The following is a 72,089-nucleotide window of genomic DNA, read 5'->3' as shown; positions in this document are numbered from 1 at the left end:
GCAACAGACGGGGGTCCTCCTGAAGCAGCTGTTTCATCTCGATGAAGATCTGATGTTCCTGCAGGAGGGCCAGCCGCTTCTTGGACGATGGAACGCCATGCCTCGCCAGGTTTCCATCTGATTCGATGACTTTCTGCTGCTTCCAGTTACCAAACAGCTCCTAGAAGAAAATTGTGTTGAATAAGCATAAATTGGTTATAAGTAATGGACAATTAATGTTATGTACTCACCTCTACCGACCAAGCTGGCAATGTCGTTTATCGATTCAACCTCTTTCAACATAGCTTAACTGGCCGGAACTCAGCCTAAAGGCAAAATCTTTTTTTAAAAATCCAATACACACATATAGAAATCTCAGTGAAACTTCATGTTTCTTTAGCCCCGGCCATAGGATTCTGCACAACCTGTGAATCAACCGTTTTTTGCATTTAAACCCATACTTTCTTCAGTTCCTCGACTGTCTTCACTGCCTTAGGTCGTTGCTGCTTCCTAATCGCCCAGTACTTATCGATGGGGTGGAGCTCCGGAGTGTTGGGAGGGTTGAACATTTTCGGCACAAAATTGACTCAATTATCCGCATACCACTTCACAACGTCCTTGGAGTAGTGGCATGAGACCAAATCCGACAAGAAGACTATGAGACGTTGTGGGCCTTCAGGAGAGGAAGCAGCCGCTTCTGGAATCACTCTTTTATGTACACCTGTCCGTTAATCGTGTCATGGGTCACGAAAGCTGCACTCCGCTTCCCGCACGTGAAGATGGCTTGCCAAACCAGGAATTTAATCGCAAATTTGGACATCTTCTGAATGCGGACCCACTCCGGAACGCAGAACTTGGTTCTGCCGTGAAAAACAGGTTGCCGGGGATCTGTCGTCCATGATGCAGCATTCAACTTTCGTCAGCGTGTTGAGGTACAACTTCCTGGCACTGGTTTTGGTGGACTTGTTCTGCTTCTCGTCGCGAACGTTCAAAGCCCAGCTTTAGTTTTGGCCTTCTGAACAAAACGAGAGCGCGTGGCAAATTTAAAAAAAAATAAGACGCCCCGACGACAACTAGCAGCAGCAGCAGCAGCAACAGATAGAGCAGTTAGAGCAGAGAGACGGCCCTAGCAGACGGAAAAATTGCTTTTTGTGAGTGTTTCCTAATTTGTGTTTTGATAATTATTTTAATTAAACCTTTACAATTTTTCATTCAACATTTATCTATAATATTTTCTGAGGATCGAATAAAGTAGACCGAAACGTAAAACAAGCGAATTTTTTAAAAACATCACCGAACAAATTCAACAAAAGAAACCCCGAAAAAAAACTTCGGCTTAGGTGCAGTTTCTTAGCGAAAGCGTTCGGGTTTCGGTTGAAGGCCCAACTATGCGGTTGTGATTTTTGGTGTTCTACGAAATACTTTTTCCTTCACTTCTGGGTTCCCGATCGGTGATCAATCGTTCCTCGAACCGCTTAATCACTCGCGACACCGTGGAATTCGCGATTCCCAACGTTTAAGCGATGGAACGATGCGAGAGATCCTTGTTCTCGTGATGAATGCGCAAGATTTTATCACGCACGAGCTGTTCTGTCGACTCCATTTGCGCGACTTTTGATCACAAGACTTTAAAACTTGCAGGATGTAAACAATGCACTATGAACTAAATCCACCCAAATTTTCATTAAATTCTACCCAACGGTTAAATAGTTAGAGCAATTCCATAGTGTGGCAATTTCATCTTGAGCACCCTTTATCTTGACGATTGGCAAAAAGCCGTGTTTTATAAACGAATCAGGGCACCTGGCATCACAGCAAGCAGCCAGCTGTCAAAATTTCGGTTGCGTTACACCCCCTCCTCCGCATCCAACCCCCGTCTGCTTTTTGCCAATCAGAGACCACCATACTGTAGTGACTGGCCGTATTTTTGTCAAACTTAAATTCACGGCGACCAATAATATTGCTTCTATCTAAGCGTCTATTCTTCTCCAAATTCGTTTATTAACTGACTTATTGTTCATCCCTCAAACGAAGCTACAAACTCTACAAAGAGAGGCATATACTCTCTCTTTCATTTTTTCAACACGTATTCACTCACACTCATAAGTGTATGTTCGCTTGAGCATTAACGGAATCCGTTGCTGAACGTTTGAATACACGCTTATATGTGAATAGTCATTATCGATTTATAATCAGAACCTTGATATTATACTCATTCTAGTACATGGTAAATCCGAATATAATTCTGTCATTCGTTTACCCAATCCTAATCTCTACACATACTAGATACATCATGACTGTAGGTAGATCGAACCGACGAGTGGAGTAAGTGGAGATAGATTGGGCACATGTTGTTGCGAAAAGATTAGCACGAGGTTAGCAGAGAGGTTGGCTCAGAAGCTCTTGGTGACGTAGTCTAGCCGCTGAGAGTCGAACGGTTGACGAGGACTTGGCGGCAAGTGAAGACCCAGTCTCCGGATCGTTAACAGTAGAGCTCTTAGGAATTTTACTTCGGAAGTTCGGACTTTCGACTTCCGACTGCCTACTGAAGTACTAGATTGTCGAAAGTCTTTGTTTTGCTGTCAGTTCACTAACGACGTTTCTAAAAAATTGATTTGGATGCACAATATTTCGGCTCAATGTGCGGACGATTGCCGCCGGATGATTAGGTAAGTAAAGTTGTAAAACTAGATCTTGCATTTGTTGCCAATTTTAAGTTTGAAGTGTAGCTTAAGAAAACCAACATTAATTTCAAAATTATAGGAATTACTCTAACTTGAATGGAAATTTAATTTAAAATTGTTGCATCTGCGATGCATAGTATTCATTAGTATAGATACATGTGTATACTTTTCAAGCCAAATGACTTGGAGCTGGTGAGCTTGGGCAATGAGTATGTACAACTAGAGAAGACTAATTTAGGTGCATAGGAAGGTAAGTTTCCATGAAAAGGTAGTCTACCTATACACAAATGAAGAGAGAGGATGTTTCGTTCATAATGCTATCATCGCCCTGCCAGTTTGGCATTCTGTCGTCAAAGGCGGAAGTCAACTTCACAAGCATAGGCAGGAGACACATCAACTCGCACTCACACTCCCCGAACAAGGGAAAAAGGCCTTCATTCCTCACTCCATTCCACTCCACTTGCATCCGACATTGCATTGGTTGGGTTGAACAAGAAGTGAACAAAACCTTGTTTGCTTTATTCACTTATGGAACGCCGAGAACAACCGAGAGAGAGGAGGCGCGCGTCGAGGGAGGGTACACGATCCTGTTTCACTGTCAATTGATTGTTGGGGTGACGGGATCTCAATAGAGAAAACTGTTGCATGTCACTGATGGTGGGGTGGCGTTTCCGAAAAAAAAAATCAGGGACGCTCTAAGTTTTATCTGCACAACTTCCGGTACGAAAATTTACAAGTTTAATTAAAACAACGCTGTTTTCCCACTACAGACTACCCAGCCGGGAGAAATCAATCGTTCAACCTCACGATGATAGAAGTTTCGTCATTTGTGAGCGACACCTACATAAATACATACGTGCAACAGTGCGTCCTCCTCCTGTTCATCACTCAAAGTTGACAATCGATGATGGCGGACGTGGCAGAGTTTTACATCGTCTGTTAGCTAGCTAGCTTAATTGTGCGCCCGCGATGAATGCGTTGCGAGCATAAATTTTCGGCCGGTGTTCGCGCGATGATGAAGGCGCTCGCCCGCCCTCTATGAATGAAAGCGACGACGACGTTATTCATTATTTGTAAATAAATTATCTGTTCATTCAATTTGCTGTCATTAGCTGTTGTAGTAAATTAGGTAGAGACTTTGAAATCGATATACGACCGAACACTCTCTGCGGAAAGCTGTTTCTGGCTGAGGTACGCTTAATAACTGCAACGAGAAAAATTTTGCAATCTGCAGCTCTAAATTGTGTTCATTGAATTTGTCATATGAATTCACCATTTAAAATTGATTGTTAATTTTTTCAATAAATAATTTAAAGCTATTTTAAATTGCCGACAGTTTATAGGACCCCCAGTTTGACATGCCTGTTCTAGACACTATCAGTGTCATTTTTAAGGCCATCTCCGGTACACATCGTAAAGCTGAATGTTTTTTTTCCTATACAAGATGGATTACATGGGATGGTCCTTCAGGTATGGATCAGTGAGTTTGGCTGGCGAGTGTTCTTGACCCTGAATGCCTCAAAAGCGAAAAAATAGCTGAAAACATGAAAGAAGGCGAAAGATTTACATTTATTAGACATTTGAAGAGAGATCAGAGTATGAATGAAGGTCTACGGAAAACATTCTGAGCTATTCTTGTATTTTTGCGGTTCACCCTCCCAGCAATTATTTAAGAAGGTATATCGCAGGAATAACGGAATTATTCATACAAATATACCAGATGAAAAGAGTGTATTAAACTTACCAAAATAGAAAATCAGTTCACTTTTGGATAGCTCAAATCGTTAATGCCGAATTAGCATATTCTCAACTTTTTGGATACATATGTATTAAGGGGGGGGGGGGGGGGGTAGGGTCAGTGTGAGGCAAGAACAGACGTATGGGTGTATCGACACATTCTCCCCAAATATCGAGTCAGTCTTGACGGGCAGTCTGTTAGGTGCACCCCCACGGCCGGTTCGCCGATAGAGTATGGCGCGGTGGGTGATCTCTAGTGATAATCCAAGTTGCACATTTGGCGACCGTGACAGGACGACAACCTGCACCATTTGTGTTTGGTAGCGCGCATCAAAGTGGAAAAGTGTATGGTATATTTTCAAAGTGAAAAGTTTTGTTTTTAAGAACACTCGAAGCTACCTTCTTCAGAGATCACCCACCAGAGAGAAAGCGAGAGAGATTTGCGTGTGAAACTTAGCTGGAGCGAAACCGGCCAGTGTTGCTAAAGCAACATTTTTGTTAATATTCGACGTATTGACAAAATACAAAAAAAAAATTTTGAAAAAGGCGAGTTGAGAGGACAGCCTTACCTTTGCGAGTCGTGAGGACAGCAAAGAAGAACAGCGAGTTGAGAGGACAGCTGTTAGGAAAAGGCGAGTTGGGAGGACAGCCTAACCTTTGCGAGTCGGGAGGACAGCAAAGAAGAAGAACAGCGAGTTGAGAGGACAGCTGTTGACAAAAGGCGAGTTGGGAGGACAGCCTTACCTTTGCGAGTCGGGAGGACAGCAAAAAAAAAAAGAACAGTGAGTCGAGAGGACAGCTGGTAAAAAAAGAGCAAGTTGTAAGATCAGCCTTTCCTTTGCGAGTCGGGAGGACAGCAAAAAAGGACAGGAAGTTGAGAGACCAGCTGTTGAAAAAAAGGCGAGTTGAGAGAACCGCCCTACCTTTGCTTATCGAAAGGACAGCAAAGAAGAACAGCGAGTTAAGAGGATAGCTGTGGCGAGTGTTGTGAAAAAAGCCTTACCTTTACGAGTCGGTAGGACCGCAAAGAAGAACATAAAGTTCAACAGATGGGCGGGAAAAATGGGCCCAAATATTTGCATATTGGGAGGACGCAAATAAAAAAAGAAAAGTTAATCTGAAGACAGCGGAAGCAAAATGATGGCATTTTTGCTACGAAAAATAGTGAGTTGAGATAACAGTTATTGAGAAAAAAGATCTGGCAAGTTTTTGGGACAGTCAAATAACTGCGTGTTGTGAGAATACCTAAACAATTGCGTGTCGAAAAGACTGCATTGAAGAAAACAAAGTTTACAGGACAGTTGGTGGAAAAATGACGAGTTTTCGAGGACAGCTAAATGAGGACCGTTTAGATGAACAGCTTGTCAAAAGACAGCTGCAACAGAAAAAATGGTTGAAAAACCTGATGATTGCAAGTTGAGGGAACCACAGAGATAAAAGATTACGAGAACTTTTGTAATAGGAAATAAACGAACTAAAGTAATAGTCTTATAGTTCAGTGTTTGGAGAACCCACTTAAATAGATGAACATAGCGTTAAAAGATCATTGGTGATAGCAAAATAGGAAAAAAGGAGAACCTGTTAATTGGTACGACAGCAATGTTCAAAAAGCACGCCATGAAATCAGCTGCCTTGAAATCACAGGAAAAAAAAGCTAGTATAAAAGGTATGTATTAGCAGCATTGAAAAGAAACACAATGTAAAAAGGACAAGTTATTTTAGGAACAATGTTTAAAAAAAACCACTTGATTGACTGATGAATTTAAGCACAAGAGCTATATTCGATGGAAACATTTGGTTCTTTGCAAAATTTAAGAATAAAGAATGATTAACAATCAACTGTTTGTTTTCTTCACTCCGATCTCATCGTTATGTGACCAAGGAAAAGATATTGGTGCTTAAAGGAGTGATTCGTTTTTGTGCTGACCTGAAAAAATCGAAGTGTGTTTAATTTATCGAAAACAGCTGATAAAATCCCGATTGTATATAAACTATTTCAAATAAGTTTCAAAGTACCATGCCTAATTACTACTGAAAACATTTTCATGTAAGGTACAGGGCTCACGATTTAAAAAAAGTGCTTTTTGTGTATAAATGATTACTTTATAGATTTTGGGAAAAAGATTATGGCAAGCCTGGCCTTCACGAAACCGAATGTGAAAAAACATAAGAAATCGAATATGTATCGGGATTGGGAGCGCGCCCATCACATATACGGGGCAGCATTACGAGCGAGACTGCCTTGCAGAGATGTGTGAGTGTGTGTCACTTCTTCTGATTAGAATGGGAGCGGGATAGGAAAAAACACACGTTGCAGCCATGGTTGCCAACGACGTATATTTATCTATAAAGACATATGCTTTAATTGCTTTAACCCAAGTAAAATCGAAACTTTAATTGATTGGAAAAGAAAGATACAGATTCACTTCAAGGTCAACAACTATTTTGAGAAAGTTTCACCATTAATTGTATTGAATTATCGTTTAATAAGATACCATTATATCATAAATTTTCATAATAATTCCTCGTAAACTATCTTTGACACAAGGGCAAGACCGAATACAATTAAGGAAAATCTTAAATTTATCTGACTTCCGTTCTGAGATCTCAGCTCAGAATTGATGTAATGATTTTGCTTAACGTTTAAAAAGACGTTTTATTGGAAGTACAGATTTGAATGGGGCAACGCCGGTTGCACACCATAACGATGCTTCAATAGTGAACTTAATTCACAGAGTCAATTTGAGCTTCAGATAAATCCACCCCGTCGTGGGACCCGAGTCTGCTAATCTTGCTCAATTGTTACTCATCCGAAAGCATTTCTCGGAGAGATCTTATAGAGGCGTTGGTCAGGTAAGGATGAGAAAAGAGAGAGTGGTAAAATCTATCCACCGTGGTTCGTGCGTTGTGTGGATTTATACACATCATATGCAAATCAATAAAACATCGGATTTGTGTGGGTGCAATAATCAGGACCCTCTGGTGTTCTCTTCTTCCAGATTGGAGAGAAAGGCAGTTCGTAGTAAAACTATACCCAGCACCATCTGGCCTTAACTGGCGGGAAAAAAATGGGTATTCGAATCCAGAAGATCTACTTCTCGATCGTACCACCTTCTGCGTTTGGCTAGAGATGCAAATAATAATATTAAAGAGAATATATGCCATTTTATTTAAAGCATTTTTATATGATTCAACACAATATAATTGAACAAAAAAATATTGAAACTGTTTTTTTTTCTTCTGAGAGGAAGGAAGATGTGTGAGGCAAGAACAGACGTATGGGTGTATCGACACATTCTCCCCAAATATCGAGTCAGTCTTGACGGGCAGTCTGTTAGGTGCACCCCCACGGCCGGTTCGCCGATAGAGTATGGCGCGGTGGGTGATCTCTAGTGATAATCCAAGTTGCACAGGGTCTAACAGGTATAAAAAAACACCATTTTCACGATTTTTTTCTAGAGCTATCGTTCAAACAAATGTATTCTAATTTTTTACATTATACATTGTTAAAAGAACATTTAGTAATTTTTTCGTAGAAAAATATTGAAAAATGAGCCGGTGACTGAGCACTTTCCAGGATGCCTTTTAGAAAACAGAATTGCGGAACAGAATATTTTAACAGATGTTTTTCTGGACCCCAACGTTTTTATTTAACTTAAAAATTTTTTTATGAAATTTTTGTGGCTGTTTGAAGTAAAAAATCCGCCATTTTTCACCTGTAAAATCTCCCCAAAGTAAAAAACCAAAAAAAAAAAAAGAAAAAAGTTGGGGTCTGGTATTTTATATGTAGAAAATATGTTCCAAATTTGAAAAGAATCGGATAAGTTTTCAAATGACGATGTCCACGGACTTTAAAAATGTGCTTTCGAGAAAAACGCGTTGAAGTTTCTGCTCTAGCTTTATTGCAGTATTAGATAGGAAGAGATAAAGGCCTATAATTTCTACAGTTTTGCTTCAATTGACTTGAAAATTTGACACAACATTCTTGAAATGTTTTACAATTAGAAAATAAAAAAATAAAAAAATCGATTTTTTAAAAGTTTTAGACCCTACCCCCCCCCCCCTCCCCCCCCCCCTTAACGAGTTGACTAACCTGCTATTCGATTCAACTATTTTTGGGCAAAGATGGTCGTAATGAATGCTAGAAAATCACTCAATACCAAGGTGTTTACGATTGTTATTGAAAATATCGATTTGGATTATCATTTCTTTTACGATTTCATGTTAGCAAGATTCCAATGAATGTTATTGTCACTCTTGTAGGGTTTAGGGTCAATCACGTTAGCTTAGTTTTTAGCTAGAACAGGAGGCTGCGGATTCCATGATTGTAATCGCGTCAGAATAACTCGAGACGTCCAACAATAAACACGTCAAACCAATACCAAGAGTTTTATTGAATACCCGGTTATCCTGCACTCTTTGTATGTACAGTAGACCTCTGCAAAAAATGACTTTTTGCTCCCATATGTTTTTTCAATGCCTTTTGGGTCACCAAGCATCAGTGTAAAATTTGAAATGATTTGGTTGATTCTTGAGTTAGCGCAACGCAATTCATTTTTGTATGGAAATTTGTATGGATGAAGAAATTTTTGCATATTAAATCATCTAGAAAATACAAATAAGCTTGAAATGAAGTTGGTCTTTGATTTTTGATTTTGACTATTCTTAAGCTTTATTTTTTGCGAACATGACAAGCAGCTAAGAATTTTATGAAAAAAGTTATAAGCATAAATAAAATGAAAGACATGCTTGGTCACTTTCTTCACCTCATCATTTGGCAAAGTTTGTGTTAAACACAATTAATTTCATTAAACATTTTGGTAATCCTTCAAACTTGATAGATCATTAAAAATATTATACTGAATAATAATAAATTCAAAATTTCGTTAATTTTAAATTGGAAAGTGATGCAAAAAAACAATTTTTCTTCAGCGAATCTCAAATTAAGCGATGGTATGCCTTTAAAAATCCTGCACCATTTTGGTTCTCAATACGATTCAATTTTTCATCCACCGAAAAATAGAAAAACGAACGCAAAGCTACCAGCATTCTCCAATTCTCCAAACGCGAATGCTAAAATATGGTAGATTTATGAAATCAAATTTCATCCAGCAGAATAATATGATTTCCTTTCGGGGTTTTTGCTCCCTTTCCTACATTCCCTCTTTCTGTTTACTGCTTTAAGAGAATTTTTGCAACATTAGCTATGGTTGTCTTGGAAGATGTAGTCCCGATTTTAGATCAGTTTTATCATTTCTTGAAAGCGATGTGTTAGCCCTTACTCTACCTGTCTACAGACAGGTTCTTTATTAAAACTTTTTTTTTCCTACAAACGCTATGGAAAATAAGTGACAACATTGCTGGTTCAATATAAAAACATATTTTTATCGGAAAACGGATATTCAAATCACTCCCCAGTACATCCCGAACCGGTCGCTCCGGGGTTTGAAATTATCAAACTTCCAAATTGGAAAACGTTGCACATCGTCATAACATCCTCCTACACCTACCAACATTCGGCCGTTCTATCGTGAGTGAGTCAATTTGGTGCATCTTTGTGCCAGGGATGACAAGCCCGGAACAGTCAGATTTCAACCTTAATCGCCAGAGTAGATACATGTTTATTAAAGTACATCAAATGTTTCCCATTTTTGTTAAAAATTGAAATGTACATTTTCAGATTTTGAGTTTTAGATAAAAGGTACGGAGCAAATAATTTTAAGTTTTTTTATTGAAAAAAAAAACGAATAATTTTGCTTGAAGATCGTCGCTTCTTTGGTTTTTCTTAAATTTTTCTTTTCCTGTGAAGTAAAACAAATTTTTAAAATATGAAATCTATTTCGAAACACATTGGCTACAAAGCAATTGAGATAGAGAAAAAAAACTTGTTATGTTCTAGCAGTACTAATAAGATTAAACAATTACATTTTTTTTATTGCTATTTTATCTAAAAACCTAGCAAAATTCAGGTATTTCATTTCTAAATTATCAATAAAAAAAAATCCGGGCAGTATTCGGGCCAATTCGGTTAAAAAATCCAGGATTTACTCAACAAAATCAAGAAAATAAAAATTTCATCAAAACTCATTAGCAGATTTAAAATCATATTTTAGGCTTCCAAAAACCTTTCATGACCTTTAGAAGCGTTTTTTTCGCAATTCTGAGGTTAATTTAGGATGAAATCATTAAAAAGCATTTTCTGGCCTTTAGAAGAGTTTTTTAGGGATATTGAGCAATTTGGGATCAAAACTTTAAAATGCATTTTCTGGCCCTTAGAAGCGTTTTTTAGGGATTCTGAGCAATTTGGGATCAAAACTTAAAAATACATTTTCTGGCCTTTATAAGCGATTTTTAGGACGCATAAATTAAAAAAATGTACTGCACTGATTGTTTTTTTTTATTTAATTTTCGAGACGTTTATTCAAACACTCTTTCACGTAGATTTCTTGGTTGACAGTCCCGGAAGCTATGAAAATGCTGCTTTTCAAGCCACAGGTACAGATGGCTTGCCAAACCAGATATTTCTTCGCGAACTTTGATAGTTTCATGTGCTTAAAATGTCTGCTACCTTTCCCCTTCCTTTTGCCGTATAAAACTCCTGTCCCGGAAGCTGCTTGAAGTCGGCTTTGACGTAGGTTTCGTCGTCCATTACCACGCACTCAAACTTCGTCAGCATCGTCGTGTACAGCCTCCGGGATCGCGATTTGGCCGTCGTATTTTGTTTATCATCGCGATTTGGAGTCACTACCTTCTTGTAAGTCGATAGTCCGGCTCGTTTTTTGGCTCGATGCACGGTTGTAGACGATACACCCAGCTTATTTGCGGCATCTCGGAGAGAGAGGTTAGGGTTTCGCTTGAAACTACCGGCAACTCTCTTTGTCGTCTCAGCGGCTTCCGGTTTTCGATTTCCCCTCGACTTCCTGGCTGTCGACAAACGTTCCCCAAACACTTTAATTACATTTGTAACGGTTGATTTGGCAACTTTTAGCGATTTTTCCAGCTTTGCGTGCGAGTAGCTCGGAGTTTCGCGATGCACGAGCAAAATTTTGATACGCTGCTTTTCTTCCTTGGACGGCATTTTGACAACTGAAGAGTGAATTCCAAAATCAAAATAGGAGCAACATTCTACACACACACCTTCAAAATGAGGGGTGTTTCGGTTTTTTAAATGCAAAAATGAAATAAATACGTCAAGTTGATATTGACCAAATTTTGACCGTATCACCCTTTAGACTGAGTCGATTTGGGATGATTTTTGAATTTCTCAAACCCTTTGGTCTGTTTTAAAAGCTTCATTTTGGTACAAAAATCATCCATGATTTTTTGCTGAATTTCTATGGAACGTTTACATAAGTAAATTTGAACTTTTAGGTTTGTAAATATGGGAAAATTGAATATTTTGTACTGAAAAATCAACATCATTTTTGTTTTTCCTGTGAAGCCGAGCTTGATAATGGATTTTGTACCAACTTATAAATTTTTCATTCTAGAGGCGAACCAGCCTGTGGCTGAAAACCTCTCAAATAAAGAAAAATAAAAAATATTTCATAGGAAATTTTCCGCTGAACAACTTTCTCGAATATTATAACTTCGTATCTTTTTAGACAAAAAAGTTATTAGCTGTTTAACAGGTGTGTGTCTTTTGGCATTGATAAACAATAAATTCAATTGACACCACTGTTGGGTGCCGAGCGAGGTATTGCATGACCACTTTTAATGCAATACTTCGAGGGCACAAGCAGTGGTGTCAATTGAATTTATTGTTTATCAATGCCAAAAGGCACACACCTGTTAATCAGCTAATAACTTTTTTGCCTAAAAAGATACGAAGATGATATTGGACAAAGTTGTTCAGTGGAAAATTTTCTTTATAGAATTCATAAATTGGTACAAAAACCATTATCAGGCTCGGTTCCACAGAAAAAACAAAAATGATGTTGATTTTTCAGTACAAAATATTCAATTTTCTCATACAAACCTGAAAGTTCAAATTTACTCATGTAAACGTTCTTTAAAAATTCTGCCAAAAATCATAGATGAGTTTTGGACCAAAACAAAGCTTTTAAGACCCCAGGGTTTGAGAAAATCAAAAATGACCCCAAATCGACTCAGTCTACTCAACAAGGTTAGGCAAAACATTATTGTAATATATTAAACTTTGAAAATCATACATACAGAATCTCTAAACAAAAATGCTTGTCGTGATTTTTTCCAATTCAGTTGAAAATTTTAAGAAAATTCACAATTTAAACTTTTTGCTAAGTTATAAATACCTAATATTATATTGGAATACGAGATCATTTTTAAATGCCCCTATCAGGCATGTGAAATGCCTCTTTTAAGAATAGGTAAAAAATACATATTTTAAATTACGCTTTTCATCATTGAACACTCATTGTGCTTACCCCATCAATCGAAAGGTTTTAAATTAGAGAACCATTTTAATAAAAAAAATCTGACAAAACATAATTATTGTAACTTTTTTGCGGTTTGATCAACCCTACTGCCATTCTACCCCAAACGCTTCTTGTCGGTTAGAGTCACCGGTAAGTATTCTAGTTAGACTATCGGCCATTGCTCGCCCATCGCAATATTGCCGAGTTAAAAGGACAAACGCTCTGATTGAACTTTTAGTTGCATGTCATGAAATGACCAGTTGTTCCCACTGTTTGCGGAGGCGTTTCCCGGATGGACGGCCTAGATGGTCCGGCCCCGGCTAAAGAGAACATGTCAACAGGGGTACACACATTCTGCTCTGTTTTGCTGGCATTGACTTTCAGTTCGGAAACCATCACCACACACACCGGCCGATATGAAAGAGTTTCACCTGTTTGGTTCTAAGATAGGGGATGGATTTGGGGGAAGGTTAAACCTATAAAACCGGAACTCTCTGCACATAGGACTTTCGATAGGTTTTATCAGTGAACAAAGTAGAATGTTTTTTTTTTTCGTGCTAGAACAGTTTTTATTGGATACAATTATTTGGTATTGGCACTTCCGAATACACGGTGATGTTCTTTAAGCCGCATGGCATTGACCTCGATGAAGCCACTGGCCGCATAGGGAGAGAGTGTGCCGTGGACATCCATCGAAGCCAGCTCCTGATTGTAGACGCTTTTTATAGATTCCCGGGACACGGCCATGGCGTGACCTTTGAACACTTCCAGGACCACCTTGCCGGATACGTTTTTCTGAGAGGCAACCAAACAGGAACGGACATATTCCGCCTCCGGTGAGTACCAGAACCCATTGTAAACGTAATCAGCCATCTTGGAGGCCAGGAAAGATTTAACTCTTAGGATTTCCCTATCCAAACAGTACACTTCCAGATCTCGATGGGCTACGTGCAGAATTGTGGCACCCGGCGTCTCATAAACACCTCGAGACTTGAGCCCCAAGAATCTATTTTCCACCAAATCTATCCTTCCGATTCCGTGCTCTCCTCCAATCTTGTTCAGGAAAGTAAGAATATCAAAAGGTTCTTCCATAGTTTTGCCACTAATAAGTTCAGAAACTCGCACCGGAAGCCCTTCCTTGAAAATGATTTCAACTTTGATGGGAGTATCAGCACTCTTCAACGGGGATTGAGTCATCTGGTACAATTCTTCCGGTGCAGCTACAGATGGGTCCTCCAAGATCCCGGACTCGTAACTTATGTGCATAATATTAGCATCCATCGACCAGGGCGCCTTTGGCGTTGCACTCACCGGGATATTGTTCTTCTTCGCGTACTCCAAAAGATCAGTTCTACCCTGGAATCGCTCACAGAACTCCGGCAATCTCCAGGGGGCGATGACCTTCATCAACGGATTCAACGCGTAGCAACTCAGCTCGAACCTAATCTGATCATTTCCTTTACCGGTGGCTCCATGCGAAATCACCGAACAACCTCGTTGAGCAGCCACCTCAACCAGGCCGATCGAGATGCAGGGCCTAGCCAGAGAGGTTCCCAAAAGATATCGATCCTCATAAATCAGACCCATCTGAAGCGCCGGCCAAACGAACTTCTCCACAAACATCCGCTTCATATCCTTGATGATCACATCTTTGGCCCCGATGCGCAGTGCTTTCTCTCGGGCCGCGTTGAAGTCCTCCTCCTGACCGACATCGGCCATGAAGCAGATCACCTCGTGACCTTTCTCGAGCAACCACTTGAGGATACAGCTGGTATCCAGCCCTCCGGAATATGCTAGCAGAATCCTCTCACCCATGATGCGCGACTCAAGTTAAGCTCAACAAGCCGATCAAACCAAGACTGATCGCCTAATTTGCAATTCGGCGAGCTTCTGATCGTTGTCCATCCAGATGTAGGTACGTGTGCCAGGTTATCAGCCAAAGCCAGCTGATAAGGGCCGTATCATCGTTTGTAAACTTTCGTTTTCTAATGACTTGTTTTTTTCGGACAGAAACATTTATTCGATTGAGTATGCAGCGAAACATATAAGAATTCGATTAAAAACAAATCGTCAGGAAATGGTAAACACAGTATAGTCACAGCAAATTTCGAATGCAAAAAAAAATGTGTTATGAAACTTAATCAGTGATTTACTTGAGAAGTTTTACATATTTCATAATATGAACGTTTCGAAGCTAACTAGGTATATTTTTGATGTTTTTTCTTGTTCACTTTTTGTTTTGACAGTTCTTTTTGGTGTCTTTGCAGAAATCTGATGGCTAAGAAAAACATAAAAATTGCTTTAAACGGTCGTTGGGATTTCTTCATAACGTTCATGGGTTAGCTTATACGTCTGTTCTCTGTGTTATATATTTTTTTGATTATCATTGCAATACGAATTGAACCGCATAATTAAAATTATCTTTAAAGATTATAAGAGCAGTAACAACACTTTTTTCAGTCCCTATAAACAAATTGAATATTCCCTGAATTTCTTCTAAGGAAAACTGATGCTGAGCAGAAATGGTCAAATCAATGTATATTAATGGAAAACGTCAACAATTTAGAATCTTTCCGAAATTGCGTTTTGAGAGTGGGTGTGTGCCATGAAATTTAATAACAAAAGAAATCAAATGACGAAAATCTGAAAGAACTATGCCAAAAAAAAAATGAAAAATGTGGTACAAATATTTGACATTAATATGGCAAAAAATATGACGAATATGCTAGAACTAAGCTTTAATTTTCATCATTCGTCAAATTTAAAAATAAAGTTTTCAATAATAGATAAATGTGAAAAGGAACATTTCAAAGTAAAATATATTTTACCAACTTAATTATTGACTGTATGGATTGTGTAATCACATTTAAAACAACATTTAAAAATTTTGATACTTTCATACATTTGAGTAATGTAACATCTTGAATATGAGCATAATCGGGCAAATAACTGTAGAAAAAAATATTTCAAGCAATTCAAGCGTCTGCAATAAATTCTGTTAATAACACGATGCTATTTTATGTTATCATAAAAATAAGCAAATGACATTTCAAGGGAAAGCCAAACACGTAGAAATCCTCAGAAAAATGTTTCCAGTGTTCCATACTGGGAATTTTTTTTTATTATCAGACGGGTTTGCGCCGGGGGTCTTCGGATTTTCCCCAAAATTGAAAATTTGGTTCATTTTTGCGACTTAAAAACACATGTATTTTTTTAGATTTCTAACATTTTTATTTTTCGAGTTAGCTTCGGTTAGATTTTTTTGTAAATAAAAAATAACCATTTTTCAAAGCTACATAGCTCTGTTATTTCTCAACGGAACTTATAAAAGAGCACATCAAAATGCATTGAAATTTTATCAGCTTTCCAAATAAAATAGTTGAACAAAATTAAATAATGACCTTCAACATGAAAAATTGTAAATCATCTTTAAATGGCGTCTAAAAGTACCGTCTGCACCACCGAATATTTTGCAAAAAATACCATTGTATAGCTCGATTTATGATGCAACTTTCATCTGCAACTGCAACTTTCATATGGAGATAGCAAGCGCTTCTAACAACATGGAAACAAAAGAACTTCCAAGGAAGGAAAAAAGCACTACTTTTTCGTGCTTTGTAGAGTGTTTGCAGCAAAACTGACTTTAAATTTTAACCAAAATTCTTAGTATCGTATTGTTAATGTGATATAACTAATAACGGGAATGTTGCTTTTACAACCTGGTCATATACTATATAACTTATTAACTCTTCGATCGAAGATCATTGTGAAGCATAATCAATGCCAATAGTAGAAGGTTCAGTCCCTGTGTTTGGGATTACAAAAATGTGATTAAAAATGATATATAGACATGCTTTACATAGTTTTTATATCGGGAGCTAAGCACTAGATACCAAAATCCTTTCCCATTGATCAAAAAAGTATGAGAAAGTGGCACAAATGTTGTAAAAATAATCGAAGAGCTCAGTATGGCCAGCCCAGGCTGTAAAATGATGAAAATATGATACTTTTACCGTATTCGTTTTCTACATTCGCCCAGTTTTGTGGTTTACTATACTAGAACGAACATAATTCATCGTCATTGTTTTGCTACCTCGATCGCTCACACACCAATGTTCAGTGTTCCACCGTCCATTTTAAATCAAATCTGGGGAATTACGGATGCAAAACTTAGCGCATAAACTTCTAAAAATGACAGTAAAATGTGTATAACTTGTTGTAACCTGGTGCAAAACTGGGTATAAACGAATACGTTATTAGATTTTTGGATATAACATGAAGTCAGTGAAGCTGCAACAATCTACCGCCCCTAATTTCATAACAGTCCCATATACAAAAACAATCAAGCGAGACAATCAGCTTTTTATGTTTTGGAATATATTTTTAAATTGTGACCACCACTTTCAGCATAAACGAAAATCATTTCTAGGTTGTCATAATAAATCGACCTGAAATTTTCGAAATTGGCCTATTGGTAAGGTCGAGAGCACCATTTTTATTCATTATGGGACTGTTAATCGACCATATTTGAAACCTTTTTCAAATCTACTAGCATAACAGTCTGATACAGAATATGTTTTTCTCACCAAGCTACTTTCTAAGACTTAAATTTGATCATTTTTGAACTTCTAAATGCAATTGTCAGAAAAAGAAACATACTTTTAAAAAAAATATCGTGAATTCCACATTATAAATTGAATCTTTTTACGATTTTTGATTGTATCCGATAGTTTTTCGCTAAGGAAGTTAATAAAGTCAGACCTGCTTCCAAAAACTAGTGTGCATCATTCGACATCAAGTGAATTAAAAAATGTTTAAATGATTCAAAGCTATAAACCAAAGACTATTTCGCCGAAAGAAGTATTGAAAAGTAACCAAATTCGTGGTATTTCACATATGGGACACATATGGGACTGGCTGTTAGGACAGCCACGAATTGATATTTTTTTCTCGAAATTTTTAGAACAAAACTCTTTCTTTAGTGTTTTATGTTCAAGCCTTATGTTGACCTAAAATGACGAAACTTCATATAAGACTGTTATGCGAGTAGGGGCAGTCTGAAAAGGACGAAAAAATAGTGTTTTTTACCTGCTTTGGTAAGTTCTTTTGGTTCCATGTTGTTAGAAGCGCTTGCTATCTCCATATGTGAGTGCAGTTGTTCGACCATTGTTTGTTTTCGATGCAAAAAAAGAGATTTATTGTCATTATTTCTTTCATAACTCTTCAAGGTGTTAATGGCCCACTTTGGTGTCTTCAGATGAAAGTTGCATCATAAATCGAGCTATACAATGGCATTTTTTGCAAAATATTCGGTGGTGCAGACGATACTTTTAGACGCCATTTAAAGTTTATTTACAACTTTTCATGTTGAAGGTCATTATTTATTTTTTTTCAACTATTTCATTTGGAAAGCTGATAAAATTTCAATGCATTTTGATGTGCTCTTTTATAATTTCAGATGAGAAATAACAGAGTTATGTAGCTTTGAAAAATGGTTATTTTTTATTTACAAAAAAATCTAACCGAAGCTAACTCATAACATAAAAATGTTAGAAATCTGAAAAAATACATGTGTTTTTAAGTCGCAAAAATGAACCAAATTTTCAATTTTGGTGAAAATCTGAAGACCCCCGGCGCAAATTGTCAGATAATAAAAAAAAATCCCCTACTACCAGTTGAAACACCGCGTATTTTAAATTTACCAAAAAAATCTGAAAAAAAAAATTCGTTTATTTGAACAATTGCAAAACTTTTAGAAAATGAAATAAAAAAAAATGGCAAAAAATCTGATCTGAAGATTTGAAAACTTAAAGTGAAATGAGAGAATATTTTCAAATAATAGTATTTCATCAAATCAACCTCTATAAATTGTTGAAAACAGAGTTTATGTTGAGATTTTGTAATCATCTGTTTCCTTTTGATCGAAAAAAAAAAATCAATGAAAGACATGAGTTACAGTTCGTGTACTTTTGGAAAAAAGAACAATCTTGAATTTTTGATTAAAACACTCAAATTTGACCACATTATTATTTACACGAATGCCCCCAAAACTTTTAACTTATGCAATCAAACATAAACAAAAGATTGAATTTATTATCGATTTAATATATGAAACTTTATCATCCTTGTGTTATCGGTGTCTAAGGTTTAACAATCGATATATGAAAACTTTCATCTAAAAGGATGAAAGATTTTCAACAAAGATATTTCATTTTGATATCCAGGTGGATATTTGAAATTTGAGCTTACAAGCAAAAAGAAAGTCCAAATTGTTTCCTAGTCTCAAATATTTGTTCATGAAAAATAGATTTTCATGAATAGCGAATTCCATCCTGAGTATTTGAACACTCTTTAATCAATAACTTAGTTGGTAAAATACTATTTCTGGTCTTGCCACTATCAGTGATGTAAAGTTTTGTTAGATTTTTAAATGAAATCATAATCGCTCTGTTTGTCACGTTGCAACTCTTTTCTTTCCATTTGTATAACTTTGATGTCTTCTACAAAGTTGAAGCCACGAAAATTACCTAATAGATCATGTTATTTGAATATCGAGTTGGATTCACTCTTGAGATAAGACAAGCGTTTTCACAGTGATTAGTATAATTTTGTCTATGAAAAAAACTATTGAAATGGTTAAAAAAATCTTCCAAAAAATAAAACGCTTTAGATCCCACGATGGATTTCAAACTTATGCTCAAATGAATGAAACTTCAATCTGTGAATCGATAATTTTCCCTGCGAGAAAATTTAGATCAATAGTTGATTTTCGTATTATGCATACCAAGGATTTAAAAAAATTATCGACTTACGAGCTCATTGTTGAAAAGAAGAACATTTTAAAAAATCTTTCAATAATCTATTTTTCCTGAGCTTCTTCATATCAAGGTTAATGCAAGGTTAACATAACGCTATTTTAATTATTCCCATTTGCAACTTTACGTTTGAAAAAGCAAATATTTGAAATAAGTTTTTGTTATCTTTGCCTTGTTGTCATAATTAAGTATTATTCTGATATATTTTTCTGAATAGTGATCCGGAAATATCGTGTTTTTTTATCGACTCTGAAGCTCAAATTTCATTGTGAATTTTGGTCGAAGAATTTGATATTTAAATGTAGATATCATTCTGAAATAAAATTATGATTAATGATTCTGATGTCTGGCTCTTTTGAAACTCTACTTTCATTGATTTGCTTTTGAATTTCAAGCACTCATCCGAGATTTTCAACTATATTCAACCTTGAATGAAGGAAATGCAATGTTAGCCTTCGTTTCGAATAGTAAGAAATTTACAACAGAGATTGTATGAATAATGTGAAATTTTTTTTTACTCCATGATCGACATATTATTCCCATTTTTTAATTAAAAAATCATTAAATAATAGATCAATTTCTGATAGCATAGGGTAACAAAATTCAAATTTTTCTTAGATGCAAATAATTTAGAAAATGGTTTCGGCTGATTAGGGCGTGTGAAATTGAAATATGAAATCAATTTCATGCTACCAACTCTTATTTATGAGATTCCCGTTAACATTTAAAAATAAAGCTTAGTTCTTTAAGAAATGGGACAGTTGAGAATGCGTATATCTCAAAAACCATTCATTTGATCGAAATACTTTCTATGAAGGAAATGAAGGTAAACTTATGATACATAATTCATGAAAAAAATTTAAAAAATATTAATCGATTTTTTTTACTTCATTCATGGGACATCGGCCGGCGCGCACTTTTTTCAGTCATGATTTCGATCAGTTTTTCAAACTTCTACTTCGTCTAATCTGTATTTCAGGTGGCTGCCTCCTCCTCCTTAAATTTCTGCTACTTTTCGGTTCAATACTTCTCTCTTAAAAGAAACTGAGGGCAATTTAATGGATGAAGCTATTTCGAATTTCACAAAACTTGATCATTTTTGAGCTCCTTTTAAACGTTTGTAATGCAATTTCTGCTAGCTAACTCTGACAAAAACGAAGAAAAACATCATGAGTTTGATCTTAAAGTAGGATCGGCTAATAAAGATCGTAGATTGCGAAGAGTACATACAAGATTACTCTTTCAAGGCTTTAAAAAACAGCAAAAACCAAAGTTTACGTTTTGAATTTTTTTGTATTTTTTTTTCACATGAGCAGAATCTTGGCAAATCATTACATTTTATACAAAACAATCAAAATACCTACCGTAATCCGGGGTAATATTTATCACTTTTTCCAATATTTTCCGAATATTTTTTCTGTTAAGGGGAATGTGGCATTAGACTGAGTCGATTTGGGGTCATTTTTGAATTTCTCAAACTCTGGGGTCTTAAAAGCTTCGTCTTGTATGTATGTATGTATAATCCATCCAACGACCCCCTGAGCTGGCAGGTATGTTATGCAAAAGAGCCAATATTAATCCGTTTGATTAAAATTGTTCAATCGCGGGTGCTGGTGGTGTTAGCTCTATTGAAATTCCAGTAACCCATTTCAGAATGGCAGCTGCACATCCCGAGGCTACTTTCATTGCCAATAAGCCCCGCCCAATCATAGCCGCATGACCAAATGGGTCATGTAATTATGATTAGCCTTTCCTTCTTTTATTGTTGACATATCCAGGAACTTCATAAATATAATTGCCAAATTATATGAACTTAGCCCCTTAATACGTCCAATAAAAGATAGACATGTATTTAGTTTATGATTTCAATTATACAGTACGGTTCATATGTCTTCATTGATCGGGAAAATCAGATCATCCAAAAATCAAGGAAATGGGAATCGGTTTTTTTTAGTCAAAACAGGGCAAACAAGTAGAAACATCAGCAGAAACAAAAAAGAGAAAAAGTAAAATGGAAACTTCTCACCGCGTTGTCAGCTTTCTCTACGCCTCGTCGCTTTATGCTGCCGTGCATCGCTTGCTTCGATCCAGCCAATTTTCCGTTCAATGAAAATCGTAGGCCGCACTCCCTATGAACATGATTTAACATGTCAGCGTGATGATTTCAGCAATGCTGACTTATTCATAATCACGAATATGAGAATTTATTTTTCTACAACACGATATCGTAAAGTTGCACAATCAATTAGTTATCACTGAGTTTGTGACACGACCGACACAATTTTGCTACGTTCAATCCTGTTTTCACATAATTAACTTTTTCCTTTTTCGAAATACCACGTAATAATAGCGCTTTGGGAATCACATTTTCGGATTTTCTTTAAAAACATTTTTGAAGCATACATGCTTAATAAGGCTTTCATTAATAACTTTGCACTCATCACCTGGTTTTTTTAACTTTCTCACAAACACAGAAAGTTTCGATTCGAATAGGTATAAATTTTCGAATTGAGCTTGATGCTCACACATTTGCCCGGAGCATGAGAACACAACCGTTCGGGTTCGCGCACGACACGAGACTTCCTTATTGGATCTTATCACTTGCTTTGAAATTAGTATTTAACTTAAACGCTGTTGTATTTAATTCAAACGACCGAAGCAATTTTCATGGAAAAGCATCAACACTTAAATTTCGTTGAGAAAGAAAAAAGTCCAAAAAATGCAGCGCAACGAGAAAACTGAAAAACGCGTCCGCACCCGAGCAAGGCCTACTTGGAACTCTGGGGTCTTAAAAGCTTCGTCTTGGCCCAAAACTCATCCATGATTTTTTTGCAGAATTTTTAAGTAACGTTTACATGAGTAAATTTGAACTTTTAAGTTTGTATGGGAAAATTGAATACTTTGTACTGAAAAATCAACATCGTTTTTGATTCGTCTGTGGAACCGAGCCAGCTGATAGTTTTTGTTCCAATTTATAAAATTCCTAAGGTAAATTTCCCGCTGAACAACTTTGTCGAAGACTTTAACTTCGTATCTTATTAGGCAAAAAAGTTATTAGCTGTTTAACTGGGATATGTTTTTTTCGCACTGATAAACCATAAATTAAATTGACATCACTGATGGAGCCTCGCGAAGTATTGCATGAAAAGTAGTAATTCAATAACTCGAAAGGCACGCACTAGTTTACAAAATTTAAAAAAAATCGTGAACTTGATTAGCTGACCAACATTTTTAATGTAAAATCGGACGCTGAATCCGAAAATGAAATTCAAAAAAATCTCAGTAGAACCGTTTTTGAGTTATGCTTCAAATATGAAATTTCGAAAAAAATAAAAAAGTTCTTGTACTTAGATTTAAATATCTCGGACGGCATAACAGTAATTTGAAATCCCACTTTTGCATATTGAAGGTGAATAAGTTTTCTATCGATCATCTGAACACTGTTTTTGCGTTTGACCAACAAAGTTGCTGATATTAGTGACTTTATGAGAAAAAAAATTATAAAAAACGCAGTTTTTTAGAGAAAATTTTGTTTCAACGAAAGTTTTAGACTCCATGGTAGCATTGAAAAAATCTGATTTTCTTTTGCGCTTAAATGTCAAGTTGTAACAAATATTTCAAGTGGTTATTTATCAAAATCGGTTGAAAATTGAAGAAGTTATGGCTACTTTACCATTACTGAAATTTTCGGAGTTTTTAATAATTTAACGAACCGCAGTACACTTATCATAGTATAGGAAGAATGAAACATGATAAATCTCACTCGCTCCAAATAAAAATTTTTTATTAGCTTACCAGAAGGTCACATGCCAAGTTTCAGGACGATCTGACCATACGAAGGGGTTGCTTAAGTCTCAAACTTGAATAAAATTTTGAGGTATTTTGCCCGGAAGGAACGAAAAATACTGGTTTTTGATCAATTACTTTTTTCATCACTAGCTGATTGTTTTTTATGGTTGATTTTCTTAAAGCCTAAATTGAGACAAATATTTCACCCGAAGACTGTAACTCGATTGGATTTGAAACAGAAAAGTTATTGCGGTTCAAAGGCCGCAAATTTTGTCCAACACGCAATGAGTATTTTTTACGCATTGCGTTTTATACGAGAATTTTCGACCAAAATACAATCTTGGAACCACTATAACTTTCCTGTTTCAAACCCAATCGAGTTACAGTCTTCGGGTGAAATATTTGTCTCAATTTAGGCTTTAAGAAAATCAACCATAAAAAACAATCAGCTAGTGATGAAAAAAGTTATTGATGAAAAACCAGTATTTTTCGTTCCTTCCGGGCAAAATACCTCAAAATTTTATTCACGTTTGAGACTTAAGCAACCCCTCCCTATGGTCAGATCTTCCTGAAACTTGGCATGTGACCTTCTGGTAAGCTAGTAAATAATTTTTATTTGGAACGAGTGAGATTTATCATGTTGCATTCTTCCTATACTATGATAAGTGTACTGCGGTTCGTTAAATTATTAAAAACTCCGAAAATTTCAGTTATGGTAAAGTAGCCATAACTTCTTCAATTTTTAACCGATTTTGATAAATAATCACTTGAAATCTTTGTTTTAAATTGACATTTAAGTGCGAAAGAAAATCAGATTTTTTAAATGCTACCACCGAGTCTAAAACTTTCGTTGAAACAAAATTTTCTCTAAAAAAATGCGTTTTTTATAATTTTTTCTCTCATAAAGGTACTAATATCAACAAAACTGTTGGTCAAACGCAAAAACAGTGTTCAGATGATCGATAGAAAACTTATTCATCTTCAATATGCAAAAGAGGGATTTCAAATTACTGTTATGCCGTCCGAGATATTTTAATCTAAGTACAAGAACTTTTTTATTATTTTCGACATTTCATATTTGGAGCATAACTCAAAAACAGTTCTACTGAGATTTTTTTGAATTTCATTTTCGGATTCAGCGCCCGATTTCACATTGGAAATGACCTTCAGTTTACTGAGTTCAAAAATGCTGTAAACTAGTGGCACCCTGCAGTGATGTCAATTAAATTTAATGTTTTTCAATGCGAAAAGGCATACCCCTATTAAACTGCTAATAACTTTTTTGCCTAATGAGATACGAAGTTAAAGTCTTCGACAAAGTTGTTCAGCGAAAAATTTCCCTCAGGAATTTTATAAATTGGCACAAAAACCATCAGCTGGCTCGCTTCCACAGACGAAACAAAAACGATGTTGATTTTTCAGTACAAAATATTCAATTTTCCCATACAAACCTAAAAGTTCAAATTTACTCATGTAAAAATCCTGCAAAAAATCATGGATGAGTTTTGGACCAAGACGAAGCTTTTAAGACCCCAGGGTTGAGAAATTCAAAAATGACCCCAAATCGACTCAGTCTAATGTGGCATGTTTCATATTTTTTAAGCCAGTACTGGACTCCAATGAACGTAGAACATGGTTACGGAAATTTGCGGAAAACTACTTTAAATTTGATTCAAAAATCGATTTCGCTTTGTTTTGAATCTAATGCTTTGGGGTAACACTGGTCAGTCTCTATTTTTGACAGCACGGTGTCTCTGATGGAACATTTTTATTTATATGATTTTGTCTATACAAAAAACCGTTAAAAAGGTTAAAAAATCTTCAAAAAAATAAAATGTTCTAGACCCCCCGGTGGATTATTTCAAATTTGGGCTCAAATGAAAGGGGAAAGTCCCAGCTTTCGAATGGTGCAAAAATTAGAGATGCTAATTTTCGAAAAATAAAGTTTTGTCCCAGAGACACCGTGACAGTTTTTACGAGTATTCTTGATCATAAAACGAAACAAAACACCTTCATAATATTTACAAATGCTAGTTTATAAATTTTAACTTGCTTTTTAACGTTTTCTTTTAAAAATATTTTTAATCGGAAAAATTACTATTATGGTGCATACATTTAGGGGCAAGAATTAAAATAATTTCTAAATAATTTGAGCTACAAAATACAAATGGAATTTCACCTTCAAACATTCCTCTAGATCCTCCCACTATTTTCATTTTCATTTTTTACTTCAAAGTTTACACCATTTGATAGGGTTCCTACCCATTTGTTCAATACGGGCTGACTCTTGAAAAATTTCCTTATTTTTTAAATATAAAAAATTTATCACTAAATGACTGTAAAAATAGCACTATAAATACACATCTACTAAGAAAAAAAGTTTTTCTTTCACTTTCAACAACCCGTTTTCATCTAAATGCTTTTTGGTATCATCAGGAGAGCTGTTTTTTTTTTCAAGCCTTAGAAAACTTAGATATTTTTGGATTTAAACCAAAACAAATTTGCCTATTTGATACTCAAAAAATGGCTTTCAAATTCAGAAAAAAGATTTCAAAAATTCAATCTATAGACTGAGTTATTGATGATAATGTGCACAAATTTATTGTTGGTCAAAATTACCCCGGTGCAGTGATCAGAGTTACCCCGTATTGCGGTACTATAATATTATAGGGACCTTGCCACGAGCAGGGATGGTATAGGATTCAAACAGTGGAATTAGTTGGAAATAGAGAGATTTTTTTTTTGTTCGCTTATTCAATATTAAAAATGCTGGTATGAGACTTGACTTCCCAAATGACCCTGAACCGTAGTTGCCGATCATGTTCTTTACTCCAATACTTGATTCGAACTTTGTGGACATTTTTGACAGTGTTTGCATAATTTTCCAACACTAACACACTGTAATTCTTTGAATAATCAATGGTTTTGTCAGCTATTAATTTGATGGATGATGGATTTTGAAGAAAACTTTGACAAGTTATTTTTTTCTTTTTTTCTTACATCATAAATATTCTTAAATTAGACAAAATTTCAAAGACATTTTTATCCAAAATAAATCTAAATTTTTCATAGAAGCTCTAACATTGTTGTGTATTCTGTCACGTTTTTCCCCGCTTGGAAGGGGGGTGATCACCCTGATCACTCCCCCCCACCCCTGTACGACCGCGCATGTATCGAATTGTACATTGTGTTATTAAACTTTTCCGGCGTCCTAGCTCGAGGAAGTCTTCAAAGTGGTGCCTAAATCAAGGGATAAGGACAATTCAAAAAACATTACTCACTTTTGTCTATGATTAAAGAAAAGAGATTTTTTAAACAGCTGTTTTTACAGTAACCAAACATCGCTAATTGACCTGTAACTCAGTGTTTGCGATCCGTTATAAATGTGGGGAAAAAAGTTCAAATGCCCTTATTTTTCCCGATTAAAGAGCTCTATCAATCGTTCCGGGAAAAGTGAGCAAGCTGCCAGGTTTTCGGACTTCAATTAGCAGAATACCGTTATGGGTTTCGTAGGTCGATGGTCTACCACACCGCGGGAACCATATCAAACAGAACGGAATGCACCATGATGATGATGCTATGCTGCTGTTCATATTTTTGGCAGCGCGAATTCAACAGGTTGGTCCTACTTTTGGCATGGGAGGGCAGTTTGCAGCGAGCGATACGTGGCCACTTAGTTGATGACGTCCGGCTGAATGAGGGTGGGTTGGTGGAATGGCCAAAGCTAGCCCTGTGCCAGGACCATTTTGAGGCGAACTCAATTAAGCCCGCGTAAATGGTTGATACGTGATGGACGCCCGCACTTAATTGTATGCAATGGGAGCTGCCCGCGTAAATTGTTTGCTGCATGTGTGAGTGTGTATGTGGCGTAGGTGGATGAGCGACGCCATCCAGTCACTTTCCAGATCCGCATATCAGTCATCGCGGGAAGTTTCCGCCTGCCAGCCGTGAGTCCGTCAACGGAGATGCAAATTGAATAAATTGCTAATAAAATTATGATAATTTTATCAAATAATTACAAACAGTGGCTCTCGGTGGTTACATGCCTATGAAAGACGAAAATGTGCCGGCAGCCAATGCAGAAACGTTTTTGCCTTTCTAACAGAAAGGTTTGGTTATCGGTCGATTTGAGAGATCATTAATTATGGGTCTTAGACATACCTTTATAGGTACCTATCGACTCAGCTCGACGAGTTCTGTTGATGTCCGTGGATTTGTATGTGCCATTTTAAAAATGTCTAGAACGTTTTTGCGAAACTGGGCTGCACAATTAAAATGATTTTAGTCTCAAAAGAATGCATTTTTTTTTCTACACAACCCTTTCAAAAACGGGAAAAAAACAAAATAGTTGAAACCGTTTTCTTTACCAAATACATATCATACTTATTATGGCATAAAAAAAAGTTGCTAGTGGCGCCTCGAAGCAGCAGCACCAGCAATCATTTATAAATTGAAGATAATCAAAATAAAAAAATAATATTTTTATTAACTCGAGAATTGAACCAAAACCCTTCAGATCCCAAGTTGCAAGCGCTATCCAATAAACCATCGGCACGCTTGATTGAAAGCGGCTCAAACTCAAATAGGTAAAAGGCATTACTAAGACGCACCGTGGTCTGGGCAGTTTCTCAGTCTGCTGGGGCAAATACGGCAACAGTGTTTATATCTTACACTTCTTGCTTTTCAATGCAGCAAATGGCGGATGGGCGTTTCCTTCAGAGTCCGCCATGCCTATAGACATTATAATTTCATTTATGAAATTATAGTGTCTAAAGCCATGCCGGGTGTCAACAAAATGCAGAGCCGTACAGGAAACTGCGTTGGGGGGGAATTTATATGAAGATCTTATGACCCTCGTTTTTTTTACTCGTGTTGAAGAATGAATTTATGTTTTTTTTTTTCATTTCTACATACTCATACATAATTTAGATTCAATTTCAGATGCAGAATTCAGATTCAGTTTTCAAATTCAGGATACAGGTTTAGGAATCAGAATTCAGGATTCAAAATTCAGAATTCAAAATTCAGATTCAGAACTCATATTCAGATTCAGAATTTAGATTCAGAATTCAGATTCAGAATTCAGATTAAGAATTCAGATTCAGAATTCAGATTCAGAATTCAGATTCAGAATTCAGATTCAGAATTCAGATTCAGAATTCAGATTCAGAATTCAGATTCAGAATTCAGATTCAGAATTCAGATTCAGAATTCAGATTCAGAATTCAGATTCAGAATTCAGATTCAGAATTCAGATTCAGAATTCAGATTCAGAATTCAGATTCAGAATTCAGATTCAGAATTCAGATTCAGAATTCAGATTCAGAATTCAGATTCAGAATTCAGATTCAGAATTCAGATTCAGAATTCAGATTCAGAATTCAGATTCAGAATTCAGATTCAGAATTCAGATTCAGAATTCAGATTCAGAATTCAGATTCAGAATTCAGATTCAGAATTCAGATTCAGAATTCAGATTCAGAATTCAGATTCAGAATTCAGATTCAGAATTCAGATTCAGAATTCAGATTCAGAATTCAGATTCAGAATTCAGATTCAGATTCAGAATTCAGATTCAGAATTCAGATTCAGAATTCAGATTCAGAATTCAGATTCAGAATTCAGATTCAGAATTCAGATTCAGAATTCAGATTCAGAATTCAGATTCAGAATTCAGATTCAGAATTCAGATTCAGAATTCAGAATCAGAATTCAGATTCAGAATTCAGATTCAGAATTCAGATTCAGAATTCAGAATCAGAATTCAGATTCAGAATTCAGATTCAGAATTTTTGTAAATTTATTTTCGGCATATCGGTGAAAAATTTAGATTCATGGAGAAAGAATATCAGAATTAAAAATTGATGAAGCTGGATGTTGCGAGGTAAAGTATGGTGTACGTTAATAAATTTTCCTTGCAAAAATGTTCTTTCGCTCTTTTCATCATCCGTAAAATTTCTCCTCACTTTATCAATTTTCAATTCTGGAATTGTTTCTCCAAGAATACCAATTTGCACAGTTTTTGATAAATTTGCGATGACTTAAAGATCATTACGCATGAAAACACGATTTTGTTTTGTGAAAACTTTTTTTCACAATTTTTCTGAAATAAGGTTTGCTGCATACTTTTAGGGGTAAAACCATACTATTAAAAGTTGTAAAATCCGAAATCATAAAAAAAAATTTGGATGAAAGAAATTTCAATGTTGAAAACCGTGTGATGCAAAACAATCAAAATGAGATTTACAAGATTAAGAATTCAGATTCAGAATTCAGATTCAGAATTCAGATTCAGAATTCAGATTCAGAATTCAGATTCAGAATTCAGATTCAGAATTCAGATTCAGAATTCAGATTCAGAATTCAGATTCAGAATTCAGATTCAGAATTCAGATTCAGAATTCAGATTCAGAATTCAGATTCAGAATTCAGATTCAGAATTCAGATTCAGAATTCAGATCCAGAATTCAGATTCAGAATTCATATTCAGAATTCAGATTCAGAATTCAGATTCAGAATTCCGATTCAGAATTCAGATTCAGAATTCAGATTCAGAATTCAGATTCAGAATTCAGATTCAGAATTCAGATTCAGAATTCAGATTCAGAATTCAGATTCAGAATTCAGATTCAGAATTCAGATTCAGAATTCAGATTCAGAATTTAGATTCAGAATTCAGATTCAGAATTCAGATTCAGAATTCAGATTCAGAATTCAGATTCAGAATTCAGATTCAGAATTCAGATTCAGAATTCAGATTCAGAATTAAGATTCAGAATTCAGATTCAGAATTCAGAATTCAGATTCAGAATTCAGATTCAGAATTCAGATTCAGAACTCAGATTCAGAATTCAGATTCAGAATTCAGATTCAGAATTCAGATTCAGAATTCAGATTCAGAATTCAGATTCAGAATACAGATTTAGAATTCAAATTCAGAGTTCAGATTCAGAATTCAGATTGAGAATTCAGATTTAGAATTCTGATTAAGAATTTGGATTAAAGATCAACCTGGAATTTGAAATTGGAACTTATATTCAAATATTAGACTAAGTGTTGTAACTCAAAATTCAAACTTTAGAATCAGAATAAGATTTCAGATTTAGTTTACAGAATGAGATTAATCATTTAATAGTCATATTACTTTCCCCTCCTTTTGTGGGAATTTTTCCTCTATGCATGGTTGAGCTCTAAAAAAGGTATCATGCTAGGGCACGCGTCACGGCTATCCATCAATATTGTAGTTGGTTTTACTTATTCAGTAAAAAAAAAGCATAAAAAAACAGTAAGATTCGAACCGTGACCAGCAACGTGAAAGTTCTGGTTGCTACCACGGCACCATTTCAGCGTGTTATAAATCTTGGAAATTCTACTGTTTAAATACCATTCTTTCCATACATAAAATGAGCTCCTTACATACCAGTTCGCTTTTCCCCAAAAAAACGTATCAGGCATCATTTTTTTATATTGAGATTGGAATTTTTCGTGTTTGAATATCTGAAATCATACTTATATGATTCAGAGGGAAGGAATCTATCATGTATATTCTATATTATTTTATATATTTCCAAATATAATTTAAACTCTGTTAGAAAGGCTCCAATCCACTGTTAAGTGTATTAAATCGGGTTTTTTTTTATACTTTCTGGAATCTCAGCCACAGAATATACTGTGATACTGGAAAGTGAACCGAATATCCCGAGCAAACATCAATACAATTTTTGATTTAAAAATTACAAATTTTATCAATTAATCAATTTGACCTCCTGCTTCATAAAAAAAAGGTGTTTACTTCCTTTTTAACGCTTCAATCATTGTTTACCATCGTGAACTCTTAGGTGCAAATCAGCCACATTTTCAAATCGCGCTGCATTGTGGTCAATTAATATTCATCTCTTGTGTGCAACATGATCTGAACAACATCAAGCTCGAGATCTTGGTGAGAAGGAAATTTTTCCAGCCTTTTGGATTTCAATTGAGTTATTTCTTCCCCGTTGAGAAGTTCTCCCTTATCAGAACTTTTATTTCCTCAAAAAGCGTTTATTCAATAAGAAATTGATCAAAAGTGAATTATAATTGGGGCGCTACCCTCTTTTCCCCAAGTAGAAGATAGTTTTTGTGGGGCGTGTGCGACCAGTAAATATGAATTAAATATTCACAAGTCTATAACAGAGTATACGAAACTGCACAAAGTTCATACGCGAATCAGTTTGGTAAACTCTGTACGAAAGTGCGAATTCTTACCTACCCATAGAGCATTGAGCTAGGCAACGTGCTAGATTCATTTGGTTTTTGAGATTTTTTTGCGATGTCTATGACAATGATGATGATTATTACGCATTATCATATATAGATCAATTTTCTGGACTGGAAACTATTATGCAATATCCAATCTTGTCGTCACTGTCATTATTTCCAGAGATTATCAACATCAAATTTTTTTTTTCCCAGCCGGCCGAGTATTATACTTTTTGTAGTATTTTTTTTCATTGAGGAAATGTTAAATTTTTTTTTTAATTTTAAGTTAGTTTTTTCATTTAAAAGTACAGTTGAGAATTTCGAACATTGGAGGTTCAACTTTTATTAAAAAAAATATAAAGTATTGGATCATTGAAATTCATCTGTGAAGCTCCTGGTTCTGTTTTTGTACTGCATATTTTGTTGGACCTAGATTCAAATTATCAAAGTGAAACTTTCACTAATAATTTATTTTTTATTTTTTACCAACCACCTATCAATGAGAAGTATATTTATTTGTTTTCGTTCCCAGTTAGCATTGCCTCAGCAGCGCAAAATTAATCAAAATTCTTATCGATCATGGGTTTGCCCAGATATATAATTGCCCTAAGACCTGACGACTTTTGTATCTATCGACTTTGGAATCAGACGACCTTAAAGCCTGACGATCACATGACCTGACGACATTAAAACCTGACGACCTTAAGACCTTTTGACCTGACGACCTTGAAATATGATGAATTGAAGACCTGATGACCTCAACATCTGATGACCTGAATACCTGACCACTTTAAGATCGGGCGACCTTTAGACCTGACGACCTCAAGACTTGACGACCTAAAAAACTGATACCTTAAAACCTTTTGACCTAACGACTTTTTAACCTGACGACCTTAAAACATAACGAATTCAAGACCTGACGACCTCGAGTTGAGAGGTCTTGAATTCCTCAGGTCTTAAGGTTGCCAGGTCTTACCTTAAGAGCTGACGACTTCAAGACCTCTCGACTTCAAGACCTGATGACCTCAAAATCTGACGTTCTGAAGACCTGACAACTTTAGGATTTCACGACCTTCAGACCTGACGGCCTCAAGACCTGATGATCTTGGGACATGACGACCTTAAAACTAGACGACGTCAAGCCTTACGAATTCAAGGCCTGACGACCTCGATTTGAGAGGTCTTGAATTCCTCAGGTCTTAAGGTCGCCAGGTCTAACCTTTAGACCTCTCGACTTCAAAACCTGATGACCTCAAAATCTGACGTTCTGAAGACCTGATAACTTTAGGATCTCACGTCCTTCAGACCTGACGGTCTCAAGACCTGAGGATCTTGGGATCTGACGACCTTAAAACTAAACAACTTCAAGCCTTACTACCTTATGACAAAAAAGGATGATACGGTCAAAATTTTATCAATATCAACTTGACGTATTTCTTTCAATTTTGCATTTAAAAAACCTGAACACCCCTCATTTTGAAGGTGTGTGTATGTAGAATGTTGCTCCTATTTTGATTTTGGAATTCACTCTTCAGTTGTCAAAATGCCGTCCAAGGCAGGAGAGCAGTGTATCAAAATTTTGTTCGCGCATCGCGAAAATCCGAGCTACTCGCACGCAAAGCTGGCAAAATCGCTAAAAGTTGCCAAATCAACCGTTACTAATGTAATAAAGTGTTTGGGGAACGTTTGTCGACAGCCAAGAAGCCAGAATCGGGGGGAAATCGAAGACCGGACACCGCTGAGACGACAAAGAGAGTTGCCGGTAGTTTCAAGCGAAACCCTAACCTCTCTCTCCGAGATGCCGCAAATAAGCTGGGTGTATCGTCTACAACCGTGCATCGAGCCAAAAAACAAGCCGGAATATCGACTTACAAGAAGGTAGTGACTCCAAATCGCGATGATAAACAAAATACTACGGCCAAATCGCGATCCCGGAGGCTGTACACGACGATGCTGACGAAGTTTGACTGCGTGGTAATGGACGACGAAACCTACGTCAAAGCCGACTACAAGCAGCTTCCGGGACAGGAGTTTGATTCTTGATCTTCAGGTTTCAAAAGTAGTCAGGTCTTAAGGTCTTCAGGTCTTAGGGTCTTTAGCTCTTAAGATTGCCAGGTCTTGAAGTCGTCAGGTTTTAAGGTCGTCAGGCTCCAGAGTTGTCAGATATAAAAGTCGTCAGGTCTTGAGGTCGTCAGATCTCAAAGTTGTCAGGTCGTCAGTATTTGAGTTTATCAGATCTTAAGATCGTTAAATCTAAGTTCGTTAGGTTTTGAGGTTGCCTGGTTATAAGTTCGTCAGGGTAAAAGGTCGTCCGCTTTTCCAAATTCGAATTGTCGGGCCTTACGCTTAACCCCTGCCATCAGATTTTGTACAGCCACCTTGTCCACCTTCTTCGACGCAGAAAGCCAGTTTGCCTTGAACTGCTGCTCGTCCTTAGCAGTTTGTTTGGTCTTCTTTAGGATCCGCTTGACAATAGCCCAGTATTTCTCAATTGGGCGGAGCTCTGGCGTGTTGGGAGGGGTCTTGTCCTTGGGAACCACCTGCACGTTGTTGGCGGCGTACCACTCCATGGTCTTTTTACCGTAATAGCAAGATGCCAAATCCGGCCAAAACAGTACGGAACAACCATGTTTCTTCAGGAAAGGCAGCAGACGTTTATTCAAACACTCTTTCACGTAAATTTCTTTGTTGACAGTCCCGGAAGCTATGAAAATGCTGCTTTTCAAGCCACAGGTACAGATGGCTTGCCAAACCAGATATTTCTTCGCGAACTAGGACAGTTTCATGTGCTTGAAAATATCTGATACCTTTCCCCTTCCTTTTGCTGTATAAAACTCCTGTCCCGGAAGCTGCTTGTAGTCGGCTTTCACGTAGATTTCGTCGTCCATTACCACGCAGTCAAACTTCGTCAGCATCGTCGTGTACAGCCTCGTTTTTTGGCTCGATGCACGGTTGTAGACGATACACCCAACTTATTTGCGGCATCTTGGAGAGAGAGAAAGGACGTGAAGGACTACACACGTACAAAGTCCGAAAGATGGAGGTGAATGATGAAACGTACGTAAAAGCAGACTATCGACAGTTTCCAGGGCTCCAGTTTTTCACGGCTCTTCATAAGTTCGATGTCCCTCAGGACGTTAGAAAGCAGAAGATGTCAAAGTTTGCCAAAAACTACATGAATTTGTATATTTTTTTTGTATATTTTTTGTAGCGGCCCACCACACTCCCCCACACCAAGAGGCTCAATTGAGCCCCCTGGTAATGGACGCTACTGTTCTCAGCACGTCTGGCAGCAAAAACAAAGAAATTTCAACGCGAACAAAATTTTAATCATGCTGAGAACACAAAAGTTTATTATTTACTGCGAGGAAATGTATGCTATAATTAAACAATATTACGATAAGGATCTCAATGGAAGAAAATTTCCTTTAAAGAGATCCATTTCTTTTTTTTAATAATGTTAACTAATCAAATATTATGCTACATTTACTTAAGTTTACTTATTAATAGTTAAAAGTACGACAAAAGAAAACTACGATGCTACAAAAACAAACAAAATTTGATTTAAAAAAAACTGGTTGTTGATCGACTTTTTTAACGATTCAATTTTTCTTTTAATAACTGTACTACTTTGACTTTAAACATGGAACGGTTGTTGATGGTCTTTATTTCAGTAGGTAAAGCGTTGTATATTGTAGGTCCTATAAAAGAAATTCTTTTTTGCCCTAAAGATGTCATGGATCGGCATCGTTGCAAGTAATTATTTTGACGGGTATTGTGGGTTCTTAATCCCGTAGTAAAATTAAGGTTTTGGTTATTGCTACTCGAGTGTATATTATCATGAACATATATAACGGTTTGCAAATTACAGAGTTCGGTTATTGGAAGAATGTTGTGCGTTCCCAGAGAGTATAGCTGTTGGGTAGGAAAAAGCAGGGGTAGTCTGAAGATGTTTTTCAAACATCTATTCTGTAGGGTCTGAAGTTTTTGAAGATGTGACAAGGAGGCTCTTCCCCATATCAAAATAAGATAGTTTAGATGAGACTGAATAAATGCATAGTAAAACTTTAAAAGAACATGTTGGGGTACTAAGTTTCTTAATTTCCACAAAACACCGCAAAGAGGAGAAATTTTTTTTACTAGGTTCTCTGTGTGACAACTCCAGGAAAGTGTTTCATCCAAGAAAATTCCTAGGTACTTGAAGTAATGAACTCTCTCAATAACAATTCCATCCATAATTGGGTCATTATTTGACAGTATTTTTTTATGTGAAGAACGAAACAACATATATTTGGTTTTTGTATAGTTTAGAGAAAGCAAGTTGCATTTAAAATATTTTGATAGTAACTTCAAATCATTTTCAATTTGTTGAGTTATAACATTCGTTGATGCAGCTGAATAAAAAATAGCTGTATCATCAGCAAATAATCGAGCTGTGCCTTTCAGTGGTAAATTACAAAGATCGTTTACATACAAAAGAAAAAGTAACGGACCAATGTTGCTTCCTTGGGGTACACCAATATCAATGTTTCTCAAATCGCTTCTAGTATTTTCGATCGCTACGAATTGTTTCCTTTCCGATAAATAACTGCGAAGGATGTTGTTAGCAGCACCTCTTATTCCGTATTTATTCAATTTGGACAATAATATGTCGTGGTTTAGTGTGTCAAAGGCTTTTTTAAGATCCAAGAACAAAGCACCAACGATATTCTTTGAATCAATTTTTGAAATAATAGAATCAACTAACTCTGTGATAGCAATTAGCGTACTCGATCCAGGTCTGAAACCGTACTGCAATTTGTACAGTATATTTTCCTGATTTAAAAATTTTTCAATTCTATTCATTAGAAGTTTTTCAAAAACTTTACTAAAAACACTTAAGGTTGAAATTGGACGGTAGTTATTTACGTCATGTGGATCACCTGCCTTAAAAATGGGAATAACTTTTGCAACTTTAAGACAATCCGGATAAACTCCTGTCTCTAACATGTGATTAAAATATTGCATGAGTATACCAGAGAAAATTTCGTTGTTATTTTTAACGCATCTACAGGAAATCCATCAGGTCCACGACTCTTTTTATTTTTAAGAGATAGAATTACTAGTCGAACCTCGTTGACACTAGCTGGACGTAAAAATATTGTATTTTGTACACTATTAATATGCGACAAAGGATCACTGCCGGGATCAGATGGGATTTCATTAGCTAGTTTTTTCCCAATCGTAGAAAAATGTTTGTTAAATTTTTCACAAATCTCAGAATTGTTTGTTGTTAAGCCTTCTTCATCAGAAAGATTTATTGGAGCGGTGATTTTATTTTTACCAAGGAGTGTATTTATGTTTCTTCAAAGCTTGGAATGTGGAGTGTTGTTTAACAATCGCTCGTAATATTGTTTTTTGCATTCTTGTTTTTTAAAGTTTAACTTTTTGTTTATATGATTCAACATTTCTTTGAGTTGGACATTATCGGGATGTCGTTTACAACGTTTCAAATGGTTATTTTTGATTCTAATCAGTGTCCAAAGGTCTAGAGATATCCATGGACAATAATTGCCTTTTAGTTTTACCTTTTTATTGAGTGTTTTAGTAGACATTGAGAGAAAACGGTTGTAAGTTGTTGTAATGTGCTGTAGGCCATCATTAACATTTTCTGGTAGTTGAATATTATTTAAATAATTTCGAAACAAATCGTTAAGTTTGGAATGATCAATAATTTCTTTCTTCAGAATTGTTTCCCTCTTATCACATAACAATTTTAGGGATGTAACAATTTGTAAATGGTCACTTACATCTGTAAAAATAGTATCGTTTTTAAGTCGGTCGATGTCAATCTGCTTCGAAATAACGTGGTCAAGGATATTTTTTGTTTTTGGTCTTGTTGGAAAAGTATTTGTGCAAGCATAACCGAAAGATTCTAAAATTGACTTATATTTCATCACAGTGTTTAAATTAACTAAATTCACGGGGATATTAAAGTCACCAACAATAAGACTCGAATGGTTAACAGGAACAGATGCTAATAAGGATTCAATTTCATCACAAAACAGGTTAAACGAGAACGCTGGTGGTCTATAAATACCATGAACACTGAAAATTTGACCACTCAGACATATTTCAACACTTATTCTGTGAAAACCCTCAACAACTTTGTTTTCAATTTCTTTAAATTTCAAATTCGTTTTAATATACATCACTAAGCCTCCATATGGTTGATCACGACATGAAAATATTGAGGTGTATCCTGGAATGTTATAAATATTACAATTATCTTTGACGAGCCAAGTTTCACAAATGACAATAACATCAATACAATTATTTAATTGATGAATAGTTTGTAGCACAGAATCAAATTTACATAAACTATTCATACTGCAAATATTCCACTGCAAAATTCTTAAATTACCCAAATCATTAGCACAAGTACTTAAATTAAATTCATCTATATTTTCATAGTATTTATTAATTAAACTATCCATTAAATTATCTTTATACTAAGGTTAAACACTTACAATTTTATTTTTGAATTTTATTTACTTGATCCTGAATCAGCATTGTTCCTTTTACGTTTTGGTGACGGAGTTTCTTTTGGAAGTGTGGAACTGCTCTTTCCCTGTTGAATAACGTGTTTGCTCATGAAACGACTCAAATCTAGTTTTGTTTTTATAATCTCAGGTTTAGAAATGTCTGTTTGTTTAATAAGAATGGCACCACCCCTACCAGGCCAAATATATTTAACTCCCAGTAAATCTTGGTACTCGCGTAGTTCATTTAAGATTTCCATAGATAAAGGCGTAAGCTCATCTCTAACTGTGACGTTTAAAGGTTTTCCGTTTACTAAAAATGATGGATCCACTAATTTGCAAGCAATTTGCTCGTGTGGAAAGCGGAGCACCTCAGTCGTAACAAGTGGAACGGTCAATGTGCAGGTGTACCTAAAGGAATGTCTTCAAAAGCGTCGGAAAATATTCATAACATGTTTTATTTTACTTCCAGAAAGTTTGAAGGTGATTGGTTGAACGGGTGAATTTTGCCGAATATTTTTGTGTGCCGCAATTTGATTCCGTACAGCCTTTAATAAACTTATAGCATTAAAATGTTGAATTTTATACGCAAGAATGTTCATTAGGTTTTTGTAAGAGATTCAAAGTAAACAGAAAAAAGTAATTTCATAAAAATATATGAACCAGCGTAGTCATCATTTCAAGTGATTCATATTTTTTTCCTAACCTGAACTCTATTTCCGATGCTCTTATCTAATTTAAGTAAAAACAAACTTTCAGAATTTTCTCCATGTCACAGAGCTCCCGTTGATGCGTAGAGACACTCGTCAATTAGCTGCGCAGGTAGGTAGGAAGGTATAGCTCGAATGAGTAACTCCGACGCAAACCTCCCTTCGTTCCCTACTGCTTATCAGTTTGAATGTGGCAGCCAGATAGATAACCGATACGGTGCTGGTCGGAACTTGACATATCGACGTGCTAATTGATTGCAATGTTTGACAAGCGATCAACCGATTTTCCCTCTCCGTATATCTTGAGTTCGGTTTTTTATTTTCGATTACCTACTATTTTGAGTAACCGCAAACTCGATCCCTCCCACGAGTGAGAAATTCCAAAAATCCCGATACACCTTTGGAAAGAGGAAAATGGCTCTGTCGGATTCAGTTTTGGTTCGGTTCTAATCCGGAACGGATCGTCGGTAATCGTGTGGAAGTGTTTGTGTAGAAAGGAATCGCTACAACAACAATCGATTGAGTATCGAGCTAGAGAGTATGGATGGTGAATTCGAGTGGGTTGATCCGCAGCACGAGAACGCTCAGCATGGCAGAAGGCAGGCGGAAATGGCTCGGCTGATTACTCTCCAGGAGGAAACCACCGCAGATAAGTGCGTGCGCGTTTGTTTGCTTGCATTTGGAGGGATTTTCCGATGCTTTTGATAGAATCGTTAAAAATTATATCGATTTTAAGTGCGCAAACCATCAACAGTAGCAAGAAGTCTATCAATTCTAGCTAAGATCAGTGCGTCACTGTGAGTAACTTCCGGTACAACCACTGAAAAAATGTAATATTCTTTACTTTCCAGAAAAGTCGGTTGTTAAAAATATTTATTGAAAAAATAATTTGCGAAGGCCTTCATGAAAACAAATTTTTAGCTTTCGTTTCAGTGTGGACAATGCTAAGTTGAATAAGAAGGTTTCACTTTCTTCTAATCTATGAACTGCATTCTGTCTTCAATGCAAATGAATATAGTGAACACTCCTACATGATACGATTTTTTTTAATTTTACAGGGTGAAAAGATACACGCCAAATAATCTGCACATAGCGGCTACATGAAAAACTACATAATTTTTATCCAATTTATTTTCACATAGATGTTACGAAATCAATGTGAAGAAGTACCCCTATAAGAAGTGAATGCATGAAAGTAGTCTTCAAATTGCGTGAAATTTTAATGAGTTCAACACGATGCGATGATGAAAGCTACGTGAAATGTGAATGCAAATAAGGTTGATATGTCGTTGTATCTTATTTCTGTTTTTGCTATCATGATTGGAGAAACTGAAAATTCACTAGAAACAGAATTTATTGCAATTTCTTCTTTCGACACAGCCGTTTAACACTTAAATTTATAAAACGGGAATCCGAACTCTGGGGGTCTTGCACCTCATCGTGATCCATTTTAGTAATCCTGTAGTCCTGGGAAAAAATCAATAATTGAAAATTAATTATTTCAACGATTAAGTTACCTATACTCCTATCAGATGTAAATACATTGAAATGCGTGGTCAAAATCCAGCACGAAACCAACGAATTCTAGCAGCAAAAATCGATCAGCATAGCATATACTTTGGCCTCAAAACCATTTCGTGATCACTTTTGCAAAGTTTGGAAAACATATGTACATTCAAGAAATTCTAAATTTTTGGGGACCCACCTTCCAACTTTTCCGGAGGCCATCTTCAACATTTCAAATTGTTTACAAAATTGTTTTCATTTCTCTTCGATTTGTGTGGGACTACAACCAAACAAGTTTGACACAAATTGAATACCATGAATCATAAATTGAATACCATTCTCATTCTTATTAGAATCACAGCAGTACAAGCTACACGCTGATGAAAAACAAATTGAAATAGGATTTTCACTTATCAAGTTAGACTTCAAGAGTCTTTTATTTGAAAGCAAACTAATAATTACAAGGCACACGCACACGTAGAATCGATGTGATGCAACAAAACCTTATTTATTTATTTTTATTTTTTATTTACATAGTATTCCGTTTACGACTTGACGAACATAATTCCTAAAACTTTCTCGGTCCATGGCAGCTGTTCACCAATTTTTCGGATACCCCACATTCGCCAGATCACGCTTAACTTGGTCTTAATTTACGTGAAAAATCCCGTATATTTAATTTCAAAATTATTTTGCGTGAATGGGTGTTTCTATTTCTTTTTTCGTTTATTTTGTTATTTCCTAATTAGTAAATTTATGTTAGAATGAAAATCAATATTTATAGAAATTTCTTAACTGATTTTTAAAATCGATTGAATCTCAATAAAAAAAAAAGATAACATCGTTAAATTTTTCAAATCAATGTAAAGTAAAAGTGTTGGATCGAATATAAATCTCTCCTTTTTTCTTTCAAGGTCGGTTTCTGAAGACCACAAAAATAACTAAGTCTAAAGTTAAAATATCTCAAAACTTTTCTCTACGTTTGAAAACCTATAAGTTGAGTTTCAAATTGGCAAAAACATGGTTTTGTTTTGAAAATTTTTAATGTATGTAAAAATGTAATTTTAAAATCTTAAAATATTTTTTTCCGAAGGCTCGCAAAAAAAATCCTTTCTGATGAAATCAAAGCGTTTCAAAGCAAACAGGTCCAAATCAAGAGTTCAATTTTTTTTCCTTAGTAAATGTGTAGTGTAGGTGAAGTTTTGGTTGTAGTTTGAGGTAAATTTATGATATTTAAAAAATATGAACATTTTCCAAGAATAAGCCAGTCTAAGACAAAAGGCTAGAAACCCTATAAAATGGTAAAGTTTGAAGGAACCCCCCCTCTCCTATGAGGGTCAAAAATTCCAAACAAAATATTTCGTCCAAGCGGAAATTTTCAAATTCCAACTCAAATTTTGATGAACGACAAAAATGATTCAAGAGTAACAATCTCGACTCTGATCCTAGTAATCTTATCCCAGGTCGTTAGTTCTTCTACAGGTTTTCATAAAATTTCTAACTTATTGATAGAAATTTTGTCCCGAACATCGAATTCCCATAAGATAAACCTAAACTTGCCAGGATTCAGAACAAAGTTCTGAAAATGATTTTGCGGCTTCCACCTTGGCACAGTACCGAAGATCTTCATCGGATTGCAGGCATTGAATCTATCGAAGAGATGGCCAACAAAATCATCTCCAACTTCAGAGGCAAATCGATGCAGTCTTCCATCGCAGAGATTCGTTCTCTTTATGTTTAGTTTAATTTTAAGATAGTGTTTAGTTTTAAGTATAAAATATTTTTTTGCTATTACAGGATGTTCTCCTACATTAAAAACTTGATTGCGCTCAGCAAATTTAAATCTTATAAATAAATTTTTATAATCTAGTTAACTATAGGGCTATGAACAGTTCATTGGGACTGATGTATTTCGTCCAATGGAAGTCAGGGGGTTTTCTTCATGATTTTAATTTAATAATTTTGATATTGGCAGATATTCAAAAAATATCCCGGATTTGCACGGCCCGTATACTTTGGTGAAAATATCTGGAGAGCTAGAATAATTCCGAAAGCTAAAGTTTGAAAAACTGAAACAGTTTCATGTTTCGAAATTTTCCTACAGATTCACGAGTTGTATTTCGAATAAATAACTGAAGAAATTATTCACATTGAAAGTCAACAATTCAGAATTCGAATATGAGATTTCAGAGAACTCTGATTCAAATTATGCTTTTTGGCTCAAAATTAGTAAGAATTATTATCTGGAACTTAGATTCAAAAATCGTTATCAAATTCGGAATGTCGATTTCGAACTCGGGTTAAAAAGGCAGTAGGGGAAAACTGTACAAGACACACCAGCGGGGTAAGATGGCCCATGCTATTATTTTTCAAATATACACCAACCAACGGCTTTGGATGATGTTTTTCTTTATTTTTATTGTAGCAAACAAACTTTTTCATCATCCAATAGATGAAAAGTTCACAAAAACTACTTTAGTTCTTAGAAACAGAAGGATTAATGGAATCTGCGTGAAACTTGTTATTTTTCATGAGTAACATATAAGGTTTTATGGTAAACCAGCCCGCGCAATCTGATGAAACTGCAGCTTATCGTTTATCCACTAATGTGCACTTTCGGAAGACTATGACATTTTTGTTGTATTTTATTAACTTTTATTAACTTCCTGAAAATTTTATCAAAAATCAATCATAAAAAAATTGGGACAGAATGCCCACAAGACCACGTGTTCTAAGCTCAAATTTTGAATGCTGTTAACTTTTGAGAAAACCCGAATATCAAAACAAAATGCCATTCCTTTTATTTGCTGACTACCAAATTACGATTACAATGCATAATTATAACAAATTTTGTCCTTGTTCGAAAAAATTATCTGCCGCCATGTTTGCCACGATATCGCTATATCAGTCAAAAAATTGAATTTCGTTGCCTACTTGAAGGCATTTTATGTATAAGGAAATTAAAAAGTGTATTTTGGAAAGCGAAATTTTCGATGAATTTAGCAATACTAAATGATTTTTATCCAAAGAATGGTAAGTTTACAAAAATATGATGACATGTAATCAAACATTAGATGTTTCAATAATTACATTCCGTATAATCTTTGTTCCATTTCTTACCACCCTTCATGTTTGGTGCGTTCTGTCCACTAGCTTTGGCGTTCTACCCCGTGGTTTTCCGGCTGTTTTAGTTTTTAACAAAAATATAGTCAAAATCGTGTTTTTATCATATTTTTTCTCTTCGATATTACGTAACACTGATCCCTGAATCGTCGTCAATTTTCAATTTGGTTCTTAAACGATTCGAATCGCTGTAAATAGCAATTTTGCTTAACTAGTGCGTCTTGTACAGTTTTACCCTACTCTGATTCGGAGTCAAAATTTATAACTCGGATTCAGCTCGAAGTTGAATTTTATAATCAAGATTAAAATATCAATCTAAGAACTTTATTAAGGATTCAAATTACAGGCGATTGCAGTTTCATAATTTTGATTCTGGATTCAAAATTTAAATTTTTAGTTCAATCAGAGTTAGTTTGGAATGCAAGGTAGAAAAAATCAAAACTAATAAAATATATAAAATAAAATTTCTATTTGATAGAAAACTCGATTTTATACTTTTAACTGAAAACTGTTGTTTATTTAACATTATTTATATTGCAGATTCTTCTTAAACAAAGTTTCAAACGAAAATCTTCAATTTTAATCGAGTTAACAAGAGTAGAAAATTATTCTGATTTGAACCGCAAAGCTAATCTCTTACATTTATTCTTAAATATTTAGAAATTTGTTACCAATGCCTCAAATAATCATGCTGCCGGTTGAAGAAAACTAGCTTACTACTTTCTTATTTAAGAAAACAAAAAAAGTTTTTGTTGAAAATGAAATTTTTTAATCCTTTTTTTTTAATTTCTTGCAAAAATTAGTAACTTTTAGGACTTATTTTCGAAAGATAGAAATAAAAATAAATACCTTACTATTAATGTAAAATGTCTCAAACCTGATTAGTTATATAGAACCTTCAATTTTATTTACTCTTAGTTATGTTTACATTTTTCAATCATCCCCCTCATGAGCCGGTTCTTCCTACGGTCCTGATTTGTGATATAACAATGTTGCCTCCTGAGCTGATGTCCGTGAGTTTGAGCCTAAGAGTCAACATCGAACATAGTTGTTTGGATTAAATTAGATTTTCTACTCTTGTAAACTCGATTAAAATTCAAGATTTTGGTTTTAACCTTTGTTTTTGAAGAATCTGCAATAATAATAAGGTTTTATACACAGCAAAAAAAAAAGTGTTGCTATATTACATCAAAAACGTGCACATAACTTGAGTCGCAAATGCTAGCTAATATTACATCGATTTGATTTAACAAATAACACCGTTAAGATGTAAAAAAATTACACTAAAAAATGTATCGTAGTAGACAAACAAAGAAACGTAGAGCATTAAAACGATGTAAAAATTGAGACACGATATTATTCTCGTGCAGGTTCACAATTATTAGAGGTCTGTCGAAGTCTTTGCTTTCGACTGATCAAATTAAGGGTGAAAAAAACGGTTAGGGTTTGAATATCACCATTGATCACTTTGGTCATAAATGGTACTTTGAAAGATTTTACAATCAAAATTAACTGGGGCATTTTCAGAGGAGTAAATATTCAATTCAAATACAATCATAACTAATTAAGATTCAAATTTATTAAAGCAAAACACTTATTAAACGAACTACTTAGCTGCGATTGATTCAATAATCGTGGCCTTGATATGAACAATAATGAGAATTTTGGATTTTCAAGTGATTACATTTAATTAGAATCCAGCGTTCACAATCGCGACTAATATCGATTTATTCAGAGGTTTGGTCTATTCGATAAGCCACAAGCAAATCGAATGTTAGATTTGTTTTTTCTCAACAGATTTCAAGCAATGTAGTTTTTCGTCAAAACTCTCAGCATCCCGTAGACTCGGCTCGGCTTTCTCAACTCTGGATCTTGATTTAATGCTTCAAAAAGGCAATGCAGGACGTGGAGGGAAAACGGGTTGTAGTTTGAGCCTATATAAGGTTTCAATATAATTTTAGCGCCCGGAAGCAAAAGAAAACATAATCTAAACACTTACCCTTCATCCATTTATTTATTTCTTCTCACACTCCTTCTACATTATTTCTTCAGACTAAATTTACTAAAAACAATGTGAATATTAGCACATATCAACGGATTTGCTTACAAATATTGAACAATTTGATATACTTTACCAGTTAATCGGTAGCTTCAGAGCCTCAAAAACCCCTCCAACGTTTTTGATATGAAAATTTGACTGTTGACAGATATGAGTTGCTTCGATGTTATTACATACAATGATGTGATATTACACTAACAGACATGTTTAAAATGTGCACATCGTTTAGATGTAATAACAAGACAATTTTGTAATATAACAACATAAATTCAAATTATCACATCATATGGCTTACATCTGCTAAAATTACATCGTCCATCGTTACATTTTTTTTTGCTGTGTAAAATTTCCAGCTGAATTTTTACCTAATATTCTTTTATTCTATGAATAGAGTTTTCACAATTAGAATCTAGATTTTTCAAAAACAAATTCTTTGAAATGAATCCAGATCATAGATCCAAATTCTGGTTGAGATTGAAATGTTAATTTTGAATCAAGAATCAAAGTTGTAAAACTGCGATCGACTTTAATGAATCCTTAAATAAATTCTAACATTGATATTTTAATATAAAAATTATAAAACTTAAATCGAACTGAATCTGAATACGATTTTGTGTATTAAATTCCAAATCTGAATCCGGCATTTGGAACCTAAATTCAAAACCCGAATCTTAATTCCAGATAAGAATTCCTATGAACCATAAAGCGAAATCAGTATCAGAACCCTCAACCAGAAATCCCATATTTGATTCTTAATTATGTTTAAACTTTGCATATAAATCCTGGATAAACATTTCAAATCCAAATCTTAAAAATGGTTTTTTGATTATTTTTTTTCCTTCCATATCCGAAATTATGAGTTTCGAGTATGGAAAATCCATCTTGTTTAATTTGAAATGCAAAACTAAGTTTCTAATCGGGATTCCATACAAGTAATGAGCCAAACCGAAAATCGAGATCAATAAACTAGACTAGGTATTTTTTCGCAAGCATCCGGGCTGGGCAAATCCGAGCAATTTTATCCTAAAACCTTGTAAAATCCGGGCATCATGTTTCAAACTTCTCCCCTAGTCCGGCCAATATCCAGGCGAATTTCGGAATTATTCCATTAAAATTAAAAAAGAAAAAACACTTGGAAAACGGTTTTTGTTTCATCAAAACACATCAGCTGACATCGGCCAGAACCATAAAATAGTCAAGTTTATTTTGACAAATTTGTTTTTAAAAAAATATTTTGGACGCAAGACATACCGTAAACTGGTGGAATTTTGATCACTTTGATATTACTTACAATAGTTACAATATTATTTAAAAATCATAAAATATCTGGTTTTCGGAGGCTCACAAACAAAAATTTCTTTTGATCAAATTTAGGCATTTAGGAGCAAATGGGTTGTTTAATGTGAAAGTTCACATTTTTTCTTTGTTCAGGTTTAGTTTAAGTGATATTTTTATGGTCATTTGGTGATAATTTATGAATATTGGAAAAAACGAAGATTTTCCATAAGAAAGCTCCTATCAAATGGTTCAATTTTAAGAAAAAAAAAAAAAAAGAACATGGGAACAGTGCGAGGACCTAGGGAATCACATGAAGGCAAAATTTCATTTGTTCTTGAGGTAAAAAAAAATAGAAAAATGTTTATAATTTTTACCCCTAGATACTCAAAATATTCAAAAAGTAATGAAAAAAGTGATCAAAGTTCCCCCAGTTTACGGTACATAATTCTAAGGACTTGATTGAAATTTATGTTTTATTTTTCGAATAAAGGTAAAAAAATCTGGCCAATATCCGGGAAATTATTACTATCTGCTTACTATCATTACAATTACTTCTAGTTTTTGGGATATGACGTGTGAAATTTAGAAAATTTATTAATTTTTAGTAAAATTGATCTATCTACTACCCTTCATTTAATCAAAGATTCGGATGTTGCTTAGGTATTCTAGTTTCTGAGATACAACGTTTAAAAAAATTCTACAATTTTCAGATTTTTTTAAATAACTTTACAATTACTTATGACATTGTAAAATGAAGTATTTGAGTGTTTGATATTGAAGTGATTAGATAGTTTATTTTATTGGAGCCTGATTTACCCTGATTTTTATACTCAAGTTTCCCTGAATTTCTGAAACAAAATGTTTGAAACCCTAGATATGGGATATGTTTTATTTGGTTTCTTTCAGACATATTTGTAGTATCCTTCAATAATTGTGACAATTTTCGAAGCGGATTTTCTTGTCTTTCCCAGGTTTACAGGTATTTTTCTTCTACACTTCCACTTTCCGCAACAATCACGTATAGAATGACCGTCTCACATTTGTCGCTCTCTGATCAATCCGATTGTCTGATTTCTCTTTCTTTTACTCCTTTACATTTTCTATGACACCTTACATTGCGTCTCATTTAAACGGTTATTGCATTAATACACCTAACCAAATCTTGTCTTAATTCTTATATTTATATCTTTAACTGTAATTCTACCATAAAATCAAATTCTTTTTTTTAACGTACATCTTATTCACTACAATATTCAATACGGTTGCGCTGGGAAGACAATGCCAGTTTTAAAAGCTTGTTCATACTGGTCCGGCATAGAATCATATACCGCTAATTCCACCTCCAAGGAAGTGTATTATTGGAGTAGAGTCTAATTTGTGGGTGTGGGAAATAGTGGGATGAGTCGCCTCATTCAACAAGAACCAGTATCACAGTGGCAGAATTCTTTATGCCTAGGCTGTTTTTCCTGTTTGCCTAGGCCTATTTTGTCCTGTTAACTCTTAATATCATATTGAGAATGACCACGTAAGTTATACTGAAATAGTGTCATGAATTCCATAAGCAACCTGAGATCTAGCATAAACTTCTTCATGGTCTCGAGTTTTCCCAAGAAACCCATTTTCTCCCATTCAGCGCTGTTTGATTTTAAATCAACTGCAGAAATTTTATTTAGTTACGTCATTAGTAGCTCCTAAAATTAGATCGACCCATTTGAAATTTTAGTGTCGTTTCGTTTTCGATGACAATTTCTTACACAAATTTATCCAACTAATTCGCGATACCCGTCACTACGTCTACAGCCTTTTTTTTTGTTTAAAGAGAATCGTAACTAGAACAAACCAGTTCTCCGGGAGATAAACATTTGCCACAGGCCATGGGCTAAGAACAATCTCATTGGGGCCAATCACATCGATTGGTGTGTGACGCTTCGTTGATGTTTGTCTGCTCAGGGATGGTGTCAATTGATGACACTTTATTATCGATACTTAGAAGAGCAGACAGCCCTCCTTCACTGAGACCGGTAGGGGAGATGTTTGAATTTGATCTTGGCCAAGATTGCGAATCTGAATCGACTGTGTGTTTGATCGAGCGATTATCGCACGTTTTTGCACTTCCAAACCGAGTGACAGAATGCTAATCGAAGATGGGTGGAAAAATTTAGCCACTTTAGTAGGTGATAGGTTTTGAGCGAGCAGTGATCGGATCTTCGGTGGCTTTAGGGATAATTTTCAAATTCTGATGGAGAAAGAAATCGAATTAAAACGTATTCTACAAAAGCTGTAATTCGCGTTTGAACGTGTGCGGAAAATCCCCTCTTGAACCGAACTTTTCTTTTTTGTTTCAGTGACCCGAAGGACATTCAGATCCTTATCACCAAACCAACACCCAATGAGCTTGGAGTTCCTCAGCAGCAATCGCCGAATCGATTGACTCCGAACACCAGCTTCGTTTACAAACCGGGCAACCGTCGTGGAACCGGACACAGTGACTGTTCCGGACCGGGGGATGCGGTCGGTTCCCGAAGGCCTTCCATGTTCAATGCCCTGCCGAGGCCATCGTTCAGTGCCACCAAGCGGAATCTGCTGGAGTTCCTGCAAAAACATGGCAGCCGGCTGTCGCTCAACAAAAAGGACGATCTCAAGGAGATGGAATCGCCGATCGTGACCGAGATGAGGAACAAAAACCGAGCCGTGGCTGAGTGAGTACTTTTTTATGACTTTCTGGTGAAGGGTGATATTCATCGTTTATCATGCATTACATTTGAAATATCGAAATTTCAAAACACTCAAGCTCACTGTTTGTTGTTCAAGAGTAATAAATCGTCTCACAGTTTCAATTCTTCGCTTCCAGTTTTAAACTTGTTGTAAACATTCTTTTTTATCGTTTTGACGTAGAACTACATCTTAGTCAACACGAGAGGGGTACAAACTGAATATCGGGACGAAATTTACGTCACGAAAACTGTTCCTTTAAAAGACATCGTAATTGTATTACATCTTACCGCATCGCTTAGACTGTAACATATCAACCATCAAATGGATTTGAAGCACTGCCATGATTCTTAAGCAAATTGAATGTGTTGTCCGAATACTATAAAGAAATATAGAATCAAAGAGCTTAAGCAAAGTTTGAAAGATAACATCAAATCAAAAACATCGAATTCCCTGACAGCGAAAGATTTAGCACGAGCCTTCAAATGGTTTTCTCTATCACATACATCTTCATAAACGCACATGGCTATGTTCGCTTCAAATATTATTCTAGTAACGAAAACAAATTAGTAAATCACAATGGAATGGATCACAAATTTTCACTGCAACCCCTAGCTACAAGAAAAGAAAGAAACAAATCTGTATTCAACCCAGCTGTACCAGCAATATTAACCGTTGATCGGCGTAAGGACCCAATTTCAGGCGCCGGGTCAGAATCCAGGATCAAGAGACAGAATCGGGACCGACGATGATAAGAATTCAGTCAAGATAAAGTACCAGGATCAGAAGCCGGGGATTCTTGTTCCGGGATCAGGACTCAATATTAAGCTTCAGGATCCAGGATTGGGATTTTAATTTGCCCAGTATTCATAATACGGGATAAGGATTAGAATCTGAGATCAGGCTTCACGATCAGAACCTAGGATTCAAGATCAGGATCAAGCAACTGGAATTAGCGATCAAGATTAGGATCAATATCGCAGATCCCGAATTAAGGATCAAAATCTTGAACCAAATTCGGGAACAAAGTGCAGGATTTGTGATCAGGGTCCGGAATCTTGAATCTAAATCGAAATTCGGAAAAATCTGCGACCATGTGACCTGCGACGGGTGAAGAATCACAATCCGGAATAACGACTTCTATCAGAATCCAGGCTTAGAATGCAGCACCAGAATAAAAATCAAGATTAAAAAACTAGAAAGAAGTCTACATTCTAGGAACAGGATCAAGGTTTGGTATCAACTGAGCCACTTTACTACTACCAATTGCTCGAGGAACGCCGCTAGATAGCTTCTACTATGCTGCAAAACAGGCATTTTAGACAGTGCACGTCTTTAAATCCTTGGCAACTCGAAACAAAAAGCCAAGAGTCCTGAAAGCTTTGTCGACAACGTGATTTGTTAAGATTTTGAACTCCAGCCGAGGTTTGAACGCCCAGATCGTTGATATTCGTCTACTCGGGAAGTTATGTCGTCTCCGAGAGTGTACTGCGCATAAAGAGGGTTACGCTTGCGAGAAAATGTTATAACCGCACATTTACTGCGATACAATGGCAGACAGTTGCTGTCTCACCGAAGAGCGATCGTGTTGAACTGAATTTGTAACAGATCGATGTCTTCTTGGCCTGTGATGGTGTGGAAAAGTTTGAGGTCAACAGCATACGCGAGTTTTGGACCATCGAGGAAAGAAAGATAAAATAGATAACAAAAATTATCGGTCACAAATGGCTTCCTTGAGGTACGCCGGAAGAAACAAAAAAAATCCTTGCGAAATGATTTCCACTTTGAACAGTTAGCTTTCGTCCCGTTAAGTAGCTTCGAAACCAGACCAATAGGGATCCACAGAAGCCTAAGCGTTCGTGCTTAGCGATTGCAATATCGTGGTTTACTTCACGAAGGCAGCAGAAAGATCTGTATGGATGGCATCAGTTTGGGTCTTTATGGCAAAGCCATCTTGCACAAAGATTGTGAAGGTCAATAAGTTAGTAGAAGTGGATAATTTTGGCATGAACCCGTGCTGATCGTTGGAAAAGTTCTGTTTGAAGGAGGAGAAGATAGAATCCAAAACTACCTATTCAAACAGTTTGGCAATTGCACATAGAGCTGAAATTCTGCAATAGTTGTTCACATCCTTCTTATTGCCCTATTTGTGAACTAGGAACATGTAAGCTTCTTTCCAAAGTGCGGGGAATAAAGCGACGTCCAGCGAAGCTCGGAAAATCTTCTTAATAAAACGTCATCAAATGTGGTATAAAACCTTTCAAAAAAGATAGCAGTTATCCCGTCTGGACCCGTAGAGGAAGAATTAATCAGCTTCCCTGTCGCTTTAAAATGGCTGCATCGTCGATTGGAATACCGATTACGGAGGAATATAGAGGTGAGACATTTCTCACAGGCATGGTGAACTAGACTAGTAAACGTCTCGGCAAAAAGATTGCAGATTCCGGGATCAGTGTTCGCTGTATGGCCATCCAAGAACATTTGAGACGGAAGCCCAGATTCCGCTGATTTTTGACATATTTCCCAAAAGGTTTTAGATTCCTCTTGAAATTGCACTGAAGTCGATGTAGATATCTCTGATAGCAGTGTACTTTTTTGTACGCTGAGTTCAGTTTGGAGTACCTGTCCTTTGTGTGGAAGGACTTGTTCTTGTTGTAGTTCCGAAGCGCACACTTTTTAGCCGTCTTCAGTCATCGTAGTTGATTAGTGACCCAGGTAGCACGTGAATTGGTAGCTACTCTCCGTTTCGGCACATGGCGGTCGATTATTTATGTAGTTGAGAATGTTGGAAAGAGTCATAGCTGCTGCACTAGGATCTGAGAGATCGAGCTTATCTTGCCATTCGATGGAATCCAGGACAAGACGAATAGTTTCAAAGTCTTGGTAAAAGGACGCTGTTTCCTCATCCGGAGCATTACACCTGGTGACATCGAATGAGACCGTTAAGGCTGGGGAATGAGGAACTACATTAACGAAGGGAGCGGGAGCTAAATCGATCATCTTATTCCCAAACCCTTCATTAATAAAGCAGAGGTCGGCCCTTTTCGTTTTTGAAGCTGTTGATCTGACGTAGAATCACGGTCTAGAAAGTTTAGAAAGATGTTGGAAGACGCCGAGAAGGAAGAATGCATAGGATACGGAAGTTGTTGCAGTTTGTAGCTGATTTATTCACAAATATCGGATGGCACGGAGAAGCGCGTGTTGGCTTTGAACACTCTTATTATGTCTTCAAAAACAGATAACTTTATTAGAAATTCAACAATAACTTCACTTGGGTTTTTGACTTAGACTTTATTGTCCATATGAGGAGATGTGTCCGTTCACTTTGATGGTTGCTTTCTACTGACTCGTCAGTTTATCGCTCGTCGATCAGCTGTGTGGATTCAGATCAATGTGGTGAAAAGAGAGGTGATGAGTAAGAAATGTTGCAAAAGTAGAAGTAAAGTTTTTTCTTCGTAAACATAGTTACCATGACAGAAGTGAAGTCACTACCGACAATTTCCGCGACGCATTTTGCCTAGGATAAATGAAGCTACCAGACAACGCCGCGTCGCGACCCAGGGCTTGTTTATGTTTATTTTCTTTTTTCTCTCCGACGTGCAATAGTGTGCGTTCCTTTGCGCCACCTTAGTAAAAATGTACTTCATTGGATTCAGAGTGCGACAAAATAAGATCACATTACCGCTGCTTTTGTTGTGACGTTATAATGGAAACTCAGGCATGTTGAAGTCGCCGATGATAAGAGTTACATCCTTGGGAGAGCAGATAGAGTTTACTTTGGAGAGGCAGCGCTAGAAAGACTCAGCTACAACCACGTCACTAGAACGATCAGGAGGCACGTCAACTACGCAGGGACTGTCTTCGATAAGCTTAGCCGGCAGTCTGGATTTGACAGCTAGTTAAACTCCGCTTCCAGTTGACTTCTTGCTATTTAGAGGGCTTCGATCGAAACGGAACACTGTATAATCTGGATTGATGCCATGTTTCGTGGCCATGTTTGAAGGCGATGTTTTCGTGGCAGTAACACGATGTGGCAAGGGGGTAATCAACCAAACAGGAATTAACCTCACCGACATTCTGGTAGTAAACGTTGATCGGATCAGATGTATCGAATGCAGAACATCGACTAACAATCACGTAAAATGCAAATTCCATCACGAGGAGAAGGAAAGTCGATATAAGCCTATTTGCCTAAAAGCGCAGGCTGGAGAATCCCTTTACCACAGATGAACTCAGGGCCGGGACGACTATTGTCGCTGACAGGATACAGCGCGACTGAGTCAAAGGGTTCAAGGATCTCCATAGTTCCTGATACGTTAGGTCCCGGTGCTGGAAGCTGTCTGTATGATTTAGCGAGTTTGATCTGTGATGAATCGAAAACTGGATACGCGAGGAAAATATTCTCATCGTGACGGGGTACTTCCCTGTGGGAGCGGTACGGAGAACCCCGTCGCCAACAACGAACTCAGGGCCGGGATGACTGAAGACGCAGGCGGGAAACAGCGCGACTGAATCGAAGGACTCAGGAGTCTCTGTAGTTCTTGATACGATGCGTCCCGGTGCTTGAGGCTCAGTGGATTCAGCGATATCCAGATGATTTTGCGGGTTTGATCTATTGCCAAGGCTCCATAGAATGTCACTGTGGGATAGGAGACTATCTATCTTGATCATTTACTAGTCGAGTCAAATAATTCTGGTAACCCAATTTGCCAGCTCCCGGATATCTCCACACATCGATATCTTGGTCTCTACGAATCTCCTTCGCTCTCATTCGAACTCGCGCTCTCTCGTCGGCCCGTTATCGCTACATTCGTGCTCATCCGACGCTCGTCAGACAAGTGCCAGCCAGAGTCAGCATCAGCATTGTCACTCGCAGCGATGCCACACATACCGATTTTCCGGTGTTTATTTATACCGATTTTTGAGCAAAATTTTGACCAAGAACCGGTATATACCGATTACCGATTTTGGGCAAAACATACCGCGGTTTCATACCGATTTGTAAGATTTTAACTCAAAATTCATTCCACTTTAACATTTCCACGCCAGGAAAAACGGGTTTACTTATAGTAAAACCACTGACCACACTGACTTGACTCTTAGAACAAAAATTCAACCATTTTCGGTCTAATTTTTTGTTGTCAGCTTTTGCAGGTTCGCAATACCGACGGCAGGTGGCGAACCTGAAAAATTTGACAAAAAATGCCCTGTAGGAAAAATGGTCCTGTTTAGCCCGATTTTATCGTAGAAATTGCGTGTTTTATTTTTAAAGTTGGGTGGCATTTCCTAACTGGGATAGCATTTCTTCAAATCGATCGATGTGCAGTCTGGAATCGACATTGCGTACTGTTGGAAAAATTATTTTTTTTTTGTTTTTTTTTCTGGAAAAATTATCCAGAAAACGAAATCGAGTGTCCAGTCAGTATGGTCAGTGGTAAAACTAGAAGTTTTTTAATCTTTTTCGGAAGAACACCTTCTTTTATAGAGCTCATCTCTCATTTATGTTCGCATAAAGTTCTTGAATTTTCATAAGACTAATGCGTGATTTTTCATAAAATAAAATAAGTTTTTTATTGGTTATACAAAAATTGAAACAACAACTCTCTCAACTTTCTGCAATCATTTCTTTTTCTAATCGCTAGAACTCATATCTAATACTAAAAGCTGAATTGGCCAGATTGGCGAAAATCCATCAAATACCTCGAACGTCAAAAAGCTATTGGATTTGTAAGTGCTCACTAAATTAAAATTTCCTGGTTCTATTATCTATTGCCTTATTGAATTTATCAAATTTACATCCCACTTGAGCCAAACATCAAAGTCTCAAGTTTTTACTTAATTTATATGTCTAACCAACGTGTAACCTGAAGGTGCTCGCCATGCCCCTATTTTTCTTATCAAACGGTAAAATATATTTCCATTCAGTTATGAGTACTGGAAAGAAATACTTATTTCGGATTTTCTGCTGAATTTTCATTTGTGATTTTTGCTTTTGTCAGCAAAAGCAGATAGTTTTAAAATTAAAAAAAAAATGTGCAAGTCCTAACAAACGTAAAGTTCTGTTAAATTTTTAAAACCGTCATTTTGTGTAAACTAGTGTTACCTAGAATAAAGTTACGGAGGAAATGCAATAATATATGCTAAAACACATTTAGTCAGCTAGTTTTGAACTAAAAATGAACATTCATAAGAGTTCTTAGACTTGCTGTTTATTGCAAGCTTCTATTTAAAGCAAAATACGTTAGGAAGTTGAAAATAAAATATCCCCCTCAAATACCGATTTTAATACCGATTTTTAGGATTAACATACCGATAAAAGATTTTTTTGGGGTTTCAAAATACCGATAGAAATGTGGCATCACAGGTCACTCGTCAGTCAGTCAGTCAGCATCGGATCGGATCAGTTGCCGGTGGGTGATTTCGTGTGGCTAACGAAGTTGAACGCACAGTCACTAATTACTCAGGTGGTTCGATTGGAATAACGAGTTAGCAGGGTAACGGTTTTGAAGCATTTTTTTAAGTACGTGAACTATATTGTAACCCTGTATACGGACTTCGACGAGGCTTTTGACAAATAACACCATAGTTTAGGGTTGCATTCCTACTAGCTAAAACGACACGGCTACATATGTACACTTTTTCTTCGATTTGCTCTCTTCAGTATTCGATATGACTTCTGGTGTTGCACAAGGTAGTCACTTTGGACCGCTTATACTCGTGCTTTTTATGAATGACAAAGGTACCTATCTCAACTCAGCAAAATTACTGCATATCGATGATTTGAAAAGACACAGAGCCATTGACTTGAAAGCGGTCTGCGTTGCGCTTCAAAAGGACATGAACAAATTACTGTAATGGTGTGTAACGCATGGTATGAAAGTGCATAAGTTTTTTCAGGACTCCAACATCAATTATATTTGATACTTGCTCAAGGACTCGACATAAATCATGGATCACTCAAAATCTAGACGCATTAAAAAGGGGCTATCTCGGAGCTATGTAAACGAAATAAAAATGTTTTGTACTTAAAATGTAGGGTTTTTATTGCACTTTAAAGGAAAAATAATAAAAAAATATTCCGATGTTTTTTTGATGAAATTTAGAATTTTTCGTCGAGTACCACTCATCATAGTTTGGACACCCTATTCACTGACCTCAGCGGCCATTTTGTTCCACAATCTCTTCATCTCTGTTCCATCCCGAGTCGTCCTACCATTCTTCTTCATCTTCTGCTTAACAATTGCCCAAAATTTATCGATTGGGCGGAATTGAGGGCAGTTGGGTGGGTTGATGTCCTTTTCGACAAAATCCACCCGTTGGCCCGATACCATTTTAGTACCTCTTTGCTGTAGTGGCAGCTTGACAAATCTGGCGAAAACTTTACTGGTCCTTTGTGAGATCTAATGTACGGAAAAAAACGTTTTTTAGGCACTCCTCCTTGTACATTTCGGAGTCCATGGTATTGTTTTTCACAAAAACCGGGGTTTTTCGTCCACAGCTGCAAATACCTTGCCAGATCAAACACTTTCTTGCCAACTTATCGGCAAAAACGAATTTGAACTTGGCGGGGACACCACCCCGACCAGTAGCTTTGTAAAATTTTTGGCCAGGAAGCCGCCCAAAATCCATCTTCAAGTACGTTTCGTCATCCATGAGGATGCATCCGTCGTACTTTGTTAGAACCTTGTTGTATACCTTCCGGGCCCGTCCTTGGGCTTCTACATTCTTCTTCAATGTTCGGTTTGGTTGCTTACTAGCCTGATAAGATCGTATTCCTACGCGCAGACGAATCATTCTGGCGGTGCACCGGTCGGCATTGAATTTATTGGCGATGTCATAGTCCGACTGCCCTGGGTTTACCATGATCGTTCTCAATACCTTCAAATGCAGTTTCCGATCCTTAATTCCACTATCACGCTTGGTATGAACCTGCCGATCGATAGTAAGCATCTCACGGAAACGTTTGAGAACTCTGCACACGGTCGATTAGACCATCTTTACAGATTTCGCGATTTTTGAACCCGGCCACGTCGGGTTTTTGACGTGGGTGTCCAAAATTAATTTTCGTCTCGAGGCTTCCATCACGTGTAACTTTTTTGGAACAAAACGAATCGTAATGAAATTTTCAGCACTGATAAAGGAAACATTTCCGAACAAAGTACCGTCAAAACATTCCAGATTCGACAACTAGGAGCGCTATGATATAATAAACAGTGCGTCCAGATTTTGGATGATCCATGCTTTAAGGTAGAGCACAGAAAATTATAGAAATTTTAAATTGACATACAAATTGTTAGTTAGTTGTTAATTTTTTTTTCATACAAACCTTAAAGTTAAAATTTACACATGTAAACGATACTTTAAAATTGTCTAAAATTAATCATGAAACTCGACCGAATCCAATGCTTCAGTACGCCGCCACGGAACCCTTATGGAAAAATACTTACACTGATATGATCCTTAATTTAACCTCATTCCTTTCCAATTTTAGATTTTTTTTTTACGAACATGTCGAGTCGCCGCGACTATTTCGGCTCCCCCCTTCCCTAACATAGCTGTAAAGATATGTTTCAAGAATACCACGGCACATAAAACTTTGTAGAGTAATTGGCCTTAAATATACTATTATTAATTAATAATAAATAACAAAATTAATCATGGAGCTTCTAAGACCTTAGGCCTTGAGAAGTTCAAAAACGACTTCAAACCGACTCAGTGTACTGATAAATTAAACATGTGTATGAGCCGAAGAAGAGTTTCTTAGAGGCATAAAATATGTATGGATGTCAGGAAGTTCTCAAAAGATTAGCTTTGGGGTCCGATAGACATTTACCCTTCCTGGTCCCAATTAGTGGAGCGAATCGCCTTTTGTTGCGAACCCCTCGTTCACAACGAACCTACCTTCCAAAAATATGCAATCCTAAATAGTATTACAAGGTTGGTAGCAAATGTCATTGACTAGCTCATTAAAGTTTCATGCGATCTCAAAGTGGTGAGTCATTCTAAGCAAATTTGCAAATGAAATTTAGCTCATTTACCCTTTTTTATATTTCTTTATTTACTAAAGTGTTTCTCATTAAACACCACAAATCAAAGTTGCTCTAGAGTTGAATAAGTAATAGTGATCTACGACCGAGGTAATAACTTAAAAACTTATCTTGTTATCGAACCACATTGTAGGTTAACCTTATCCTTTACACAGTTACAGCACCTATTTGTGAACCAAGATAAAATTGATAAAGGCACTAAACGTAAGTGATTAATTTAGTTAATTAATTTATATAAATCCCTACCTATTAACAAAATGAATAATCTGTCATTCTCATGCCGTAGAAACTTTTTAACCCTGCGGAAAATAAATCAAAGTGAGGTTAAAAAATTGGAATCGTCTTTCACTATAACACCTTTCATTTGAAACTTTTTATACTTTTTGACGAGAAAATCTTGCGATGAAGAAAGTGTGCCAGTTCAAAAACTGCTTGCATTGCAAAATTTGGTGGGACTACACTGCTTCACATCCTTAGAATTCCGACGAGACTGCATGCGACTTTTCTTTGCTTCTAAGAATGCAAGAGAATTAAACCTCGGTAATGGAATGTGTATATCTTGAAGGGAACTCTTCAGAGATTAAATTCAAAATGTCATAATTTTTATGTTGTTGCTTTCAGTTAAATGTTGTTACAACTTTTAAGCAATTTTCTGTTTTTTTATTCTTGTGTTAAATCATGTGCCTCGTTTACATCCAACCGACAATTAAATGATTTCAAATTCTGTCCACACCTTTGCAGGGACCACTTCAGCACCGCCCTATCGGCCCTGTACGCCAAGCTGCTAATCGTGCTGGGAATCGCATTTCCCATCACGGATGTCGTGTCGGACCAGGCCCCGGAGAACTTCTTCCAGGTGTTCTACCTGTACCTGTACCTGATGAGCATGGCCTTCGTTTGCTTCATCTACGTCACCCAGTATCGGCAGAGGACCCGGCTTCTCTCGTTGATGGAGCAGTACAGTAAGTTTTTTGGAATGGACTTTTTATAGACTGTTGTGGCTCGATTTTTTTTACTACCCTACTTACTTGTTATCAACTGCAATCCAATTTGCACTCGCATGTCTACGAATTCCAGCTAGAGCTCAGAAACGGTGCAATAAAGACATCGATGCCACCCGAAGACGCAACCAAAACAATAAAGTTTATTAGGCTTTTGACTGTTTATGCATATACTACACCGATAATCCGGATCAGCGTCACCGAAACGTGTCGCGTGCTTGAAATATCAAAGCTGTATAAAAGAAATTGATAAGATTGATTAGAATCGTAATTGCTAACCATTCAAATCGATTGGATGATGAAATTGCTTTGAGAGTAAAGTTTCGAAAAAAAAAAACAAATTTTTAACCGGAATTCTTAAAAATGCATTCGGTATCTTCAACATTTTACCTTTACGTTAATCCTTCTATTTCCAGATGATGGTGCCATCCCAGATACCCTTAAAGGATCCCACTCCAGATTTGGATCGTTCTATCTTAGGGTTGGAGCAATTGCTTTCGGCATCGGAAGTATGGTCTATTCTGGGCTAGAATTTGGACAGTATTTTGAATTAAAACGTAAGTTCTAAATTTTTGTGAATTTTAATTACAAAACATGAAAAACTATTATTTTTAACATTTTAAAATATAAAATTATCAATCGAACTTCCTTCCAATCCGCTTTTCTCATCACAAACGCACAGACGACGAACGCTGCCAGAATGTACTGATTGCCCTAATCCCGGCCGGCCGAATGACCCTCTGCATCCTGCAGATGCAGTTCATCTTCTTCAGCAGCGGCCAATTCCAGATGGACCGGCACAAGTTCGTGTCCCGCTTCGGGCTGATGCACATGCTGGCCACCAATCTGTGCGAATGGTTGTACGTGATCATCGAAGAGGCCAAGCACGAAATCGTGCACATCGCTCACGGGGGGCTGCACGGGATGATGCTGGACCGGGCAGGTAAATTATCAAACCCATCAATAAATTAATAATTTGATTTAGGGTTACATTTATCGGTAACAGACTGCTCAATTCATTTCTAAATACTCGGACGAATCTTTAACAAATGGATGTTTGAATTGTTACTTTCAAGCTAAATTTAAACTGTCACTAACAAAACTAATGTTAAAACTAGCATCCCTTAATATTACAAATTTACAGTGAAATTTCATTCAATGCAGTTGACATTTTTACGTTCAGTTACCCGGAAGGGTAAGACGTCATCGAGGACAAAAAAGACAAAAAAGACAAAAAAGACAAAAAAGACAAAAAAGACAAAAAAGACAAAAAAGACAAAAAAGACAAAAAAGACAAAAAAGACAAAAAAGACAAAAAAGACAAAAAAGACAAAAAAGACAAAAAAGACAAAAAAGACAAAAAAGACAAAAAAGACAAAAAAGACAAAAAAGACAAAAAAGACAAAAAAGACAAAAAAGACAAAAAAGACAAAAAAGACAAAAAAGACAAAAAAGACAAAAAAGACAAAAAAGACAAAAAAGACAAAAAAGACAAAAAAGACAAAAAAGACAAAAAAGACAAAAAAGACAAAAAAGACAAAAAAGACAAAAAAGACAAAAAAGACAAAAAAGACAAAAAAGACAAAAAAGACAAAAAAGACAAAAAAGACAAAAAAGACAAAAAAGACAAAAAAGACAAAAAAGACAAAAAAGACAAAAAAGACAAAAAAGACAAAAAAGACAAAAAAGACAAAAAAGACAAAAAAGACAAAAAAGACAAAAAAGACAAAAAAGACAAAAAAGACAAAAAAGACAAAAAAGACAAAAAAGACAAAAAAGACAAAAAAGACAAAAAAGACAAAAAAGACAAAAAAGACAAAAAAGACAAAAAAGACAAAAAAGACAAAAAAGACAAAAAAGACAAAAAAGACAAAAAAGACAAAAAAGACAAAAAAGACAAAAAAGACAAAAAAGACAAAAAAGGCAAAAAAGACAAAAAAGACAAAAAAGACAAAAAAGACAAAAAAAGACAAAAAAGACAAAAAAGACAAAAAAGACAAAAAAGACAAAAAAGACAAAAAAGACAAAAAAGACAAAAAAGACAAAAATGACAAAAAAGACAAAAAAGACAAAAAAGACAAAAAAGACAAAAAAGACAAAAAAGACAAAAAAGACAAAAAAGACAAAAAAGACAAAAAAGACAAAAAAGACAAAAAAGACAAAAAAGACAAACAAGACAAACAAGACAAAAAAGACAAAAAAGACAAAAAAGACAAAAAAGACAAAAAAGACAAAAAAGACAAAAAAGACAAAAAAGACAAAAAAGACAAAAAAGACAAAAAAGACAAAAAAGACAAAAAAGACAAAAAAGACAAAAAAGACAAAAAAGACAAAAAAGACAAAAAAGACAAAAAAGACAAAAAAGACAAAAAAGACAAAAAAGACAAAAAAGACAAAAAAGACAAAAAAGACAAAAAAGACAAAAAAGACAAAAAAGACAAAAAAAGACAAAAAAGACAAAAAAGACAAAAAAGACAAAAAAGACAAAAAAGACAAAAAAGACAAAAATGACAAAAATGACAAAAAAGACAAAAAAGACAAAAAAGACAAAAAAGACAAAAAAGACAAAAAAGACAAAAAAGACAAAAAAGACAAAAAAGACAAAAAAGACAAAAAAGACAAAAAAGACAAAAAAGACAAAAAAGACAAAAAAGACAAAAAAGACAAAAAAGACAAAAAAGACAAAAAAGACAAAAAAGACAAAAAAGACAAAAAAGACAAAAAAGACAAAAAAGACAAAAAAGACAAAAAAGACAAAAAAGACAAAAAAGACAAAAAAGACAAAAAAGACAAAAAAGACAAAAAAGACAAAAAAGACAAAAAAGACAAAAAAGACAAAAAAGACAAAAAAGACAAAAAAGACAAAAAAGACAAAAAAGACAAAAAAGACAAAAAAGACAAAAAAGACAAAAAAGACAAAAAAGACAAAAAAGACAAAAAAGACAAAAAAGACAAAAAAGACAAAAAAGACAAAAAAGACAAAAAAGACAAAAAAGACAAAAAAGACAAAAAAGACAAAAAAGACAAAAAAGACAAAAAAGACAAAAAAGACAAAAAAGACAAAAAAGACAAAAAAGACAAAAAAGACAAAAAAGACAAAAAAGACAAAAAAGACAAAAAAGACAAAAAAGACAAAAAAGACAAAAAAGACAAAAAAGACAAAAAAGACAAAAAAGACAAAAAAGACAAAAAAGACAAAAAAGACAAAAAAGACAAAAAAGACAAAAAAGACAAAAAAGACAAAAAAGACAAAAAAGACAAAAAAGACAAAAAAGACAAAAAAGACAAAAAAGACAAAAAAGACAAAAAAGACAAAAAAGACAAAAAAGACAAAAAAGACAAAAAAGACAAAAAAGACAAAAAAGACAAAAAAGACAAAAAAGACAAAAAAGACAAAAAAGACAAAAAAGACAAAAAAGACAAAAAAGACAAAAAAGACAAAAAAGACAAAAAAGACAAAAAAGACAAAAAAGACAAAAAAGACAAAAAAGACAAAAAAGACAAAAAAGACAAAAAAGACAAAAAAGACAAAAAAGACAAAAAAGACAAAAAAGACAAAAAAGACAAAAAAGACAAAAAAGACAAAAAAGACAAAAAAGACAAAAAAGACAAAAAAGACAAAAAAGACAAAAAAGACAAAAAAGACAAAAAAGACAAAAAAGACAAAAAAGACAAAAAAGACAAAAAAGACAAAAAAGACAAAAAAGACAAAAAAGACAAAAAAGACAAAAAAGACAAAAAAGACAAAAAAGACAAAAAAGACAAAAAAGACAAAAAAGACAAAAAAGACAAAAAAGACAAAAAAGACAAAAAAGACAAAAAAGACAAAAAAGACAAAAAAGACAAAAAAGACAAAAAAGACAAAAAAGACAAAAAAGACAAAAAAGACAAAAAAGACAAAAAAGACAAAAAAGACAAAAAAGACAAAAAAGACAAAAAAGACAAAAAAGACAAAAAAGACAAAAAAGACAAAAAAGACAAAAAAGACAAAAAAGACAAAAAAGACAAAAAAGACAAAAAAGACAAAAAAGACAAAAAAGACAAAAAAGACAAAAAAGACAAAAAAGACAAAAAAGACAAAAAAGACAAAAAAGACAAAAAAGACAAAAAAGACAAAAAAGACAAAAAAGACAAAAAAGACAAAAAAGACAAAAAAGACAAAAAAGACAAAAAAGACAAAAAAGACAAAAAAGACAAAAAAGACAAAAAAGACAAAAAAGACAAAAAAGACAAAAAAGACAAAAAAGACAAAAAAGACAAAAAAGACAAAAAAGACAAAAAAGACAAAAAAGACAAAAAAGACAAAAAAGACAAAAAAGACAAAAAAGACAAAAAAGACAAAAAAGACAAAAAAGACAAAAAAGACAAAAAAGACAAAAAAGACAAAAAAGACAAAAAAGACAAAAAAGACAAAAAAGACAAAAAAGACAAAAAAGACAAAAAAGACAAAAAAGACAAAAAAGACAAAAAAGACAAAAAAGACAAAAAAGACAAAAAAGACAAAAAAGACAAAAAAGACAAAAAAGACAAAAAAGACAAAAAAGACAAAAAAGACAAAAAAGACAAAAAAGACAAAAAAGACAAAAAAGACAAAAAAGACAAAAAAGACAAAAAAGACAAAAAAGACAAAAAAGACAAAAAAGACAAAAAAGACAAAAAAGACAAAAAAGACAAAAAAGACAAAAAAGACAAAAAAGACAAAAAAGACAAAAAAGACAAAAAAGACAAAAAAGACAAAAAAGACAAAAAAGACAAAAAAGACAAAAAAGACAAAAAAGACAAAAAAGACAAAAAAGACAAAAAAGACAAAAAAGACAAAAAAGACAAAAAAGACAAAAAAGACAAAAAAGACAAAAAAGACAAAAAAGACAAAAAAGACAAAAAAGACAAAAAAGACAAAAAAGACAAAAAAGACAAAAAAGACAAAAAAGACAAAAAAGACAAAAAAGACAAAAAAGACAAAAAAGACAAAAAAGACAAAAAAGACAAAAAAGACAAAAAAGACAAAAAAGACAAAAAAGACAAAAAAGACAAAAAAGACAAAAAAGACAAAAAAGACAAAAAAGACAAAAAAAAATTAAAAATTTATAGACTTGACAAAATTGCTACAGAATAAACCTTATTGACTTATTGAACTTTATTAAAAATGACCAAATTTTATAAATTGACAATAAGGCTGGAACAAATTTCAAATCCTTCTTTTGTCACTCGGAGTTGGAACATCTCGAGGGGGGGGGGGACAATAAAAAATAATGCGAAAAACAAATAAATTGGAATAAATTGCACGAAATCTTGTATGAAACAAAATTACAAATTATATCATTGCACAAAACCTACGAATCAAGTAATTTTTTAAATTCAATAAAATCAAACGGTGAAATAACTCTAATCTTCCTAAATTTAGTTTATTGGTCTTGTAATCTTTCTGATACTTGATTTTTTTTTACGAAATTTACATAAAATACTTCAAACTTTATTTATTTCCCCCTTCGGGTTTTTGGAAATTTCGAAGGGGGGGGGGGGGGTGATAAAAGAAGAAACTGATATTTGTTCCAGCCTAATTGACATTAATATCATTACCAAAAAAAACTCAAAATTTTGACAAACTGTCAAAAATAACAAAATTGAAAAAAACTTGCAATATTGAGAAAATTTTAACAAAGTGACATAATTTTTCAAATTGACAAAACTGATCAAATCTCCAAATTTGACTAAATTGACGAATTTGACCATATTTATTAAATTGACAAAATTCACAGAAAGGACAAAATATTCCAAATTGCCATTAATGACAAAGTCGACGTAAATTGAAAAAAACTGGCAAATTTTCAATAAATGACATAAGTCATCAAACTGAAAATATTGACGAAAATGGCAAAATAAATAAGATTTAGAAATTGTCAAAGTAACAAAATTTACTAAATTTGCGAAATTGACAAAATTGACCAAATTGAGCGGAATGCCAAAATTGGTAAAACTGACATAATTGTCCACATTGACAGAAATGGAAAAAATTTAATTGGCCAAACTGACAAAATTACTCATTCACAATATTACAAATTGAAAAAACTTGATAGAATTGACATTAAAAATTTTGTCAATCTTGTTAAAATTTTGTCAATATCTCCATCTCTTCCAGTTTGTTAAATTGGTGTAATTTTGAGTAATTTTTCAAATTTGCAACTCGCTTTTGTAAGTTATGTCATTTATGCCAACTTTTCGCTGTTGTCAATTTTGTGAAAATTGTCCTTTATTTAAATTGTTTATCATTTTTGTCATGAATGACAGATTTTTTAATTTTGTCCGTTGTAAATTTTGTGAACATTGTCATTTTTCTAAATTTTGTCAATTTTGTCCGTTGTGTCAATTTTGATAAATTTATCCTTTTTCCAATTTTACAAATTTGATCAATTTAGTCAATATCATTAATTTTGTCCTTTGAGTCCACAATGTCAAATTTGTCGATTTTGTCATATTTGCATATTTTATCAATTTTGTATTTTTTGACAATTTTGTCAATATTTGTCTTTTATGTAAATTTCGTTAATTTGGACAATTTTGTCATTTATGTCACTTTTGTCAATTTTGTGAATTACTCATTTATGTCAATTTTGTCATACATGTCTTTTTTGTAAAATTTTTCAGTATCATCTTCTTTGAGAATTTTATAAAAAAATTTCAATTATGTCAACTTCTTCAATCTTATAAAATGTTATAATTCTGTCAATTTTGTTAAAACACGCCAAAACTGTCAATTAAGAAAATTTTGACAACTTTGTTATTTTTGACTATTTTGTCATTTTATTCACTTTATTTAATTAATCATTTTGGTCATTTTCGTCTGAGTTGTTATTTTTCTCAATTTTGTCAATATTGACTAAACTTTTAGTTTTGGCATCAATTTTGATTTTGTCAATCTTGTGAATTTTGGCTTTATTGTCATTTAAGTGATTTTTTTTTTCCTTTTTGACAATTTGGTATATTTGGTAATTTTAGTCAATTTTGTCAATTTTATGAATTTTGGTCGTCTATGTTAATTTTTGTCAATTCATTTTCGTCAACGTTTTGTCAATTTTGCCATTTTTTTTTATAATTTGTCCGTGTTGTCTATTCAATCAATTTTGCAATTTTTGTCAATTTAGTTTTTTTTTTTGTCAACTTTGAAAATTTTCTCAATTTTGCAAATTTTGTCAATTTTATTTATTTTGTCAATTTTGCAAATTTAATCAATTTTATTAATTTAATCAACTTTAGCCATTCAGACAATTTGGTCAATATTGCAATTTTGGGAAATTTCGTCAATTTGGCATTTTTTGTAAATTTAGAAAAGCATTATCAAGAAATATCGTCTAAGGGAGGAAGACTTTTTGTATGTCGTTTTCTGTACCGTTTTTTTTTACTTTTCGGCAAAAAACCAGCAAATATTGAAAATATTTGTAATCGTTCAAATTTTAACTTTAGATGATCAGTTTTGTGTAGCGAGTCATGTAACTCAGTTGTTTAGGTGCTACATTTAAGTCTTCTGGGTTAAGTGCTGCAGATTCAAAAGTAAACATCGAAATCGAATACACCAGCTAGATTATCCAATACCAGTCTGTCAACTCTGTCGTAAATATAAACTTTGAACTATATATAAATGATGTTCGGTCCATGGGAACTACCCAGAATCTAAATCTGTTGTTTAAGCTTTTTTTTAAGAACAACTATCATTGATCAAACAATTATTAATTAACAGCTTCAAAAACTTCAACGAAATTTGAGCGACTTAAAACGCCTGAACATGCAAGAATTTGCCAGAGTCAAACAAAACCTAATTAAATAATTGTTTAAAGCAAAACAAATGCTCTTCAGCATCAAAAATGATTCATTGCAAATCTTTAAATAAGAAAATAAAATTTTGAACCTTCGCACTGGTCGGTAGATTGATGAGAGAAATTTGACGTTTGAATGATTTTTTTCTTTTTTTTATTCGATCTTCCTCCCCCAGTATCGTAGTGTGGTAAACAATCGTGAAAATTAATTCCACGATCAATCGACCTACTAAATCGTTTTTCGAAGGGTTACCTTGTCGCCATGTCAATCACCTGATTAAATATTTTTTTTCTGTAAGAAAAACAGTAAGAAAACAACAACATCCGAATAATCGTATTGCACAGGTTGTTCGATACGAACGAAAGCTTGTAAAGGGGTAATGAAAAAGGAACGAAAAAACAAGCCTGAGAGCTTATTCGAACGATGCACACCATCTCAACTTCTCTCGTTCCTTTCTCAGGAAGGAATTTGTCACATTTTCCTTCCTGCCTTCTCATGCCGAAGTTGAGATAGTGGGCATCGTCCGTGTTATTTTATGTCGTTTTCCCCATCTCAGAGCCATTTCTACTTGCGAGTATAGCGTTGGGCGAAGTAGGTATTGATCTTACAATCGCTATCGTAGCATACGATGTAAGAATCAAGTTCCTAGCATTGATAAAATGAAATTCGGGGCCGTACCCCTTGGTACAATGTGCCTTATGAGTTTTATGAAAAGGGGCTTCAGCTCCAATTTTTAAACTGGTTCGGCCGAAAGATGAACTGGTAAAACCAAAGAAGAAATTGATGAAAATTTCAAAATTAAAAATTTTGACAATTTATGTCAATTTTGTTATTTATTTCGCTTTTTTTATTTTTTTTAAAATTAAATCTTATTCGCGACAGTTCTGGAAATTCGTCTTCGATTCACGAAATCAAGGCAGTCATCGAAGATCTAAACCCTACTAAATCATCTGGTCCTGATGGAATACCGAACACGTTGATCAAAGCTTGTTGCAGCGAATTGGTGCGACCTTTGATGTTATTGTTTAATTCATCGCTACGTGCAGGATTATTTCCATCCGTTTGGAAGCTATCACGAGTGACTCCAATTCATAAAAAAAGATCGAGACATTTGGCAGAGAATAACAGAGAAGTGTCTATACTCTCAGAATTACCAAAGTTTTTCGAAAAGCTAATTTATCAACGGCTATATTCTATAATCGCACACAGGATTTCACCTTGCCAACACGGTTTCTTCAAGAAACGGTCAGTGGCAACTTATCTGTGCGAGTTCACTACCCGTGTATTGGATTAGATGTTTAAGGGATATCAAGTGAACTGCATTTACACTGACATGTCAAAAGCCTTTGACGTAGCAAGAATCGATGAAATCTTGGAAACGTCTTCAAAAATAGGTATCGGAGGAAATATTCTTAGTTGGATAAAGATCTACCTAATGAACAGACGACAATTCGTATCGGTCAATTCAATTAGTTTGGAACCATATAAAGTGCCTTCAGGAGTACCTCAAGGTAATCACTTGGGGCCCCTCCTCTTCATTCTATTGATGAACAGCTTACCAGAAGTGCTTTCGGACGCATTCGTGCCGACGATGTAAAATTATTCACGCCCGTTGAAAGAATAAATGATAACGAAAAACTTCAACGTGACTTGAATGCGTTTACAGATTTTACGATCAGAACAAAACTGCAACTGAACGGCTCAAAATGCGCAGTCATATCATTTACGAGGAGCTCTAACCCGATCCAGCATACTTACTCTCTAGGCGGAGAAGACATAAGCAGAGTTTTTAGCGTACAAGATTTGAGCGTTAAAATGGATTCCGGATTGACTTTCATGGACCACATAAATAGCCTAGTATCAGACAGACTTGCACTTTTTGGAGTGGTGTGGCGGTTTGCTGGAGAACTGGAAGACTCCTACACAATAAAAAGCCTGTACGTTAGCATGGTAAGATCGAAATTCGACATTGCGAGCATAGTTTGGAGACCAATGTACCGTGTGCATATAAATCGATTGGAAGCTGTCCTGAAACGATCCGTGAAATTCGCAGTTAGGAATCTTGGTTGGGCAGACTACATGCCAGAGTATGAAAATCTGTGTCACTTGTTGGATCTGGATTTGTTAGAGAACCGGCACCGCATCAACATTTTTTTTCTTTTAAAAAATAGATCGTGGATTCGATCTTTTTGAGTTCTCGATTGACGGCTAATTCCAGTACCTTGACTCTATATAGACGTTACGCTCTTGAAAATCGAAGAACAAATTACAGTCGCAACGAGCCAGCATTTCGATTTATGAGAGAAGTTCACAGCATTAATAATATTAAAGGTTTATATAAACTCCAGTGTTCAAACAGTGAAAAATCAGTATGTGTTATATTTAAGGAGGCAACTATATATAGGATAATTTTTAAGATATCGGGATGACGGGCTCTGCCCATATATCCATCAATTAATCAATTGTCTGGATCAGTGAAAAATCGGCCTTTCGACTTTGCTTCTTCTAGACAATAATTCGGTGAGGGATAAATGGTCTTGTACGGCAAAAAGTTTTCTCATAAAACGCTCTTGGCTCATTTTAAATACCTATCATGCTTCCTAATCTAATCTATTCGTCTATAATTTTCATCACTTCTATTGTTCTATTTGATGTTCTTCCTATTAAAATTTAGTAATTCACCGAAATGCCATTAATCATTCCTTTAAAACCATCACATTTCATGCAAACATTAAATTCTTTTGAAAGGATTTTTTTTTATTTTATTGCCATTTTTTATCTACTAAAAAGTCCCAGATCATCCTTTTGAATGCTTTGGTTGCGCTTTTTTAGTATGTATATCGATTTCATTGCTAATATTGGCATTGTTACTCAATAAAAACTTCTTCAATATAGTGGTGATAATTCTTTATAACATTCAGTTTCTCTTTTTAAAAGATAAAAGTTTACAACATCTTTTAACGAATCTATCTCCCCGTTCTAAGTCCCTTGCTACCAGATGCTCACGCTCCGAAACGAAGCTGTCTAATTGATTGGAAATTGCTCTCCGCAAATGCATGACAAAACGGTCGCTCAATCAATCGTTCTTTTCATTCTCGTTGCAGCAAACGACGACCCGACGAAGAACGGCACCAGCGATGAAGCCATGCACCACCGCCATTTGGTCAAACGGGAAATGGTCTCGCCGGCCGTGCCCGGATTCGAGTGCCATCGGTCCAACATTATGGGGTCATTGGTTCAGAATGCGGCACCCTTTTTGTTTCCGTGTACGATTGAATACTCGCTGATTTGTGCCGTCATCCTGTACGAAATGTGGAAGAAGCTGCGGCACGCGAATCGCCGGGGCAGCACCGCGCGGAAGGGTTCCCGGAAGAGCCTGACCGGCAAAAGTGCCAATCTGCTGTCGATTGATTGCTCCAGTGCCCAGCGGGGAATGTTCGGTGGCGTCCTGGTCATCGTGTTGACCATCATCGTGCTAATTATGTACTTTGTGCTGCATAAAGAACAGAACTACCAACATGTGGCCACAATGGAGGTTACGATTAGCGAAATAGTTCTGTACGGCATCACGACGGCAGCCGTCGTCTATGCCATGTTTGTGATGCGCGATCTGAAGTTCTCGCAGAAGAAGGGCGACGCTGGAATGTCATTGGATTGCACCTTGCTGGTGTTGGCACAGGTCGGCATCTACATCTACGGCATGTTCAGCATGATTGGGACGTTCTTCTCGATCGGCATCTCCGAGTACGCCACTTCGTATTCCTTGATCGCCGAGCTGCTATCGATCGTGCAAACATCGGTTCAAACGTTGTTCACGCTGAACTCGTGGTGGCGCCGCTGCAAGGGTGCCAAACAGAATCGGGCAAAACCCGGGCGGGAAGTCATAACCTTCCTTCTGGTAGCCAACATGTCGATCTGGTTCGTTAATACCCTGATCAAGACCAATGCCAGCTTCCGACCGTCGTTGATGTCCTTCTATGGAGTGTGGGCCTGGACTATCATTACCCACGTGTCGATGCCACTGGCCATCTTCTATCGGTTCCATTCGACCATTTGTCTGTTCGAAGTTTGGAAGAATACCTACAAAGTACGCTATGATCACTGATGGGATCGGAGGAGTGTCAGTGATACCGCCTCATTATTATATCTGATAAGAAACCTTTGTGATAGAGATAAAAAAAAACTAGATTAAGCGAATGATGTAAGTCGAATAATTAAAACTGAGTACCTACGTAATAAAAAATGTTCAGTACAGTTCTTCAAAAAATTCAACATTTTTTTTATTTTATCTGGACTTGAGAATCAAACTTTTATATTACCATTTCAGTTGCATTCCAATTTTTTAAAACGACGTCAATTATGACAACATTCATTTCCTACCAAATGCGGAGGTGAAATGTGTAGCTGGTATGTTGCTAGTTTCTGGTGTTGTCTTCCTAAGCTCATTGATATTCTGATATGTTTTGTGAGCCTTATAGGTAGTGAGCCTACTTGGTTGAATAATTCTTGAATCAAAGCAATCAAAAGATTCCCTTTTATTCAACCACGGTATAACAACAGTTCAGATACCGGTAGGGTAGGGGTAGGGTGTTCCTTATAAAGGGCGAACACGAAATTATTGCGACCCATTCAACAGGGCATATTTTTTTACCATTGGGTAAAATTGAACCAAATTTTGCACA

At 35.5% G+C, this 72,089-nt stretch overlaps 2 protein-coding genes across 3 annotated transcripts; one reads left to right on the top strand and one right to left on the bottom strand.

Annotated features, from left to right (window-relative positions):
• Positions 1 to 13,354: 13,354 nt before the first annotated feature.
• LOC129738650 (argininosuccinate synthase) lies at positions 13,355 to 14,690 on the bottom strand. Its single transcript, XM_055729900.1, has one exon. It carries the CDS (start codon positions 14,609 to 14,611, stop codon positions 13,379 to 13,381), a length of 1,233 nt encoding a protein of 410 aa, XP_055585875.1. The 5' UTR covers positions 14,612 to 14,690; the 3' UTR covers positions 13,355 to 13,378.
• A 24,416-nt stretch (positions 14,691 to 39,106) lies between these two features.
• Positions 39,107 to 71,633, top strand: LOC129738766 (proton channel OtopLc-like). Of its 2 annotated transcripts, none has more exons than XM_055730044.1 (6): positions 39,107 to 39,522; positions 49,181 to 49,534; positions 59,336 to 59,556; positions 60,012 to 60,152; positions 60,278 to 60,538; positions 70,512 to 71,633. In XM_055730044.1, the coding sequence occupies exons 1-6, from the start codon at positions 39,410 to 39,412 to the stop codon at positions 71,510 to 71,512; spliced, it is 2,091 nt and encodes a 696-aa protein (XP_055586019.1). In that variant the 5' UTR covers positions 39,107 to 39,409; the 3' UTR covers positions 71,513 to 71,633. The 2 variants fall into 2 exon arrangements, with proteins under 2 accessions (XP_055586019.1, XP_055586020.1); XM_055730045.1 differs by lacking the exon at positions 39,107 to 39,522 and adding an exon at positions 48,935 to 49,115.
• The last annotated feature ends 456 nt before the right edge of the window (positions 71,634 to 72,089 follow it).

The sequence above is a fragment of the Uranotaenia lowii genome, chromosome 1, assembly GCF_029784155.1.
Source record: "Uranotaenia lowii strain MFRU-FL chromosome 1, ASM2978415v1, whole genome shotgun sequence".
Taxonomy (NCBI): Eukaryota; Metazoa; Arthropoda; class Insecta; order Diptera; family Culicidae; genus Uranotaenia; species Uranotaenia lowii.
This window is presented reverse-complemented; position numbering and strand designations above follow the sequence as displayed.

What these genes read in the sequence shown, in the direction of transcription:
- LOC129738766 (XM_055730044.1), top strand. Translation starts at nt 39,410, where the DNA reads ATGGATGGTGAATTCGAGTGGGTTGATCCGCAGCACGAGAACGCTCAG. An exon ending in CTCGTTGATGGAGCAGTACA is followed by an intron (nt 59,557 to 60,011) that starts GTAAGTTTTTTG and finishes TTCTATTTCCAG; the next exon opens with ATGATGGTGCCATCCCAGAT. An exon ending in GATGATGCTGGACCGGGCAG is followed by an intron (nt 60,539 to 70,511) that starts GTAAATTATCAA and finishes TTCTCGTTGCAG; the next exon opens with CAAACGACGACCCGACGAAG.
- LOC129738650 (XM_055729900.1), bottom strand. Translation starts at nt 14,611, where the DNA reads ATGGGTGAGAGGATTCTGCTAGCATATTCCGGAGGGCTGGATACCAGC.